We start from the raw sequence: 72,089 nt of genomic DNA on the forward strand, positions 1-72,089 counted from the left end.
AAGGAGAATGAAGAACACCAAAGACACAAGGAAAATACGAGCCCAAGAGAAAGAAAGGGCCATATAAACCAGAGACTCCATCAGCCTGAGACTGGAAGAACTAGATGGTGCCTGGCTACCACCAATGATTGCCCTGACAAGGAACACAACAGAGAATCCCTGATAGTACAGGAGAAAAGTGGGATGCACACCTCAAATGCTTGTAAAAAGAGCAGACTTAACGGTCTGCCTGAGACTGTAGGGACCCTAGAGGTCATAGCCTCTGCACTCTCTGTTAGCCCAAAACTAAAACCATTCTCGAAGCAAACTCTTCAGACAAAGATTAGACTGGACTATAAGACAAAAAATGATACTGGTGAGAAGTGTGCTTCTTAGCTCAAGTAGGCTCATGAGACTATGTGGACAGCTCCTGTCTGGAGGGGAGATGAGAAGGCAGAGGGAGACAGGAGCTGGCTGAATGGACATGGGGAATACAGGGTGGAGAGAAGGAGTGTGCTGTCACATTATAGGGAGAGCAACCAGGGTCACGTAACAATGTGTGTATAAGTTTTTGTGTGAGAAACTGACTTGAATTGTAAACTTTCACTTAAAGCACAATAAAGAAAAAAAGTTCAAAGAAGAAATAGAATTTTATTTCTTGGGCTTTTCGATAATGGAACACAGGTGACTGTGGTCTCTGTAATACGTGACACCAAGGTGAGAAAACAAGAGATGCTTTCTGCTTTCTTTTGGCTCTGAGTTCACTACCACCAGGACTCTTGCTCAAGCCTGACTGTGGATAAGCCCCTTTTGGGCCCCTACAGACCTCTATTATATGTATTAATGATGTTGTTATATTAATGTACACCTCTGTAAGCTTTTGCCTCCAAATCCTGATGAGAATTGCTGCAGTTAGGGGCATTCGTAATGGGGTACATGTGTAACTGTGACATAGGCTATATTGTATAGTAACGGTTATTTTTTCTAATGTCAAAGGAACAACTAACAAAGAAGTTTTAATCTGGGGATTAATCAAGTCTTAGCAGATACCCAGCAATTAGTCTGATCTGTTTGCTTAGTCTATGAGAAATTAAATAAAAGTATCTAGCTGTGGAGGTATGCCTGCACCACGCCATTTTTACAGTGGGTGTCAGGAGTGGGGTTCGTGGCAATGGCTTCAGACTTGTGGAAACATGCGACTTTGTAAGAGAAAAAAATGAAGGGGCACGAGAAGTGAAATTTTGTTTTTTAGACGGTTACTTTGGATGTGGTTACCTGTAAAAGCTCCAAGGGAAATAAACGATGTTATGCTGCAGCTGAGGGGAGAAAGGCCAAATCTGGAGTGGTTTTGGGCAAAAGCCAGGCCAGATAAGCAAGATGATTAATAGAGGGCCAGGGTTTCCTGGTTCCACCCAACCAGAGGCCAAAGTCCATATGCACATGAATGGAAAGATAGTTAAGGTGTGGAAAAGAAGATGAAATTGAAATGTTTAAAAAGGGTTTATGTGTTTATCTAAAGGTACTGTGGGTAGGAAATGCTTTTCCTACATAGAGAAGGGGCTGACTAGTCTGAAGTACAGGGAGGTGTGTGTGTGAACTCCTGAGCCTATGACTGGTACCCCCATGACCTAGTTTAGATGACTAGAGATGAGCTGACCAGAAGCCGACCGAATGAAGAGAAAGATGTCTGACACCGTGAACTACTGTAAATTGCTATAATTTAATGACTTGCTCTGGACTGAACTTTGCTTATGGATACAGATGTTCAAAGTTCCAACCAGAATAGAAGATTCTTCAGATAAAGAAACAGGCTTGTCTCTTCAAAATATTAGTTTAATAGGGACAGACAATTTAAACTTTAACTATCTAAAATGGGGAGAGGTAAAGGCATAAAGTGGCTGGCTTACATGATTTTGTAAGTATACTTAACGCCCAAAATGAGGGGAACAAGGGAGGGTCCCCACTAAATAATTTCCTCTTTTCCTGATGAGTCTGGGAAAGAAAGGGTGGGGGGAGATGCTGATAAGATTATATTATTCAATTGTGAGTGGTGATTGTTAACAGGGTTGACCATGATTATAAGACCTGTAATTGTAGAAGCAGTAACTGGGAAAGAGCGGATGGACTAAGGGGGAGGCACTGCTGGACTGGAGTACAGTGGCTGAACCTAAAGTCCTTTAAAGGTTTTGCTATGCTGATACCTCGTGAAGCTCAGAGCAAGGGAATGATCTTCTTTTAGTTAAATTTTATCCGACAACAGAAAGGGCGAAGCCAAGATGACTTTTGGAGAACCTGACAGGATCAGGTGGACACCTACAGCAGACCTGAATGGCTAGTACCTGAGTAACCTCACCCTGAGGACTCTTTGCTCTATTGAAAGACTAATTGTTAATGACTGTTCTGGATAGTAAACTGATTGGGAGGGGGAAGTTATCCTTCGAGTATGAAAGAACCATGGCTAGAAAAGCAGTGAATCAATCACTTTTACATGACCTTTCTTGTCATGGTCTTATAATTCCCTCAAATAAGGTAATTGTGGCCGACCAAGGGCAGTCTTTTTTTAAGGGCGGTAGGTCAGTTTTGCCATTCTACTTAGGCTTAAAATGAGCCATCCCAGAGGCAGAAAAAGAGGATCTCACCACCACGAAGAAAGAACAGCCGGAAGTGGAGTGTGTTCTTTGGACCCAGGACCCCTGCACTGAGAAGCTCCTAGAACCAGGATACCTAGAGCTGTAACACTGAAGACTGCTAGAAGTGGCAGCAGCAGAGGCAGGAGACCAGCAGGAGATGAAGTGATGGGCTTTCCAGCCCATGGAGAAGGCTGAGTGCCTTCGGGCACCTGGTAGAGCTGGGTTTGCTGACCCATCAGTTAGAGCTGAGCACCTTTGGGCAGAGGCTTACTGGTAGAGTGCAGTGCCTCTAAGCACTTATCGGCAGAGCTAAAAGAGTTTGCCTGAGCAGGGCAGATGCTGAGAGGCCAGAGAGAAGCATGCCTACAACATGGCTCAGAAGAGGCTGTCCTGATGGAAGAACTGTATCCTGAGCTTTCCTGAATCTGAATTGTAACCTGTTACTTCCGTAATAAACCCCATAATCATGAGTATTGTCTGTGATTTCTGTGTGGCCATTGCGATGAATTATTGAACCCAGCAGGTAAGCAGAGTGCCACTTAGCTGGTGTCAGAATTGGTAAAGAGAGAGAGGAGGCATGTCTGACCTCCCTCTCATAGGAATCAGCCTTGGGCTATTGGTCTTGATTTTCCTTCCTCCTGGTGAAGCTAAAGAATGTCAGACACCGCCCTGCCACACCATTTTTACAATACCCCTGCAAACCAACCTCATTAGTCCCTTAAGAATGCCCCTTCTTGTTTTCCCAAGGACCTTGCTCACTTGGAAGTAACAGATGGTAGACATTTAGCCTAAAAATTTGTATTCCCCAAGACCAGTATCTGTACAGTTTTGTGTATTCCTTGGGTCTTGTTCTTCTGCACTACTGTATAACCTCCAAAAAACCAGGTGTACCTTCTTTTATCACAAGATTGTAAATGACATATAAACAAAAACCCACTTTGCATAATCGAAGCAGGTTCTCTATAACTGATTGCCTGTTCGCAAATGCCTCTCTCTCTCTTAATAAACATTTAATTGTCAAAGAAGTCTTAATGTTTTTAACAGTCGAAATCGACTCAGTGGCAACAGGTTTTTTATTAACACCTATGCCAGATGACCTTGTGACAATGACAGAAATTCAAAATGGGTCAAGCACCTCCCTACCTTAATAAACTTGTCATTTTCCCATGTTGTCTTTCAGCCTTTTCAGAGGGAACCTGACCTGGTGAGTGGCACAGCCTGCCCTTGAACCCAGGTCTGACGCCACACTCAGTAGTCCCCACTAAACACACCCCAGAGCAAGAAAGGGCAAAGGCTAGTTTCCAGGCCATAGTTTTATTTTGTAGGAGCAGCGGCCACACAGCCACAGGAACATGAAATGTTCTATACAGCAGGCACAGCATCTGTGGCTGGGGAGACTCATGCCCTCCCCCTCGGCCCCATAATCAAGGAAAAAAATAAAACTCACACACCATACGCTTCCACACCCACTCCTTCTCCTGCCATAACACCCAATTAAATGATTCATCCTTCCAGCCCAAGAAACCGGCTGCAACTTGATTTTACAGAAAACCTTCATGCAGCCAAGGAACTGGGGGCTCTGGAGGGGAGAGGCCTACTCTTCCTTCCCACATGCACTCCCCCAGCACCAAGTTTAGCTCCACCCGAAACCACCGCACCCACAGTGACAGGACTGGGTGCATGAAGAAGCTGGTAACTCAGCTCAGTACGCTGGGAGGATGGTCTCTTTCCAAGCAAGGCATTACTGGAGCAAAATATTAACCTGAGGTCCACATGATCCCCAAACACTTTCCCTTCCTAGCCCTAGGGCTCTGGATGAGGTCTGCAGAGAGCAGGATTTTGGTTTATAGGACTAAAAGTGACAGAGGCTGCTGGCATCTCTGGCCACACTCAGTGTCTTAGGGATGGCAGCTCCACTGGGGAAATGACGGAGCTCTGACTGTTGGGTTAATCGAGCTGGTGGAAACCATTCCTCTACAGCAAGTAGAATCATCAGTTCAGCACCAAGCGAGGAAGCACATGGATCCACTAGGAGAGCTAATGCTAGAATTCACGCACTTTGCATACAAGCTGAAGAGTGAGGTTGCTTATTTTTTTCTTATGCCCCCTCCAGAGGCCAAATGGGTAAGGGCAGTTCCTTTACCTTCTGAGAGCTATGGATGCACTCAGCACTCACAGGACGCAGGTTAAGACACTTTGCAGAGTGTGCCAAGCCCTAGGTGGGATGGGTGAGTATCCTTTAGTCGAAACATGACTTTAAGAAGATTCTGGCAACCTTGAGTGGCAAGACTGCAAGCCATGGATGGATGCACCTTTCTGTGAATGAGATGGGAGCTAGCCTTGGGGCTGAGGGAAGGACCTGAAATGATGAACAACCCCCAATTGTCCACCTGGACCCTTTATGTTTCCACTTACTTTCTACGGGCTTTGTAACCGTGGTATCCAAGGCCACCGGTAGTCTTTTACAGCAGAAGGGCTGGGGAGGTCTTGGCTGTACTGATATGTATAGATGAGGTGAGGAAAGCACAGCTCAGAGGGGACAGGCGGTTTGCCCAAGGTAGCACAGCTCATTGACAGTAGAGCAGGGACTGAAACCCAGGTCCCTGGACTCCTGGCCTAGTGCTCTCTCTCCACATATCACACTGCCTGGCAAAGCTCATAGAATTCCACCTTCCCTTTTTAGATTCTGGGTTTTCAGCTGAGGCTGTGAAGTTCATAAGATGGAGCTGCATAAATAGCCAAGCTTTAGTAACAAGTAGGGAAGGATCTTGGGGACGTTTCCTTCTGCTGGAACAGAAACAGAGCTAGCTTTTCTCTGAGCTCAGGATTCGTAAGGCACTGAAATTAACTAGCTGGGGTGAAAAAAAGAAAAAAAAAAGGAGACAAGCAGTTGGAGAAATCAGTAGTCCATGATACTGTTTCCTTTCAGACCTGCCTCACAGAAGTAATGATGGCAGACTCCATTTTCCGGCTTGGTGTGGCCTACCCCAGCCCCCATGCCACAGAGTGGCATGGAAGTGTCCCTACCACGACTAAGTGGGTTCTGGGGACAAAAGGAGGTGTGGAGGGTTGGAGGGCCAAGAAGTATGGGCCCAGGTCCTTGGGATCAAATTCAGAGTGGAGACCACTCCCTTCACCTAGGGGTCCCAGACCTAGGCTGCGATAGCTATCAGCCTTGACGTGTCCTCTCCAGTGACATGGTCCTGAGTGGACTCAGCAATGGCTGGGGTAGGCCTGCAAGCCATGTGTGAAGGAGGCATGGAAGGGGCAGGATGTCCCCAAGGATGGCAGAGACAACTTTGGAATCGGACCTGGCTTTGGCACAACACTTCTTGGGTCTGCCTACTGCATCTGCTGCCCTCCTGAGTCCCCAGGAATGGAGAGATGCCTTCCTTCTCCCCATGAGGAGCCCGTCTGGCTGACTGAGGCAATGGCAGTGAAACTCCAGGGCATCCCCTTCATCATTCCAGCCAAACCTGTGCACAGGTGACCTAATGTGAGGCTTTCTGGACTCAACTGCTGAATCCAAGATACTTTAGTCAAACATGATGCTGAGTGGGAACCAATAATAGCCACCACTTACCAGCACCCACAATGTGACAAGTGCTTGACCTATATGACTGCTAATCTTTACAATGACCTGCAGGTAGGTATTATCATTCCCTTTGGACAGATGAAGGAACTGGGGCTCAGAGGGGTTAAGTGACTTGCCCAGAGATGCACAGCTAATAAGTGACTAAACTGGGAACTGGACTCAAGCTTGTCTGATTCCGGATCCCAGGCTCTTTCCACTCCACTAGGCTGCCCCCTGGGAACTGGGAGGAAGCCAGGGGGCTGTCTGGGTGGGACTATGGAAGGGCCTCTATCTGAAAGTGTGAAGCTGGACAGCAGCTGAGCTTGAGTGAAGGGAAGATGCCTCCTAGCCCTGGGGGACAGGATCCATCCACAAGTCTCCTTCCCAGTCGGGTTGCAGCTCAGTGCCTGGCGGCCTTGCAGATCTTGTCATACACCTCTGGGAAGGCGTCCTGGCAGTTGAGCTGCTCCCGCAGCTTGTGGTACAGGGATCCGTCAAACATCTCCCAGAACTCCTCCCGGTTCATGTAGCAATCGGCATACAGCATCTGGAATCTGCAGAGGTGGACGAGAGGGTGAGGGCACAGGGAGCCACGTCTGCTGGGCAGGGAGGCGCGAGGGGGAGACACTCAGTCCGCCCCACCGTGCAGCGTGTTTTGCAACGTAGGGGCACTTCAGGAGAATTTGTTGTGTTTGATTCTTCTGAACGCCTAGTGAGGAAGACAGTGCTGGAATGCTGATCCCCATTTTGCAGATGGGGAAACGGGGCTCGAGGGTGAAGCAGCTTAGCAGTGGTGGCCCTGAGTGGAGCTCAGGCTGCTGGGCTCCCTGCTGCAGCTCGGTCCTCTCCACATACTGCCTCGCCTCATGGGGGGTGGTACAGCTTTTATTGACATTCAATAAACTGTACATATTTAAAGTGTATAATTTGGTTAAATCTTGATACATGTACCATATTTTTATGCATTGTGCGAATAAATTGCACCTTCTATATTTGTTTGACAACTGCTCCCTCCCCCCTCCCCCCCAGGTATTTTTGTAAGTAAGTTATGCTTTTTTTTTTTTTACAGCAACATGTAAAACAAAAATTGGCAAAGCGATACTTAGGAAAATATCTGGCGGGGAGGGAGCGGTTGACAAAACAAAGGTAGAAGGGGAGCGTTATTTGCGTAAAAATACGGTATCTCACCATGAACCCATCACCACAATTGAGATAATGAACCTCTCCACCACTCACAAACATTCCTCCTGATCGTTTGTTACTCATCATCCTCTGCCATTCCTAGGCAACCTCCAATCTATTTTCTGTCACCATGGAGTCATTTGCACTTTCTAGAATTTTATATAAATGGAATCATACAGTATGTACTTGTTTTTGCCTGGCTTCTTCCAATCAGCATAATTATTTTGAGATTCACCCATGTGTGTACATCAATCATTTGTTCCAGGCAGTTTCCTGAGCATACTCAGCCTGTTCCGAGCCTCTCTGTGGTTTTCATAGTCATGGACCCCACCCTCCTTAGCTCTGGTCTTTTCAATCTGAAGAGGTCTCAGCAGGCAGTGGTCCTTGAATATATCTAAACTCAGACCCATCATCTACCCTGTGGGGCAGAGTTGGGGTGACTCCTGGGTTTCTGCCTTGAGCAGATGAGGGGTGTTCACTGGAGAAGGGGGATGCAGGAAGAAGGGCAAGAAGTTCTGCATTTCTCCCTCCCTACCATCTTCATGGGGACAGTGGTGGTTCAGTGGCAGAATTCTGGCCTTCCATGCGGGAGACCTGGGTGCCATTCCTGGCCAATGCACCTCATATGCAGTCACCACCCATCTGTCAGTGGAGGCTTGTGTGTCGCTATAATGCTGAATAGGTTTCAGCAGAGCTTTCAGACTAACATGGAGTAGGAAGAAAGGGCTGGCAACCTACTTCTGAAAATCAGCCAATGAAAACCCAACAGGTGACAATGGTCGAATCTGCAACTGACCATGGGGATGGCGGAGGACTGAGCAGCATTTTGTTCCGCTGTGCAGGGCATCACCATGAGTCAGGGGTCAACTCAATGGCAGTTAACAATGAACGCCATCTTCATAGCTTGCTTCCTAGATCAGAGATGGCTGCAACAACAGGGTCCCTATGTGATTAGCTGGTCTAGCCTGGGGGTCTTGGATCTCAATCCAGAGCTGGCACCCTGGTCCTGCCCTGCACCCCAGTGGAACAGTACTCTGAACCATACTCCTGGCCACTCACCCATGCACGCTTCGAACGAACTTCTCCAACTGCCTCATGCAGGACCTGGCTTCAAAGTGCTTTATGCGTGGCTCCCCATAGGCCCCAATGTCGACGTAGAGCTCTGCCTCATCTCCTTTGGGGTGCACCAGGCCTGGCTGGCTGGGCAGGATGAAGGGGCACAGCCAGATGGGGTAGACCTGGGTGGGCCGGGGAGAGGGAGTTGGAGCTTTTTCTCCATGGGGAAGCTCACAGCACTCTGCAGGCTATGCCCCCTTGCCTGATCACAGCCTTACCAACCGCCTCCCCAGCCCTGGCTGAGAACAACCCAACTCTGCCACACTAGAGGACACAATCTGAGCAGGTCATAGAAGTGAAGGTCACTCAGCCGGGGCCCTGGCCAAGCGGGCTGAGGCCTCACAGGGCAGGCATGCCCACGCCCCGCCAGGAAGGCTCACGTGGATGTCGTTGTGGAAGGTGTGCAGGGCCTGCGGCATGCACTTCATGGGCACCAGCATGTCCTGCACCACGTGGTGCTGCTCATACAGCTTGCGCAGGGTCTCGCCCTGGGTCAGCTTCAGGAGGGAGATCTTAGGAGGTACCATCCAACCAAAGAGGTAGCGGAAAATGGGGTTGTTGCCGAAGGGGATGATGTCCTGAAAGACAAAAGTTGGGGAGGGAGAGAAGGCACCAAAAAGCGCTGAATGTCTACCACGAGCCAGGGGCCAGGTCCTCTGGTTCAGTGCGGGACATAAAGATGACACGGATACAATTCCCCTATGTGGAGGGGTGTGGTGGTACCTAGAACATCACCATCAGATCTGGGTTTGGATTTCAGCTGTGGCATTTACCAGCTGCGATGAATTGGGCTACTTAACTTTTCTGAGCTCAGTTTTCTTGTCTGTGCAATGGATATGACAGTACAGTGCCTCCTTAGGATTTGCTGTGAGGATCGTGTGATACCATATGGAAGGCACTCGGCCCAGTGCCTGGCACAAAATAAGAGTCCAATTAACAGTAGCTATCATTTCTGTTCTTGTTGTTGAGTCAGAGTAGCTGGCACAGGGTTGACAGACCATAAATGTTTGAGACAAGAATGCTGTTCACTGAGAAGAGTGATACTCAGAGAGCTGAAGCAACTTCCCTAAGATCACCCAGCCAGGAACAGCTCTCTGGGTGGGTGAGGTCTAGCTCAGGTTTAACGGCAAGACTTTTGGCTTACAGCATCCTTAGTGCGTTGCCTGATTACCCTGCATGCCCCGCCCGCATGCCTCAAGCTGCCCTGAGGGAAGAGCCCTCAGGCTCACTCAGCACTGCTCTCTCCAACCACACGTCCTCCTTACCCTCAGCTCCTCCATGGCTCCCATCTGCTGGCAATCCAAACAGTGAAGGGTTTGACCCCTGGCTCACAATATTCCTCCTGCTCCAGGTCCCACTGGCTTCCTGAGCATTACCAGGATAGCCCATTTTCTACCAGAATAGTTACTGGGATAGTCCTTGAAGACAAGGACATTCACTCATTAATTAGACCATTACAAGTTGCCTACAAGGTCAAGCACCAGGTTCTGTGCTGGGCACTGGGGCTATCAATATAATTGAGACGTGACCCCTGCCTTCAAGACCCTGCTTATCAATGTATCCTGGAACTCACTGTATCAGTACACAGAGTGATGCCTCATTGTCATGGCTGCACAACACTGTACTGCAGGGAGAAGCAAACAATGGCACATGGGACAAATCCAGCCCACCATCTGGTTTTGTAAAATAAAGTTTTATTGGAACACAGCCATGCTCATTCATTAACATATTGTCTATCCCTACTTTCAGACTACAACAGCAGAATAGTTGCACAAGAGGCTTTTATGGTCCAAAAAACCTAAAATATCTACTACCTGGTCCTTTACGGAAAACGCTTACTGAGCCTCGCTCTACTGTATGGCTGCATCATAATTTATTTAATCAGTTCTGTGCCGAAAGACATTTAATTATCTCCAGATTATTCTAATGATTATTCTTTTTACATGTGTCTTTGTCCACTGGTAAGCATCTATAAGATAAATTCCTAGAAGTGGAAAATTCTGGTTCACATAGTGTGTGCAATTTTAATGGAACCTATTTTTTTTTTTATTTCAAGAACTTGCCCCATTTTTTATACTCTCCCAAACAACACAGGAGAACTGTTTCCCCACACCCTTGCCAGCACGGTATACTATCAAACGTCTGGATCTCTGTTATTCCGACAGGTGAAAAATGAGACTCATTGTAGTTTTGTTTCACTCTTCAATTCTGAGAGAGACTGCATCACTTTTTGTATGCTCAAAAGCCATTCGCATTGTTTTTTTCTGGAAATAGTTAATTATTAGTTAAATGTACCAGCTGGAACAACTCCTTTTCCAAAGTCTCAGCCTCAGAAAGTTCCCGTTGTAAACATGTGTCCTATCCTCCTCTCCCAGCTTCTGTCTGCCCCATTAGTCTCGCTTCTGCCTCTCAGTGACCTCAGGTCCTATGACCTTGGCTTCATGCCTGTCCCTACTGTCAACACATGAAGGTCAGTCATTCCAGAGAACCAACCTTGTTTCAGGCCCTCCCCTCCTCGGCTTACCAGCTGCTCTTGCCCTTAATCTGTGTCCAGATAACTGGCCGTGTCTGCTCTGCTGGGCTGCAGGGCCCTGCTACAGATCCAAGGAGCCCAACCTCAGGCAGGACCCCAGACCCCAAAGCCAGGTCTATGCAGTGGTATCCCAAGTAACAGAAACAGCCAAGGAGCCCTGTTGTATCCTTTCTTACTGGTGTTACTTCCCCGTCTTAACCAACCACTTACGCTAAAAATGATGGCACAGAAGGAAAGGGAAAGCTAGGGCAGCAGTAGCTCCTCTTCCTTTCCGTCCTCCCTTACTCATCAGTGTTGGTAGGATGCAGCGCAGGTATCAGGAAGTGTCAGAGAAAACTGAGTTTTGTGCACCATTTCCACTGCTCTGTTAAGAACAAAGTACTTATGCCTGGAGCGTTAAAATAACTTTAATATTTTCATTCAAAAGATGAACGGTAACATTCATGATAGTAATTTAAATTTAAAATTTTTCTGTACTTAGAATGACATTTAATAGGAAATATTTATGACAAATCAAGACAGGCCATGGAAAAAGCTTAATGTTTTAGTACCTTAACGGTGCTCTTTGTCTGCTTTTTTGCAGATTGTGTAGCCAGCTGATTGGCCAAGCTGGGGGAGGGGAAGCAATTGGATGGGCCGGGACTGGCCCGGCCCAGGTTTGACGGAATGGACTGATCACCTAGAATACAGCTTCTTCGGGGGCTCAGCACCCAGGCCAGGCCAAATTTGGTTCATTAAAGGGCCAGATTCAGCAGGGAGGAACCTGGGGGGAGGCTGCCAAGGGGAGAAGGAGTTATCCCCAGGGAAGGGAGAAAAAGACAGATGTTTGAAATTGTTTATTACTCTTTCTTTCTAGAAATGTCTTGGCTTCTGCAATTCCATTATAGTGGATGATGCTGTGGTGCTCTGCCCAGATGCCCACTCTAGGGAAGCACCCGTTCCCCCAGGTGTGGGAAATGTTGGTGGCTGATGCTCAGAGCTGAGTCCCTCTCTGGGGAATTGTCTTTGCCTGATGGGAGCTGCCTCATCCAAGTTCACACCACTTCTTCAAGGGCAGCCCACAGTCAATGGCTGGCTAACGGGAGGAGTGGGTGGACAGGGTATAAAGTCCTAGGTCTGTCCCTTGCCTCAAGGTGAGACAACTCTGGAGAACTCCAGAGCAGAAGACAGCAAAATACAACCCATCGGGATCCCCCCTGCTGGCCAAATCTGGCTCACCATCTGCTTTTGTAAATAAAGTTTTATAGGAACACAGCTATGCCCACTTGTCCACACATCGCTTGTGGCTGCTTTCATGCTGCAAAGGCAGAGCTGAGTAACTGTGACAGAGACAGTATGGCTGCAAAGCCTACAATATTTACTATCTGGGCCTTTAGTAAAAGTCTACTGATGGGTAGATGTTGTCATTTGTCTATATTCATTGCGTCCAAAATTTCCATTTCAAGCATTCGCCCTCTGACTATCATCACCTCTCTTTCCAGGTCACTCCCTCTAGTACCCTGACTTCAATTCTTCCCCCTCCTGGGACAGCCAATCCACCATAACACCTTGTCAGGAACAGAGCTCTTCCCATCCTTACCCTTCTCCCTGACTGGCTTATATTTCACTACAATCATGCCTTGTAGCTTCAGCAACCTTACCCTACTCACCTTCTATCATACTTGCCTGCAAAATCTCAACCTTGCTTAAATCTAAATCCTCACCTACTCTGCTCCACCCACACAGCTTCCAACACCTGCTGACAATTTGCCTTTTTGCGGAACATTTTATTGTTATTTAGGTGAAAGTTTAGAGAGCAAATTAGTTTCCTGTCCAACAATTTATCCACAGTTTGTTTTGTGACATTGGTTGCAAACCCCTGAATGTGTTGGCACTCTCCCCGCTTCCTCCATGGGTTCCCCATGTCTATTCGCCCAGTTTTCCTACCCCTACCGTCTTTCTGAACTTTGCTTTTGGGCAAATGCTGCCCTTTAGATCTTGTAGAGTTGATTGCTCCAAGGTGTACGTTTTACTGTTCATTTTATTGTATGGCTATAATGTGATCTCCGGAAGTGATCCAAGTTTGAAGGGCGTCTAAGGGCCACAGTGTTGGGGGGAGGTGGGGGTTCCACTAATGAATTTGCATTTCTAACAAGTTCCCAGGAGATGTTAATGCTGCTGGTTAGGGACCAGTTCTGAGAACCACTAGTAGAGTAGTAGTTTTCAAAATTTATTATACATAAGAATCACCTGGGGATCTTGTTAAACTGTACATTCTGATTCTGTATATCTGGGGTAGAAATGCAAACTGTCAGCAGAGAACGAACCGGTCCGAAGCCCTGGTGAAAATCCACAACCGCAACGGCAGGTTTCACTGTAAATTCATGATCGCCATCTTAGGTGGGCACAGTGTTGCCTGGCCATCTTTATATTTCCCCAGTTAGCTCACTTCCCGCTCTCCAACAAATGATTTCACATCTCCTCTCTCAAACCTTTCATGCTCTCTCACCCCGACTCTCAGCTGAAATCCTGGCTTCCTATTCATTGAGAAAATAGAAGCAGTCAGAACTCTCGCACCTTCCCGCCACCCACACCATCCTATTTGTAGCCACTGTCCCCATTTACACTTGTTCCCTCCTGTCGAGTGGATGAACTTTCCAGGCTCCCATCAAAAGGCAAACTCTGCACCTGAGCTCAGGGCTCATCCCCCACCCCTCTCTTCAGGACTTTGCCCTATAAATATACCCCTCTCTCACCTGCACTGTCACTTCCCCTCTCTACTGGGTCATTCCCATTAGCACACAAACATGCTGGAATCTCTCCTTTCCTCAAAGAGCCACAAAAACATCCCCTTCCAGCAATCACCTACTTCTCTGCTTTCCTTCAGAGCGCATCTCCTCAGGTTTCTGTTTCCTATTCTCTTGTGAACCTACTCCTGTCAGGCTTTTGCCTCCACCGCTCAAGGTCACTAATGACCTTCTCATGCCTAAGCCCAGGGGTCAATTTACAGTCCTTATCTCACTCTGCAGCATGTAACACAGTTGTTTATCCTCTTTCTAGAAACACTGTTTTTACTCAGCTTCTGGGACTCCATGTTCTCCCGGTTTTTCTCCCCTCCGACAGACCACATCTCCTCCTCAAACCTTTGAGGTGGCTGGGGCTGGGCTCTTGGGCCTCTTCTCTTCTCTCTCCACCGTCTCTCATAGGCTCCCATGGCTTTAGTCACATGTCTCTGCTGCTGACACCCACATTTACATCTGCAGCCTCAGGCTCTGCCCCAAAGTCCTCATACAGGCAGCCAGATGCCTGAGCGGATGTCCCACTGGATGTCTGACAGGACCTCAAACTGACATGTCCCAGACCAAACTTCTGATTTCCCTCCATTCATCCCATTGCTCAGGCCCCAAACCTTGGAATCACACCCACGTCCAGTCTATCTGGAAATCCTAGTGGTTGGTTCAGCCTTCACGGTACCTCCTGGATCTGACCCTTCTTTCCTCCTCCACTGCTAACACTCTGGGCAAGCCAAAATCATTTCTTCAGCTCTCCCATTCTTACCCCACAACCTCAGCCCAATCCACTCTCCATCCAGCTGTCAAAGTTATTCTTTTGAAATAAAAATCCTATCATGTCCCTTTTCTGCTCAAAACTCTCCACTGTCTTCCTACTATCAAACAAACCTATTGCCATCGAGTTGGCTCCTACTCATGGCGACCCCATGTTACAGAGTAGAAATGAGTTTCATAGGGTTTTCTTGGCTATAATCTTTAGGGAAGCAGATCGGCAGGGCTTTCTTTCATGACGTCACCAAGTGGGTTCAAATCATCAATCTTTAGGTTAGTAGTCAGGCACTAACTGTTTGCGCCACCCAGGGACCTGTGTTCCTGTCACAGTGATGAAGAGCATTCGAAAGCTAAAACCCTTGGTGTGACTGGGACTTCTAGCAAGAGTCTAAGCCAGAGTCTTTCTTGTCCTCAGCGACTCCATCTTGGATATCTTCTTTGTCATATAATAAAACTCGTCATTTCTGCAAAGCTTTCCACTGTACCCTGACCTAGATAAATGCGGTTTTGCTGCTAGAGGAAGAGTTTGCAGTTAGAAATGGCTGATGCTAAAAAGAGATAATTCAAGACCTATATAGGTGTTAGACAAAAGTGTTAAATATGTGACTTACACATTCAGCCAGTTTTTAGAAAATGCCCTCTTCATTCTCCCTCGAAAAATGTTTCTGTAACCTGTACCTGAATCCTTACAAGGCCCTGTACCTTTTCCATAACCTTGCTCAGCCTAAAAAAAAAACTCATTGCCGTTGAGTCAATTCCGACTCATAGTGACCCTACAGGACAGAGCAGAACTGCCCCATAGGGTTTCCAAGGAGTGCCTGATGGATTCAAACTGCCGACCTTTTGGTTAGCAGCTATAGCTCTTAATCACTACACCACCAGGGTTTCAGCCTAACTCACCTTAAACCTGTAACTAGAATAAGCTAGTGTTACAAGGTTATGGCTTTTCTATATCAAACCCCCTTTTTCTCTCCTTAAGCATTACAATAACCATTTTCACTTATAATCATCGTAGAACTTTGTTTTATATTTCAACAGAACTCTCCCTCATAATGGTAAAGTCAGTTTAACATAGGCTAGATGGCAACGGGTTTGGTTTGGGGTTTGGGCTACAGATGTTTAGATGCCAGAAAACATGTGATTTTTGTGGTCAGCCAGAATTCTGTCATTGGAGCCATCCCTGCAAAAGATGTCAATACCTGCCAGGATGGTTGACCAAGGTGTTGCCACCTGCAACTATGTAAATGTTAACCCATCAAAACTGTTTTAGCTGTAACCTGCTGTTTGTGTTTTTTTTTCTTCATAAGTCTTTGTATTACTGTAGCCCCCTCACCAGCACAGAGTTGGATTTCTCCCAGCACTGTGTCTCCCCATTTTGCAGATCACTTTCTTTGCCATAGTAAAACTCCCTTTGTTTTTAAATTTAAACAGACTATTGAGTGTTTCACTACAACAACACTTAGAATCAAATCTAAAGTCCTTCGTTAGATTTCATCACCATCACGCCCTTGTACTATCAACATTGCCCCGCTCACCCCCTATTATCCAAACCAAAACCCACTGCCATTGAGTTGATTCTGATTCATAACAACTCGATAGGACAGAATAGCACTGCCCCATAGGGCTTAAGAGGCTATAAATCTTTACAGAAGCAGACTGTCACATCTCTCCCGCAGAGTGACTGGTGAGTTCCAACCACTGACATTTTGGTTAGCAGCTGAGCACTTTAACCACTGCACCACCAGGGCTCCTTCCCTCTATCATAAAAACCAAACCAAACTGGTTGCCATCCAGTTGATTCCGACTCACAGTGACCTTAGAGGACAGAGTAGAACTGCCCCATAGGGTTTCCAAGGAGCAGCTGGTGGATTTGAACTGCCAATCTTTTGGTTAGCAGCCGAGGTTTTAACCACTACGCCACCAGGGCTCCAACATCTGCAAAACCTCAACATTTAGTGAGTCTAAGTTTCCACCTCTTCTGCATCAGCCACAACGCTGAATGTGTGAAAACCCACAACCACAGGGTCCCACAGAATCTAGCCTCTGGCTATGTTTGACCTCTTCCCACCACCCCCACCCCACCCCACTCTGTCCCATTCACCAGGCTCTAGCCCCAGGGCCTTCTTCCTATTTTTCAATACCAGGCAACCCACTTCAGGACCTGGGCTCTGGCTGCTCCTCTGCCTGGGACACTCTCCCCCAGAGCGCCGCATGGCCTGCCCATCCCAAGTTCAGGTCCCTGCTCATGGTCATCTCCTTAGAGGCCTTCTCTGACCCCTCTATTTAAAACCCACTGCCCACATCCCTCCACCACCCCATCCACACAAAAGCAGAGATTCCTGTTCACCACCAAGCCATGCTTGATGCCTGCCTCCAGCCCTAGGCAGAACTAGACACTTCTTTTTCTTGTTCCTGTGGCCTTCTATAGGGCTGGGGTCTGTCTGCTGTTCCTCAAGGACAGAAGCAGGCCTGAGTTCCCCAAAGTATGTGGCCCAGCGCCCTACTCTCTGGCACCAAGGAGATGCTCACTAAAAGCTGCTGCTTTAACTGAAGTGGTCAGTTCCCGCAGCAGGAAACGACATTGTTGCTGCTTAAGAAGGCGTTCTAGTCCTTTAGGACAAAGTCGCTCTTTTCCCTTAGGAAAGAGAGATTTTGGCCACAATGTCAAACACTTTGGTGTCCTCCTTGCCCGGCGGGAGAAGCCAGGACTCCTGGGAAATCCGAGCCTCACCTGGAGCTCCCAGAAGATGCTGCGCGTGTGGCGGTGATAGTAGTGCCTCAGGGGAACGTACTCCAGGCCCTCTTGGTTTGTCTTCAGGTAGTTCTCCACGTGCTTGAAGAACCATGGCTTGTAGTAATTCCCAATGCTATTCAGCTGAAATGACAGGGGGCATTGTGATCAGCCACAGATAAGCACCAAATGCCATTAGGGTGTAACGGAGATACCCAGCTTCTGTGCTGCACGCCTGACCCTTTCAAAGCCCTTTCATGTCTATTATCGCCTTTGAGACTCCCAGAAGCCCAGTGAGGTTAAGCACAGCAGGTTTTCACACGCAGAGAGAAGAGGAGCTCAGAGAGGTTAAGTGGTATGTCCAGAGTCAAACGACTAGTTCCTGCTAGTCTAGAGAATTTAGCAACCTGCTCCCTAGCCTGGGGCTCCTCTCAAAGAGAGAATCTGAAGTGCAAATGTGTCACAGTGTTTGCCACAATGCAGGCTCCATGCAGGTGAATTTTCTTCCCTTCTGCTGCTGGGTCAGTGCTGGTAAAAACACTGAGCGTGTATCATCAAGCCCCACTGGAACCCAAGGCAGCCAGCACTAACTGATCACAGAATGTTTCCTGCTTCCCCTCAGCTGAGCTCCACAGTCCTGGGCACAGTGCTTCATCTAGGCAGCCACCATAAAGTACAGATGGCTCTCAAGAATCAACCAACATGCCACCCTGGCCCTGTACCCCGGGGTCTCTAACTCCTCAATCTTATATTTAGCGGGTGCCTTTTTCAGTCCAAATAAAAGGTCCAGGACTTAACTTGCTGGGTGCCCTGGGGTGACTTAGCTTCTCTGTGCCTCAGCTTCCTCACCCATGAAATCAACTCTGAGCAGATGCTCTTGGAAAGAGGCAGGGTGGTGTCCTAGAAAGAGCCCACATTCTGGGATTGGGTAAGCCAGTCGCCATTAAGTCAGTTCCGACTCCTGGTGACCCTGTATGTGTCCAGAGTAGAACTGTGTACTCTACCGGGTTTGTGACCTTTTGGAAGTAGATCACCAGGCCTTTCTTTTAAAGTACCTCTGAATGGGTTTGAACCACCAACTTTTGGTTAGAGCCCAGCACTTAACCGTTTGTAACGCTTAGGGTCTCCTCTGAGATTGGGTGCCCAGGCAGCCAGAGCCAAACCACAGCCCAGTCACTCACAAGCTGTGTGACCCTGGGCACATCGCTTTGCACCTCAGTTTTATCACATATAAAACAACAATAAAAATATATACTTTGTGGGAGATTTTTGGTGTTTTTTAGAAATTATAAGCATACACTCATCGATCACCCAGCCTAGTGCTGGTGAATGCTCCTTCCTGCTCTAAACTCCAAGCCCCACAGCCTTCAAGAGGCAACCCACCAGGCCAGGTTTTGCACCCTGGCTGCAGATGTCCAGGCCCCACACCAGACCAGCCTCTCTGCAGGGCAGGGAAAGGTACTGAGTTTTACGGAAACGTAAGATCACAACCAGCTGGGGGATCAGCAAAGGGTTAAGAATAAGTAGGGAGTGAAATGAAGATCAAAGACCACAGCCTTCAGTATGGATTACACCTCAAAACAAAGACAATAAAAATCCTCACAACTGGACCAATAAACAACACCATGATAAGCAGAGAAAATATTGAAGTTGTCAAGGATTTCATTTTACTTGGATCTACAATCATTGCCCATGGAAGCAGCAGTCAAGAAATCAAATGACTCATTGCATTGAGCAAATCTGCTGCAAAAGACCTCTTTAAAGTGTTAAAAAATAAAGATGTCACTTTGAGGACTAAGGTGTGCGTGACTCAAGCCATGGTATTTTCAGTCGCCTCATATGCATGTGAAAGCTGGGCAATGGAAAAGGAAGAAGATACAAAAAAAGAGAATTACAGACCGATATCCCTCATTTTTTTTTTTTTTTTTTTTTTATCCCTCATTAACTTAGCTGCAAAAATCCTCAACAAAATTCTAGCCAATAGAATTCAACAATGTATCAAAAAAATAATTCACCACAACCAAGTGGGATTCATAGCAGGTATGCAGGGATGGTTCAACATTAGAAAAACAATCAATGTAATCCATCACATAAATAAAACAAAAGACAAGAACTACATGATCTTATCAACTGATGCAGAAAAGGCATTTGAGAAAGTCCAACACCCATTCGTGATAAAAACTCTCAGCAAAATAGAAACAGAAGGAAAATTCCTAAACATTATAAAGGGCATTTATACAAAGCCAACAGCCAACATCATCCTAAACAAAGAGAGACTGAAAGCACTCTCCTTGAGAACAGGAACCAGACAAGGATGCTCTTTATCACCACTCTTATTCAACATTGTGCTGGAGGTCCCAGCCAGAGCTATTAGGCTAGATAAAGAAATAAAGGGCATCCAAATTGGCAAAGAAGAAGTAAAAGTATCTCTGTTTGCAGATGACATCATCTTATACACAGAAAACCCTAAAGAATCCTCAAGAAAACTACTGAAACTAGTTGAAGAATTTAGCAGAATATCAGGATACAAGAGAAACATACATAAATCAGTTGGATTCCTCTACACCAACAAAGAGAGCGTTGAAGAGGAAATCACCAAATCAATACCATTTACAATAGCCCCTAAGAAGATAAAATACTTAGGAATAAATCTAACCAGAGATGTCAAAGGCCTATACAAAGAAAACTATGAGACACTACTGTAAGAAACCAAAAGAGACCTACTTAAGTGGAAAAACATACCTTGCTCGTGGATAGGAAGACTCAACATTGTAAAAATGCCTATCTGCCCAAAGTGATCTACAGATACAATGCAATCCCAATCCAAATACCAGTGACATTGTTTAATTAGATGGAGAAACAAATCACCAACTTCACATGGAAGGGAAAGAGGCCCTGGATAAGTAAAGAATTACTGAAAAAGAAGAACAAAGTGGGAGGCCTCACACTACCTGATTTTAGAAACTATTATACTGCCACAGTAGTCAAAACAGCCTGGTACTGGTATAACAACGGATACATAGAACAATGGAACAGAATTGAGAATCCAGACATAAATCCATCCACGTATGAACAGCTGACATTTGACAAAGGCCCAAAGTCTGTTAAGTGGGGAAAAAACAGTCTGTTTAACAAATGGTGCTGGCATAACTGGATATTCATCTGCATAAAAATGAAACAAGACCCGCACCTCACACCATGCACAAAAAACAACTCAAAATGGATCAAAGACCTAAATATAAAATCTAAAATGATAAAGATCATGGAAGAAAAAAAAGGAACAACACTAGGAGCCCTAATATGTGGCATAAACAGTACACAAAACAGTGTCAGAAATGTACAAATACCAGAAGAGAAATTAGATAACTGGGAGCTCCTAAAAGTCAAACACCTATGCTCATCCAAAGACTTCACCAAAAGAGTAAAAAGATTACCTACAGACTGGGAAAAAGTTTTTAGCTATGACATTTCCAATCATGACATGTCACTGCAAAAACTCAGCAACAAAAAGACAAATAAACCAATTAAAAAATGGACGAAGGATATGAACAGGCACTTCACTAAAGAAGGCACTCAGGTAACTAACAGATACATGAGGAAATGCTCACGATCATTAGCCATTAGAGAAATGCAAATCAAAACTACAATGAGATTCCATCTCACTCCAACAAGGCTGGCGTTAATCCAAAAAAACTCAAAATAATAAATGTTGGAGAGGCTGTGGAGAGATTGGGACACTTATACACTGCTGGTGGGAATGTCAAATGGTACAACCACTTTGGAAATCGATTTGGTGCTTCATTAAAAAGCTAGAAATAGAACTACCATAAGATCCAGCAATCCCACTCCTTGGAATACATCCTAGAGAAATAAGAGCCTTTATACGAACAGATAGATGCAAACCCATGTTCACTGCAGCACTGTTTACAATAGCAAAAAGATGGAAGCAACCAAGGTGCCCATCAAAGGATGAATGGATAAATACATTATGGTATATTCACACAATGGAATACTATGCATTGATAAAGAACACCGATGAATCTGTGAAACATTTCATAACATGGAGGAATCTGGAAGGCATTATGCTGAGTGAAATTAGTCAGTTTCAAAGGGACAAATATTGTATGAGACCACTATTATAAGAACTCGAAAAGCAGCTTAAACAGAGCAGAAAATATTCTTTGAAGGTTACGAGAGCGGGGAGGGAGGGAGGGAAGAAGGGGGATTCGCTAATTAGATAGTAAACAAGAACTAATTTAGGTGAAGGGAAAGACAACACACAACACAGGAGGGGTCAGCACAACTGGACTAAGCCAAAAGCAAAGAAGTTTCCTGAATAAACCGAACGCTTCCAGGCCAGTGTAGCAGAGGCGGGGGTTTGGCGACCATGGTTTCAGTGGTCACCTAGGTCAACTGGCATAATAAAATCTATTAAGAAAACATTCTGCATCCCATTTTGGGGAGTGGGTCTGGGGCCTTAAACACTAGCAAGCGGCCATCTAAGATGCATCACTTGGTCTCGACCCACATGGATCAAAGGAGAATGAAGAACACCAAAGACACAAGGTAATTATGAGCCCAAGAGACAGAAAGGCCCACATAAATCAGAGACTACATTAGCCTGAGACCAGAAGATCTAGATGGTGCCTGGCTACAATCGGTGACTGCATGACAAGGAATATGACAGAGAATCCCCAGAGGAGCAGGAGAACGGTGGGATGCAGACCTCAAATTCTGGTAAAAAGACGAGACCTAATGGTCTGACTTAGACTAGAAGGACCCCGGAGGTCATGGTCCTGAGACCTTCTGTTAGCCCAAGACAGGAACCAGTCTCAAAGCCAGCTCTTCAGACAGGGATTAGACTGGACATAAGATAGAAAATGATACTGGTGAGGAGTGAGCCTTGTGGATCAAGTAGATACATGAGACTATGTGGGCAGCCCCTATCTGGAGAGGAGATGTGAAGGCCGAGGGGGACAGAAGTTGGCTGAATGGACACAGAAATATAGGGTGGAGAGAAGGAGTGTCTGTCTCATTAGGTGGAGAGCAACAGGGAGTATATAGCAAGGCGTATATAAATTTTTGCATGAGAGACTGACTTGATTTGTAAACTTCCACCTAAAGCACAAAAAAAAATTGAAAAAAAGAAAAAGGAAGATAGAAGAATTAATGCCTTTGAATTATGGTGTCAGTGAAGAATACTGAATACACAACAGACTGCCAGAAGAACAAACAAATCTGTTTTGGAAGAAGTACAGGCAGAATGCTCCTTAGAAGTAAGGATGGTGAGACTTTGGCTCATGTACTTTGGACATGTTATTAGGAGGGACCAATCCCTGGAAAAGGACATCATGCTTGGTAAGCAGAGGGTCAGCAAAAAACAGGAAGACCCTCAACGAGATGGACTGACACAGTGGCTGCAACAATGGGCTGAAACACAGCAAGGATTGTGATGATGGCACAGGACCAGGCAGTGTTTCTTTCTGCTGTACATAGGGCCTCTATGAATCAGAACCAGCTTGACAGCACCTAATAACAACAAAGACAGAGAGAGAAATAGGCCATGCAGGAGAGGCTGACTGTTGATTGTTTCTAGGGAGGAAACCAGCAGGAGCAAAGACAAGAAGTGAGCAAGCCTGGAGAACAATCACAATGATATGCGCAGAGTGTCCACCTTCCAGACAGGCATCTGGGCTCTTTATCCCCTCAGTAACTTGTCAAGGCAGGGCTTGTCCCTGTGTCACTGATGGGGAATTGAGAATCTTCAAAGGTGAATAGCCTGCCCAAGGCTGCACGGCTGCCACTGGGCTGCCACAGTGCAAAGATTCAAACCCCACAGCATGTTGCAAAACAAGGCCAGAGCCAGAGGGCAGAGAGCTTTCAACAATGGAGTCTGGAATGTGGGAGTTATTTGAAACAAAAAAACATATAAAACTATGAATTTTTTCCCTGATTCCAAAAGCAATACGTACTCTTTCTGAAAACTTCAAACAGTGTAGAAAACGTAACTTGGAAAGTGAAAAACCCCTGTTGCCTAACCCTCCAGGGATAATGGCTGAAATTGATACTTACTAGGCTTTATTTTCTGTACATATACACACACACAATTCATAAAATGGGACCATCCTATGCATGTTGTTGTTGTTGTTGCCAGGTGCTGTCAAGTTGATTTGGACTCCTAGTGACCCCATGTGACAGAGTAGAACTGCCCCTTGGGGTTTTCTAGGCTGTAATCTTTATGTGAGCAGATCACTAGGTCTTTCTCCTGTGGAGCCAATAGGGGGTTCGAACCATCAACCTTACAGTTAGCAGCTGAGCACTTAACTGCTGCCCACCAGGGCTCTTTATCCTATGCATGCTGTTGGCAATTTGCTTTTCCTACTTATATCACACTTGGTTGATCCTGGGCAGGTTACTTAATCTCTCTGAGCCTCATTTGCTGCGAGGCGAAGATTGAGACATTAACTAAGACAGGGAGCAGAGGCCCTGAGATCAGAGGGTACCTGTTTGAGAAACTGCGAAGAGACTGCTGTGGTTAGAGGAGAAACAAGTAAAAGAGAAATAGGCTATAGGGTTTTGTTTTTTTTTATCAGAGAGGTAATAGGGGGTTGAGTACGGAACCTAGAGACTTAGTAAGACAAGGAACAGAGGAGCCCCAAATCTGCAAACAAAATAACAAGAAATGGGCCAGGGCGCAGAAAGAAAGCCATTCTCCAGAACAATGGGGCAGGGTATCTAAAAACAGACTGCAAACTTCTTTAAAGTTGCCTTTCAGAAGCAGTTGGAGAAGACCAGGCCCAGGGACATGTGCAGAATATCCACCTGTGACCCCTGTGTGACCTTCCACCAGGGGCAGTGAGAATCCACCCGGGGAGCGGGGAGCGGGGAGCGGGAGACTGCGCAGGTACCACACCCCATAATAAGCTCTGCTATGAATCCCAGAGGCCTCCAGGACAGGAGCCATCTTGGCAAGCTGCTGCAAGTGCACCTTAGTTAACATATCCCCCGCCTGTGCCTATGAATAAACATGAATCTTTTCCCACCTAAGAACTTTTAAAAACTCAGGCCAGTCTTTTGTTCTGTGAGATGAGGGTACGCGTTGCTCTAGGCCCTCCTCGTCTGTGCTTGCGAGCCTCTTCAATAAAGCTTTGCTCGTGTGGAAAACTACGTGCCTTACCTGTTCATTCTTGACCAGTGAGAGGCAAGAACCTTATTCAGGTAACATAACTACTCCTGGGGTGCTTGAGAAAATTAAAAGATCTAATGTACTAAGTTCCAAGTGTGCTGCCCGGTCCACAGCAGGGTGCAGCATCAGTTCCCTGCTTCTCATTGCCTCTTGCCCCACTCTATGCTGGAGCCAGGCAGCCCCTCGCCCCTTACCCTCTGGCAGCCAGCACCTGCAGCTTGTCTGGCATCACCCTCCTGTGTTAGCCCACTCTGCTAATAGGTTACTCTGCAGGGAGAGAGCCAGGGACCAGACATGCCAGGGAACTAGGGCTGAAGAGCCTGTTTGCCCAAATCAGCTTTAGTGTAGATCCTAAGGGGCAGGGCAAGGGCACCATACATCGGCCTCTGCCTGTGAATCAAAGGAGAGTGAAACCCAACAGAAAGCAGAGCAACTTCACCCAACCCCAGGTAGGGCCTGACCGTATACTTGGCTGTGGTGCTGGCTGCAGAATGGAATCGAGACTCTGGGGTGCCTTGATCACAGGTGCTCCTGTTGCTCACGAGCTCATCAGGGCCATCCATGCCGGAGAAGCCCAGGGTCGGGTACAGAGCCCAGACCATATGTCTGTCCCAGAACATACTTGGGTTGGGGAGGCCAGGTGACTGCAGGTGTTCCAGCTCCAGCCCTAACACTTCCTCCCCTGTAAAATGAGGTAGGTTGCCTCCTGGCAGGGCTGCAGTGAGTCTTCCACAGGACACAGTCGCAAAGAACCTATCACAATGCCTGGCACACTTCCTGTGCAGCCTTCCAAACAGGAACGTTTGGAAGAAATGTTCCTGCAATGAAAAGTCTACGTGTTATGGTTTCTACCACTGTCTGTGGCCAGCCCTGTTCCCATCAGGTCTTGCTCCTCAGGGCACATGACAAATGTCTGTGGGCCTTCAGGTCTGGTCCCTCTGCCACTGATGCCAAGGGAGCAAGGCTCTCTGCTCTTGATCTTCTCCTGGGGAAACACAGTAATTGGGTCAGGGTGTTCGAACATGTGAAAAGCTGTACAAACTCACTTGTCCAATCATAACTGTCATGGTTTGAATTGTGTCCCCCCAAAACGTGCATATCAACTTGGTTATGGCATGTGTGGTTGTCCATTTTGTGATTTTAATTTTATGTTAAGAGGATTAGGGTGGGATTGTAACACTACCCTTATACAGGTCACCTCCCTGATCCAAGATAAACAGAGTTTCCCCCAAGAGATAAAAGGAAAGGGAAGCAAGCAGGGAGTTATAGACCTCAAACCACCAAGAAAGCAGCACCAGGAGCAGAGCGTGTCCTTTGGACATGGGGTCTCCGGGCCTGAGAAGCTCCTGGACCAGGGGAAGATTAAGGACAAAGACCTTCCTCCAGAGCCTACAGAGACAGAAAGCCTTCCTCTGGCGCTGATGCCCTGAATTCGGATTTCTAGCCTACTAGACTGGGAGACAATAAACTTCTCTTTGTTAAAGCCATCCACTTGCGGTATTGCTGTTATGGCAGTGCTGGATGACTAAGACAGTAACCTTAGATAGTAGCTAGTACGTCAAACAGATTATAGCAGAGCCATTTTAGATAGAGTAGGGGTGGCAATGCCCCTTGAGTCCCTAGCTGAACTTTACTACCTCTGAGAAGTAGGACAACCTCTCTGGTCCAGATATCCTTGCTAGGTGTATCTATTCAACACACCCTGACAGGGCTTTGGCCAGGGTCAGGCAGAGCCAGAGGCTGGGAAGGCCAGGCCCAGCCCTGGCCTTGAACATGGGCACTTTGGCTCCATGCCCCAGAGTTCCCACCTCTGTTCCACGATCCCCCTCTCCAGTGCTCACCACAGTGTCCCACGAGGAGTGGGTGCTCGATCAATGTTTGTGGATGATGATAACTCTAGAAGCTGAGATGTAGGGGAATGAACACCAAACTGGGAGTCAGAGACTGGAATTTAAACCCGCCTCACGCTAGCTGTGTGTCCTCAGGAGTTGTTTTTCCCTCTCTTGGCCTCATTTCCTTATTTAGAGAGGGGATTGTACCAGATGATTTTCGAGGTCTTTCCAACTTTGAAGTGTTTTAACTCAATAAATACAGACCAAGAGCTTTAAGAGAACCCCCAAGACTATGGGCTCCAGACACACTGCTAACTCAGAACTGAAGCCACTCCCAAAGCCCACTTTTCAGACAACAATTAGACAGGCCTAGAAAATAAACGATAATACACATGAGGAAGGTGCATCTTAGTTCAATCAAATATACGAGACCAAATCGGTAACTCCTGCCCAAAAGTAAGACAAGAGGTCAGGAAAAAAGGTCAGGAAGGGACAGAAAATCTGGAGGAATGGACACAGGGAAGGCGGGGTGGAAAGGAGAGTGCTGTCACAGTGCTGGGATTGCAACCAATGTCACGGAACAATATGTGTATAAATTTTTGAATGAGAAACTAACTTGAGCTGTAAACTTTCATCTAAAGCACAATAAAAAACAAAATTGAAAGGTGTTTGTTGCTACATTAATTAAAGTAATGAAAAGACTGGAAGCAGCTTAAATTTCCAGCAATAGGGCAATAGTTTAGTAAATGAGAGCGCATTTGCTCAATGAAATGTTCTGCAGACATTAAATACAACCTCGTAGTAAAGAGGGAAACCCTGGTGGCGTAGTGGTTAAGTGCTAGGCTGCTAACCAAGAGGTGGGCAGTTCAAATCCACCAGGCGCTCCTTGGAAACTCTATGGGGCAGTTCTACTCTGTCCTACAGGGTTGCTATGAGTCAGAATTGACTCGACGGCAGTGGGTGTGTGGGTGTAGTAGTAAATGGAAATGCTTGTCACACTAAACGAGAAGAGCAGGTTATATATTTGAACAGGTTATCAAAGCCGAAGACCAACAAGCCATAAACTAGGCAAAGAAATGCTCGACTTGGCAAGTGACCTGAGAACTGCAAAATAAAGCCAGGAGATACTATTTTTAACCCTATCAGGCCGGTGAAGCCTAAAGAGTGATACTATCTGGGGCTGGTAGGAATGTAGGGACATTCTTTTGAGGCTCTTCTTTTGAGGGCTCTTAGGAGTTATCTATCACTATTAATGGACTCAAATCCTTGGGCCAGGAATTCCATTTTTTTGACTCAACCCTAGAGAAATTATTGTACAAGAGGGGGCAAGGAGAAACATGAAAAAATCTTCAGCACGATCTCATTTGTAAGAGCAAGATATTTTAAGGAACATGAATGATATCGGTAAGCAATGAGTTAAATAAGTTATTTTCACCCAACACCTGAATACTATGGGATGAAACACATGTATGTTCACACACACACACACGCAGAGAAATAACTCTAGAAGAACACACACCGAACTGTGACTAGCGGTTATCCTGGAGTGTGCCTGGGGGTGGGGAGATGCACTTTAACTTTTTCTGTGTTTATTTCAATATTGTTATACTACTTTTGTAATTAAAAAACTTAAAAAAAAAAATCTATGCACAGAAAAAGAGAAGAAAAAAAATATACCAAACACATTAGCAACAGTTGGCTTTGGGTCATGTTTGTACGCAGAGTCTTTTCTTTCCTTTTATTTGCTTATACTTTCCAAGTCTCTTATGATAAGGACAAATCCTTTCAAAATGGAGGGAAAATGCTGTTAAAACGTACGTGGCATAAACTGAATAAAGTGTCAATCTGAATTCCAAGGCATCACATCAGCCTCCATCACCAAAGAAGACATTCGGGTAACTAACAGGCATATGAGGAAATGCTCGTGATCATTAGCCATAAACCCACCCATTGTTCTCAACTCCATTCCGACTCATAGTGACCCTATAGGACAGAGTAGAACTGTTCCATAAGGTCTCCAATAAGCAGCTGGTAGATTCATACTGCCAACCTTTTGGTTAGCAGCCGTAGCACGATGACTTGGCTCTTAACCTCATTAGAGAAATGCAAATCAAAACTACAATGAAATACCATCTCACACCGACATTACTGGCATGAATCAAAAAAACAAAATAAGAAATGTCGCAGAGGCTTTGGGGAGATTGGAACTTTTATGCACTGCTGGAAAACAATATGGCTCTCCCTTAAAAAGCTAGAAATAGAAATACCATACAATCCAGCAAGCCTAGTCATCAGAATATATCCTAGAGAAATAAGAGCTGTCACACAAATAGACATACGCACACCCATGTTCATTGCAGCATTATCCACAACAGCAAAAAGATGGAAGCAACCTAAGTACCCATCAACAGATGAATGGAGAAACTATGGTAATACTACGCAGCGATAAAGAACAATGATGACTCCATGAAACATCTCACAATATGGATGAATCTGGAGGGCATTATGCCGAGTAAAATAAGTCAATCACAAGGGACAAATACTGTATGAAACCATTATTATAAAAACTCATGAAAAGGTTTGCATACAGAAAGAAACAATCTTTGATGGTTACGAGGGAGGGGAGGGGTGGGAAGGGAAAAACACTCGAGTATAGATAACTGGTAAATTTGGTGAAGGGTAAGACAGTACACAGTACTGGGGAAGTCATCACAACTCGACCAAGGCAAAGTCATAGAAGCCAAACTCCCTGAGGAACTGAATTACTGGGTTGAGGGTCAGGGACCATGGTCTTGGGTGCCACCTAGTTCAATTGGCATAACATTTATAGAGAAAATGTTCTAGTTCTAATTTGGTGAGTAGCGTTAGGGGTCTTAAGAGCTTGTGAGTGGCTGTTTAAGATACTTCACTCGTCCCACCCTGGTCGGAGCAAGGGAGAATGAAGAAAACCAAAGAAACAATGGAAAAATTCATCCAAAGGACTACTGGACTACAACTACCACAGCCTCCACCAGACTGAGTCCAGCACAACTAAATGGTACCTGGCTATCACTGCCCGACTGAGTCTAGCACAACTAGATGGTGCCTGGCTACCACTGCCACTGACAGGGATCACAGTAGAGGGTCCCGCACAGTGCTACAGAAAAATGTAGAACAAAATTCTAACTCATTAAACAGAAAAGAAAACCAGACTTACTGGTCTGACAGAGACTAGAAAAACCCTGAGAGTATAGCCCCCGGATACCCTTTTAACTCAGTACTGAAATCATTCCTGAGGTTCACCCTTCAGCTAAAGATTAGACAAGCCCATAAAACAAATAATACATGTAGTTCAACTGCATGTACAAGACTAAATGGGCACACCAGCCCAGGGGCAAGGACAAGAAGGCAGGAAGGGTTAGGAAAGCTGGACGAATGGAAATGGGGAAGCCAAAGTCAAGAATGGGAGAGTGTTGACAAGTTGCAGGTCGGCAACCAATGTCACAAAACAATATGTGTATTAATTGATTAATGAGAAACTAATTTGCTCTGTAAACCTTCATCCACAGCACAAAACAAAACAAAAAAACCCAATGGGGGTGGCGGGGGGCAATCAACCTCCAACTTTGGCTTTGTCATCTTATGGAAGCATTACACTATCTTTTGTAAAAAGATATAAAATGCGGTTGTTGTGAGGATCAAAGATTACACCTCTCAAGAAGCAAGCCCATGCCTGGTAGGTGGTAGGGGCACGGTAAACAGAAGTTTTCTCACTGCCCACAAAAGCCTGGACTGTAAGTCTTGTTGCCTGACCCCAGGTAGGCTGACCCAGGGAGCAGCTTCAAAGAGGGCGGCTGCCAGGTCAGGGTGGGGTGAAGATTCCAGCCTCCCCCATGTCTCCCTTCTCTTCAGGCCTCAGTCCACAGAGGTGACACCTGGCCTACCTTGCTGGGCTCTGCTTCGTCTGTCATGACGCCTGTCATGATGACGGCCTCATCCAGGGAGTATAGCAGCCCTTCCACGAAGTGGTTCTCCAGCTGCTGAGACTCGCGGGAGAACTTGTCACAGATATTCTCCAGGCCCCGTACTGGCTCAAAGCGCAGCTTGACGTACTTCTTGGCAGGGATGATGCGGATCTCAGCGGTCACCAGGAAGCCCAGTGTCCCACAGGACCAGGGCACAGCATAGAACAGATCTGAGTTTTCAGACTGTGAGATAGAGGCAACACAGAGAGCTTGAACCCTGGACCTCACATTCTCGTATGTGTTCAATGGGGGAACAAAGAACCTAGGGTCTCAGCCAGGAGGCCTAGGCTAAGATCCTGTTCTGTTACTATTTCGCTGTGTAAACCCATACAAAGAATTTTACAAACTGTACTTTCTGGGATTCAATTTTCCCTTCTGTGTAATAGGGGTACAACTCTTCTGCAGCTTCAACACAACTTTTGGCCTTATATTGCCCTCTGTATCGGAGATGCTCACTGAGAGAGCATCTTCCCTTCTCCACCCAGGCACAGTACCTGAGCCACAGCTAACCAGGAATGAGGCCATGACCAGCACTGCCCAAAGACCCAAAATGGAGGACTAAGGGGCACAGGTACCAGGCCAGGCTGAAAAAAGAGCTGAGCCTTATTGAGAGTCAAAGTAACCAGGAAACATTAAAATGCCTTCCTTCTGGGCTGTTACTAAAAGTTTTTTTTTTTTAATTTTATTTTTGGTGAAAATATACATAGCAAAACCCACTGCTATTCCAGTTTCTAGACATAATGATCAGTGACATTGGTTACATTCTTCACATTGTGCCAACATTCTCGTTATTTTTGTTACAGTTGTTTCACTTCCATTTATTTAATCTCCCTGCCCTCCAACCTCCTCATCTGTGCCTTAAGATAGCTGTTGACCCTTTGGTCTTAAACAGATTTTTCTTTTCTTTTTTTTTTAAAAGAAATGCAATACTCAGGGGTGCCAATCTTTATTCTTTGGGCTAAACTCTTAGTTTAAAGGTGACTGCAGGGGATATTTTCAATTCAAGATCTGAAGAGCGACTCAGAGCCATAGTCTGGGGGATTCCTTCAGCCTCAATAGGTCCAGTAAGTCTGGATTCTTTAAGAAAATAATTCTGTTCCACAATTTTCTCCCTCCTTATCAGGATTCATCTATTGTCTCCCTGAGTAGAACATTCAAAAGCTGTAGCTGGGCACCATCTAGTTCTTCTGGTCTGGGCTGTTACTAAAATTTACAAAGCCTTTTCAGTCCATTAGCTTGTGTAATCCTCCCGACACCCAGGGAGAGAAAACATTGATATTCTCATTTGACAAGTAAAGAAATGCAGGCTCCAAGAGGTGACATAACTCACCCAAGGCTTCTCAGAAAGTCAAAGGCAACAGTGCCAGGCAGGGCAGGACTGATCAGTAAAACGGTATGTACTGGCTTGCATTGAGCAAAGTACTCACAGGCAAAACTGTATTTATTTGCTAATATATGGTGAGCAATTTCACAAGGGTTTCACTGCATCTTTGACATGATGGGGGATAGGTGAAATTGTGCAGATTGCTGGGAAGACAAAATTGGGCCCGTACATACCTTATTGGGTAATCTGGCCCTGACCGTGGCTCAGGCAAGAAATGTGCACCTCCCAATCCAGCCTTCTTCCTACAACACGTATCTGGTTCTATACATCTGTTTCTAACTTCGCCATTTTCCTGTTTTGGTTTTTGTCTTGAAGACAGACAGCCGACTTCTCCCTGGCTAATCTAATTCAGATTCTTTGATTAAATAAGGCTCCTTTTGAAAAATGCCGGCCTTGTCTTGGCTTTCCCAAGACGACACCCCTGTGCAGTCTCTGCTAAACCTGGGAGGCCTCGGCGGCGAGCAGGGTGGGTGAGGGGAGCTGGAGCAGAGAAGCTCCATGGCAGGCCAGCAGAAGCCTCCAGAACAGCAGAACTGGGCTACCACCTAATCACACTGTCATGATCTCAACAGTGATAACCATGCACCTGCTATGTACCAGGCTTGATGCCAGGAGATTCACATATAATATCAACTTCCTCCTCCTGACAATGTCTTTATTAGATAATGGAAGTGAGCCTCAGAGGAGGGAGGTGATTCATGAAGGTTTGTCTCCTTTGTCTGTTGATAAGAAGCAGGTTAGAGGGCAAGGCCCAGGCAAGTGTTTAGGGAAATGTGCTGAACAGATGTGAGTCCTGAAAAGGGTCTCTCTCATCCAAGATCAGAGCTCCCAAGTCCTTCCCTGGGCTCTCTGTTGTGAGGCCACCCTCTGGTGGCTTCTGAAACACCCACTTCAAAAGGCTCAGACTCTCCCTCCCATCTCAGTGCCTCTTAAACATGCTAGCAGGGATCTGAGTTTATTTGAACTTTTAATCCAGTCCCACTTTTTAGGGTAAGAAGTCTTAAATGTTTGTGTCCCACTCTGGGTGGTAGGATTATCTTTTATTTCTCCAAAACAGTTCCTCTTAATGCTTTTAGCTACACCTCACATCTAGCAATATGGTATAAGGAACATGAATGGCTAAGGGCATAGATCTGGGAACCACATTATGTGAGTTTGAATCCTAGCTCAGCCATTTACTAGCTGTATGACTTTGGGCAAGTTTATTAATCTCTCCGTGCTTTAGTTTTCTATCTGTAAAATGGGGATATTACTACTATTTACCTCATAAGTTTGTGGAAGAACTAAATGCATTAACATATATAAAGCATTTAAATAGAGCCTGAATAACTATAACCAAAGCAAACCCATTGCTGACAAGTGGATTCGGACTCATAGTGACCCTAGAGGACAGAGTAGAACTGCCCCACAGGGTTTCCAAGGCTGTAATTTTTACAGCGGCAGACTGCCACATCTTTCTCCTACGGAGTGGCTGGTGGGTTCAAAATGCCAACCTTTCACTTAGCAGCTGAGCAATTAACCACTGAACCATCTGAGCTCCTTCTGAATAACTATAAAGGGCTATATTAACGTTTGTTACTATCATGGGTAGAGACCTAGGCTGAACAAGTGTTGGATGCATCCCTGAAGCATTTGAAAGGAAGCATCCCTAAGTGAGCCACTTCCCCACCCCTGAGATCTTCGATGCCCAGGCTGGTGTGGATGCCCCCCATTCCTAAACTCACCGGCGTACATCGCACAAAGCTGCCATCAGCTAGGACCAGCTCATAGGCTGTACAGATGTGCTGGAACAGACCATACTTGTGGGATGACGACTCGATGCCAGTGCCCATGATCAAGCCCCCTGCAGAGACACACGTGTTAGCCAGGGAAGGCTGCAGGGTGCAGGGTGGGAACTGCTTGAGTACAGGGCACCTCACTGGAACTGGGGGAGCTCATGGCATGAGGGGAGCAGGGCAAAGATAGAAGAAATGGGGCTGCTGACTTAGGGAAGAGTTCAGAAAAGAAAAGGAGGGCCTGCCTGGAGGCAGGGAATGGGTGGGAAAACCCTGTCAAGGGTGCTCATAGCCTCAGCTCTTGCTACACCCAACTCAGAAAACTGTGCATTCATGTCAAGACGGACCTTGGTAGGGTGGCAGGAAGCTGTGTCTCAGGGGAATAGTTAAAAGAATTGCAGGTGTCTCCCTTGGAGAAGAAAAGATTTTGGGGCTGTGAATTCTGTGGAAGGGAAGAGAAACTAGACATTCTGTTCCACAGGATAGAGTTAGGAGCAATGGATACAAGTCACAGAGAAGCAGCTTCTAGCTAGAAATAAGAAGTACTGTCTGGTAACTTGAGCTGTTCAGAAATGGAATGGCAGGCAGTGATTGCACTGTCATGGCAGCTGGGTGAGTAGAGACGGATGACTTCTGCTGCAGATGGAATAGAGGTGGATGGTGAGGCAAGGCCCTCAACTCTGATTCTGGCATTCTCTGACTCCTCTTGCCCCTTAACATGAGGTGCTTACCTACGGTGAGGTCATCGAGCTCGGGCAACACAGGCAGAGTCCAGCCAATGGAAGTCAGCAGGGCAGTCACCTGACCCATGGTCACCAAGGGCTCCACACGGACAATCTGTTGACACAAGAAAAGAGACCCTGGGTCACATGGAAGCTGCCAAGACTAATGGGGACATGCAAAGCATGTCATTCCAAATTTTCCAAATACTCAGCGCTGGGTTTACTCATAGCCTTTGTGGACTCTTTCTAGAACATTACACTGCCTTTAGTCACAGTGAATGTGATTTCTGGCTCTGGGTTTACCAGTATTTAATTTCATCCTTTCAAGTATCATTATACTTACTGCTTAGTTTTGGTGTTTGTTCTGCCTCCTAGATTATAGAAAAAACATTCATTTGGAAGATACAGCATCTATTAGGAAGGAAATGAAAATGATCCATCCTAATTCTTCAGAGTTACCAATGTTTATTCTGGAGTGTATTTACTTTCAGCTTTTTTTCTATGCATAATTATATTGCTATTTTGTATGGCTTAATGCAACACATATATAGTGCATAAACGATGTATCGCATTGGGCAAATCTGCTGCAAAGGACCTCTTTAAAGTGTTGGAAAGCAATGATGCTACTCTGAGGACCAAGGTGCACCTGACCCAAGCCATGGTATTTTCAATCGCCTCATATGCATGTGAAAGCTGGACAATGAATAAGGAAGACAGAAGAGTTGATGCCTTTGAACTATGGTGTGGGCAAAGAACACTGACTATATCATGGCTGCCAGAAGAACGAATAAATCTCTCTTGGAAAAAGTACAGCCAGAATGCTCCTGAGAAGCGAGGATGATGAGACTTCATTTTACATACTTTGGACATGTTATCAGGAGGGCCCAGGCCCTGGAGAAGGACACCCAGCTTAGTAAAGTAGAGGGTCAGTGAAAAAGAGGAAGACCCTTATTAGATGGATTGACATAGTGGCTGCAACAATGGACTCAAACATAACAACGATTGTGACGATGGTGTAGGACTGGGCAGTGTTGCATTCTGTTGTACATAGGATCACTATGAGTCAGAACCGACTTAACAGCACTTAACAACAAACCTGAAAAAAAGACAAAATACACAAAACGACAGTTTTCAGATTCTGGACGTTAGGCAATGAAAGTCAGTGATCCTTCAGAGATAAGAAATAAACAAGGTGAATTCTATGAATGCCCCAGCTAACTGCCTGGAGAGAGTATCCAGGCCTCAGCACAGGAAGGGGGAACCAGGTGGAGTTCATCGGACTCCCTGAGTTGAGTAGGTGGAGATGAGAGCCCCTAAAAGACCAAGGTAGCTAGAATTTGCAGGAGAGTAGACAGTTGTACAGAAAGAAAACTTGGAAGAACTTCAAAGGATGCCCCTCAAGTATTTAACTGAGTGGCGATCAAGGCACACACGTGAGGAATTGCCAGAAGCTAAAGTCAAGGAGGGTCAGGAGCGCTGGTGGAGCAATGGTTAAGCACTTGGCTGCTAACCAAAAAGTCAGCAGTTTGAACTCACCAATGGCTCCATGGGAGAAAGACCTGGTGATCTGCTCCTATGAAGATTATAGCCTGGGAAACCCTATGGAGCAGTTCTACGCTGTCATATGGAGTCACTACGAGTCAGAATCGATTCAACAGCATACAATAAGAACAAGGCCTGGAAAAGAACCACTGGAAAGAATATTAGCAGGGGCTCATACATGTCAGCAGCCAGTGTCTGTTCCCATGAGCTAGACTGGAAAACCTCATGATTCATAGGGCATCGCGTAGAGTACTGAGAAGAGTCTTGCCTCAGCAGTGCAGAATAATTAGCTCTAGATTAAATGCTGTTCTGACCCCACCTAAAAAATAAAGACCCAACAGGATCAAACTATTTCCAAGTAACTTAATTGCATCCCAGAAGAGAGCTCAAGAAGATTTATATAAATACAAAACTATCCAGCACCCAAAAAGGTAATGTTCACAATATCTAGAATCCAATCAAATGTTACCAAGCATATAAAAAGACAGGAAGATACAACCTATAATAAGGAGAAATATCAATTAATCAAAATAGACCCAGAACTGACGCAGACATTAAAATTAGCAAACAAGGACATTAAAACAGTTTTAACTGTATCCCCCATGTTAAAAAAGTTAAGTAGAGACACTAAAAGATATTTAAAAGGCCCAAAATGAACTTTTAGAAATGAAAAGCATAATGTCTGGGATGAAAAATATACTGGATGGGATTAATGGCAAATTAGATATCACAGAAGAAAAGATTAGTAAATTTAAGTACATAGCAACAGAAAATAGCCAAAATAAAACTTGGAGAGAAAAAGCAATTTTAAAAAATGAATACAGCATCAGTGAGCTGAGCTGTGGACAACTTCAAGTGGCCTGTTACATGTGTAACAGCAGTCCACAGAAAGGAGGAGAGAAAGGGGGAGGCAGAAAAAATATTTCAAGAAAAATTGGCCAAAAAAAATCCAAATTTGGTGAAAAATTATAACCTTACAGAACCCCAAGCACAAGAACTATGAAGAAAACTATGCCAAGGCACATCATAATCAAATTGCTCAAAACTAGTGACAAAAGCTGCTAGAGAAAGAAGACATACAGAGGAGCAAAAGTAACAATGACAGGATTCTCGTCAGAAACATGACAAGCAAGAAGACAGTGAAGCAATGCCTTTAAAGTACTGACAGAAAAAACCCAAAACTGTCAACCTGAAATTCCATACCCAATGATAATATCTTTAAAAAACAAAGGCAAAATAAACATATTTTCAGACATACGAAAGCCAAAAGATTCATCACCAGGAAAACACTATACAAGAAGTGTCAAAGAAGGTCCTTCAGGCAGAAGGAAAGTAAAACCAGATGGAAATACGAACCTACACAATCGAACGAAGAAGCATCAGAAATAGTGGCCACATGGGTAAATACGTAAGATTTTTTCCTTATTATTAAATTTCTTTAAAAGATAACTAACTGTTAAAAAAATAATAATGCAGTGTGGGATTTATCATTTAGAAGCACGTCAATAGTAGCACAAAGGCCAGGAGGAGAGAAATGAAAGTATATTATTGTAGGATGCTTATGCTATATGTGTAATGGTATAACACCATTTAAAGGTAGACTGTGATAAGTAAAGTGCATACTACAAACCCTAAAAAACCCGTTGCTGTTGGGGTTCTGACTCATAGGAATCCTATAGGGAAGAGTAGAACTGCCCCATGGGGTTTCCTAGGCTGTAATCTCTGGAACCAGATCACCACATCTTTCTCCAACAGAGCAGCTGGTGGGTTCAAACCACTGATCTTTGGGCTAGCAGCTGAGTGCTTAACCATTGTGCCATCAAAACCAAAAAACCTGCTGCTGTCAAGTCGATTTTGACTCACAGCAACTCTATAGGACAGAGTAGTACCGTCCCATAGGGTTTGCAAGGATCGGCTGGTGGATTTGAACTGCTGACCTTTCGGTTAGCAGCCGAGCTCTTAACCACTGCGTTATTATAACCAACCCTCACCAAAAACTAAACCCATTGCCCTTGAGTTGATTCCAAATCAGAGCGATCCTATAAACCCTAAAACGACAGCTGAAATAAAGAGTTATAACTAATAAGGAGCCCTGGTGGTGCAGGATTGGAGGAAGACTAACTAACAACCTGTGATATGCAGATGACACAACCTTGCTTACTGAAAGTGAAGAGGACTTGAAGCACTTACTGACGAAGATCAAAGGCTATAGCCTTCAGCATGGATTACACCTCAACATAAAGAAAATAAAAATTCTCACAGCTGGACCAATAAGCGGCACCATGATAAATGGAGAAAAGACTGAAGTTGTCAAGGATTTCATTTTACTTGGATCCACAATCAACGCCCATGGAAGCAGCAGTTAAGAAATCAAATGATGGATTGCACTGGGCAAATCCGCTGCAAAAGACCTCTTTAAAGTGTTTAAAAAGCAAAGGTGTCACTTTGAAGGACTAAGGTGCACGCAACCCAAGCTACGGTATTGTCAATGGCCTTATATGCATGTAAAAGCTGGGCAATGAATAAGGAAGACCGATCAAGAATTTAAGAGTTTGCATTATGGTGTTGGCAAAGAATACTGAATATACCATGGACTGCCAGAAGAACAAACAAATCTGTCTTAGAAGTACAGCCAGAATGCTCCTTAGAAGTAAGGATGGTGAGACTTTGTCTCACATACTTAGGACATGTTATGTGGAGGGCCCAGTCCCAGGAGAAGGACATCATGCTTGGTTGAGGAAGACCCTTAACAAGATGAATTGACACAGTGGCTGCAACAGTGGGTTCAAACATAATAATAATTTTGAGGATAGCGCAGGACCGGGCAGTGTTTTATTCTGTTCCGCTATGATTCGGAACCAACTCGAAGGCACCTAACAACAACTACAACAAAGGAATACTTCTTAACTCATTCTTATGGACTTATCAGAAAGATCAGTAATCAAGACAGTGTGGTATTGGTATAAGGGTGAATACAACAATAGAACAGAAGAAAGAATACAGAAATAATTTATATCTACCCATGCATCCATCCATCCATCAATCTATACAACTGATTTCAAGAGGTGCAAAGGCAATTCCACAGAAGAAGAACTGTCTTTTCAACAAGTGGTGCTAGAAAAACTGTCTGTCCACATGCAAAAAAAAAAAAATGAACTTTGATCCAGACCATACACCATACACAAAAATTAACTAAAAAGAGACCATATTCAGCAATAAAATGGAAGGTATTATTGACACATAGTCCAACATGGATGGATCTCAAAAAAATTATGCTGTGTGAAAAAAGCCAGACAAAAAAGAGTATATACTGTATGATTTCATTTGTATAAAACTAAATTCAAACTAACCTATAGTGACAGAAAGCAGATCATTGTTTGCCTGGGAATGTAGAGGGAGAGGAGGAGAAGGGCTGGAGGAAAGGATTACTAAGGAGCATGAGGAAATTTTGGGGCGATGGATATGTGCGTTGTCCTGACTATGTAACTGTTTCATGGGTACATAAAAAACCTAGCCAAACCGGTTACCACTGAGTCAATTCCAACTCATGGCGGCCCCATGTTTTTCAGAGTAGAACTGTGCTCCGTAGAGTTTTCAATGGCTGATATTTTGGAAGTAGATCGCCAAGGCTTTCTGCCGAGGCAACTCTGGGTGGCCTCGAACACACCTATTGTTCTCGTTAGTTGTCACTGAGTCAACCCCGACTCATAGCAACCCCGTGTGTAACAGAATGAAACACTGCCTGGTCCAACGCCTTCTTCAGGATTGTTGGTATGGTTGGGACTCCCATGGGTACCTACATACGTCAAAATTTGTCATCAAATTGTATACTTTAAATATGTGCAGTTTATTTTATGTCAAATATGCCTCAATAAAGCTGTTTAAAAAAATTACAAAATAAAACTTGGCCAAGGTCTCGGAATAATAGCAAAATACCATCTTGTGGATATACCATATTTAATAACTCCCCTATTATTGGCTATTGTATTGTCCTCAGCTAGAAATAAAGCTGTGATACAATCTCTCTGTGTATATATCTTTGATTACTTTGAGGCTTATTTCCTTTTTCCTTAAATCAGGTTTCAAGAAGTTGAATTATTAGATGGACCAGAGAGTACACACATTTTGAAGGCTGTTAAACATGTGGGTCCCCAGATCCTGATCAAAAAGGGGGAAATGTAGACGAGAATCTCAGTTCTCATGGAATCCAGACTTTCTAGAGCCATCGAGGCTAGATGACTCCCCAACACTATTGCCTTGAGGCAATCTTTACACCTGAAACTTTAAACCAAAAATATCCTGAAGCCTTCTTTAAACCCAAAATAAAAAATAGTCTAGGTTAATTAGTAAAGGATATCTACCAATGAGCATTGTGCTCTTTTAAAGAACTATCTATATGGGATCAAGTTGATAACAGCGACTGGGGAGGTTAGATAGGCAGCTGAAGGCTGTGAGTTTATGTCAATAGGGAAGGAACAAATTGGAAAAGGAGGGTGGGAATGGTTGCACAATTTGAAGAATGTAATCAAAGTCACTGTACTGTACCCATAGAAATTGTTGAATTGGTGTATGTATTACTGTCTACATTTTCAACAAGAATAAAAAACAAACAAAAAACAAGTGTGTCCCCAGGAAGCTTGTTATAAAGCTCACTCCTCCCTGCCATCTTCACAGTCCATTTTTTACCAGCACACTTCCTTACTGAGAAGAGCTAAACCGGTTCCCTTTTTTCCCTCTCATTTTTTCTCATGTTTTCTCCTGGCTTCCTATAGAAGTACACGCAAATCCCCTGAGCTCTCAGTTTGCCTGCTTGTGAGATGGGGCTATGACCAATCTCTCCTGTTGGTGGCTATGAGGATTTAGAGGATGGCAACGGTAGGCAGAGCCCATGGGCCTCAGTCCCATCTACTCGGAATTGCTGTTATGGATGGAATCGTGTCCCCTAAAAATGTGTGTTAGAAATCCTAACCCCTATACATGTGGGTATAATGCCATTTGGGAATGGATTTTCTTTGTATATTAATGAGGCAGGATTAGTATAGAGTGTGTCTTAAATCAATCTCTGTTGAGATATAAAAGAGTAGATTAAGCCAGCAAACAAGGAAGCAAGTACAGATGGGGGAAGACAGATGTGAGGCCACATGAAGATCACCAAGGAGCCACGGAACAGAAGCTTCAGAGACAAGGGCCTTCCTCCAGAACCAACACAGAGAGAAAGACTTTCTTTAGAGCCGGCATCCCGAATTCGGACTCCTACCCTCCTAAGCTGTGAGAGGAAACCCTGGTGGCGTAGTTGTTAAGTGCTACGGCTGCTAACCAAGTGGTTGGCAGTTCGAATCCACCAGGCGCTCCTTGGAAATGCTATCGGGCAGTTCTACTCTGTTGTATAGGGTCACTATGAGTGGGAATTGACTCGACAGCAGTGGGTTTGGTTTGGTTTGTAAGCTGTGAGAAAATAAATTTGTTTGTTAAAGCTGCTCACTTCTGGTATTGCTGTTACAGCAATACTAGGTAACTAAGACAGATGCCCTTGGTGAAAACTGTCTGTCTATGAATCACTTCCACCAAGGCAGTGTCCGCATGATCCCAGAGGCAGGGACCAGTGCTGCTCTCACCTGTTTCTTGGTGTCCACCTCCAGAATGTCCATCAGGTTGATCATGATGTTTTTGTGTATCTTCTTGTACTTCCCAACCCGCAGTGAGATGGTGAGCCAGCCAGGGCGCCCGGTGCACATGAACGTCTTGCTGCCCTGCTCCTTCCATTCTCGTACCTGCAACCGTGAGGACAGAGGCTGAGCGGCCCTGCCAGGGATCCCCAGAGCAGCTCACAGCCCCGCTTTCATGCAGAGGGAACTGGGAAAAATGCCTTCACTTGCCAGCGAACATTTACTGAGCTACATCCTTCCAGATGCAGGGAGGAACAGGGCAATGAGAGGCTAGCTGGCCCTGTCTTCTGGCATCTCCAAGGCCAATAGAAAAGCCAACAAGTTGCTATACCACAAAGTGGTGTTTTGGAAACATTAACTGGGAAGTTGAGGTAAGGCTTTGATAACAATAGCGATTACAAAAATGATTTCCATTTACTGGGTGACCTCATTGTGCCAGGCACCTACTGTACCTTTCTCATTTACTTCTCACAACAACCCCAGGAGGCTGGAAGAACCAATTCCCTTTTGCCAATGAGGAAACCAAGAGGCAAAATGGCTTGCCCAAGGTCATACAACTGAATGGTGGAGCCCAGATTCACTGCCAGAACCGTCCAGCTTTTGATTTGTGGGAGAAGAAACTTCCATGTCAGGCCTGAATGGGCTCATATCAACAGTCAGCAGAATAGCAGCTAACAGTACTGAAGCTTATTATATGCCAAGTCCTGTTCTAAGCATTTGCATGCATTAAGCATATGTCACTTTGAGAGGGAGAGAAGAAGGCAGGAAAGGTCCACCTTGCCAATGCATTTGCAAAACCTCTACTGGAAGTAAGCAGAAGACAAAACAGAGAATAATGGCCCAGGAGTTGACACGTCTATCAGGAACTCAGGAGGAACTGTTCCCCTCCTGTTGAGATGGGCCAGGGCAGGGGAGGTGGGTATCAGTTGTTTTGACCTGCCACCATCCATTCCCTCTTCATCTGCTTCTAACAATCCCATCTTCTTTTGGTCCAGGTGAGGCTAATTCTATTTCCCCTGCTCCAGGACATGGTACTGACTTAGGTCTGATTCCATCCTCTTGGTGTTGGTGACAGTTTTAGGGGTGGTCTGACTGGAGCCAGGCCAATAAGCCTGGTTCCAGGAGAGGCACTCTCTCTCCTGGAGTTACTAAGCCAGTCTGGTGTAAGCCAGAAGCTGGTAAGGCCTCCATGAGGAGATGGCTTCGCTGAGAGTGAAACTGACCCAGAGGAAAGCAGAGTCAAGAGGTGGCTGACAGACAGAGAGATGGAGACAGGAGAGAGGAGTACTCTGGATCCTGCTACACCTGAGTCAGTTTCACTCCTTGACTTTTCAGGTACCTGAGTCAACAAAGTCCCTTTTTGCTCATGCCAGTTTAAGTTGAGTTTCTATCACTTACAACCAAGAGTCCTGTCAAATACTGGTCAGGCCTCCTGAAGGAGGCTGTATTTGAGCTGGTCAGGCAAACAGCTCAGCACAGGAGGACTTCCTACAGTCAGAGCCCAGGGTGCCATGTGAAGTGATGAGCTCCTCAGCCTGGGAGGTATTCAAGCAGAGTGCGGTTACTGAGGAAGGAAGTCCTGTGATTAGGGGTGAAGGGACGAGCAGTGGGATTTCATGACCAACCAGGCCTTGCTTCTACCCAACTCTGTAGCCCCACAACTTGATACGAGCCAGACGTGTGACGTTTCAGGGGCAGGGAATGCATTCTGAGAAGGCAGGCCACATGAAGTGAATTTAGAAGCTACAACGCCTGAATCAGTGGGTGGATTGGATCCTGATGGGAATCAACCAAGATTCTGGGCAGGCAGGTGACATGTGAAAAAGTGACTCTTGGGACTGTATGCAGGACAAAGAAAGGTAGAGAGGGCCCCGAAGAAGGGCAACTGGTCAGAAAGCTGTTACAACAGGCTATGTGTGAGGCAACATAACCAGAATGGAAAGGGATGGGAAAGAGGAAGTGTTGGCGTTCAAGCTCTGAAGTCATGCAGACCTGGAATGCAGCCTTGTTTACTAGCTATGTCATCTTGGGCACCTGACTTACAGTCTGAGCCTCAATTTTGCCCATCTGAAAAATAGGTAAAAGATCTACCAGCATTGCTGTGAGAATTAGAAACAAGGGATGCCAACGGCACAGGATGTGGCACATGGCAGGTCCAGGGCAGTGGGCTGGTCCAATGTGGCCATCCATGTGACAGCTGATATGCTGGACCCCTTGTCTTCCTGACCACAGTGAGCCCTTTGGTTTAGTTTAGGTGAATAAATGCTCTCTGGGCTGCTCTGAGCCAGGGGAGAGTTGGACACAGTCCCTGCCTTCAAGGAGCTCACAATCTGATGGAGACTCTGAATACAATGTGGAAAGAACTGTGAAAGAGGGTGCAGTTGGGGAGGGCGGTAGGCAGGGCTTTGGAGCCATGACTGTGATCAGCAAAAACCCAGGGCAGCCTGAGCAAAGCATTTCCATTGCTGCATTCTCCCAGCTGCCCAAGTCTTGCTCCTCATGGGGGCATCTCTCTGCATTTATCTTCATGGTCTTGTTTGCAGCATCCAGAATGCAGCAAACAGAAACTGGAGGCTGCTACACCCGAGGATAGGTGGGAGCAGGAAACAGAAGCTCTTTGCAACCTGATGCCACTAAGAGAGGAACACAAGGAGGGGAAGAGGAGCAAAGAAACTGCCCAGGCCCGACGCTTATGCCAGCCCTGAAGTGAAGACAGCTCTGCTGTGAGCAGCAGCTGGTCACTGGCTCTGTGGGGGCTGAGGATATATACAGTTACTTGGAGATGGAGGACTGCCTTGCCAAGGAGTGAGCACCCCTTCACCAGAGGTTGTGAGGCTCCTCACCCGGGGAGTGGCTCTACCTGCTCACTTCAGTCCTCTATCCTAAAAGTGTCAAAAGCTCCTTGCTGCTATAGAATAAACTCCGAACTCTTTAACCAGGCATCATGGCCCCTCCCCAACTAGCTCCAAACTGACTTCCCCAGCTTCTCCCTCCCTCCCTGCACTGTTCTCCCTCTCTGCCTTTGCTCACACCAGTCCCTCCACCTGATACACTTTTCTCCATCAGTTTGCCTGCTTTCCAGTCTCTAGCTTCAGCTCCATCCTCTGGAAGCCTTCCCTCCTCTGAACTCACCCAGCGTTTTGCCTCAACCTCCTTTAGGCTTCTCGCTTCAGGATAGTTACCTGTGTATTGCTCTTCTTCCCCTATGCTAGGATTCTTTATATTCCTCTTGGTACCCACACAGTGCTCTGCATATGGTAAACCCGTTTCTGTCCAGTAGATTCCGATTCATAGCGACCCTACAGGACAGAGGAGAACTGCCCCATCGGGTTTCCAAGGACCGACTGGTGGATTCGAACTGCCAATCTTTTGGTTAGCAGCCTGAGCTCTTAACCACTGGATATGGTAGGCACTCCATAAACATCTGAGGAATGTTTTGTTTCCTCAGTGCCTTTGCTGATTCCTTTCCTTCCCCTGGAAGCCCCCTCCATCATCATTTTTGGTTCAAACCTCGCCTTCCCCCAAGATACCACCTCCTCTGTGAAGTCTTGGCTCCCCAGCTGAGGCTGGCGTTGAGGCTCCCTCCTCTGCACCGCACATCACTTTCTCGATTCTCCTCCCGGGCACTCTCTATCTGCTGCCGCTGCCTCGCACACAGCGATTGGCACACGTGTTCCCTGTCCCATCAGCCTGGGAGCTCCTTGACCACTGGTGCCTGGCGCAGGCCGGCCCGACAGCCCACTCTCGGATCCAGGCGCCACTCACCTGCTTCTGGATGTCCCGCACGCGCTGCTCGTGCAGCCGCGGCGCGCTGCTGAGCTTGAACACCACCCAGGCGCGCACGTAGTAGCAGATGTCGAAGATTAGCGACAGTGGCAGGAGGAAGAGGCACACGAACACCCAGCGCTGATGGATGAGCACGAACTCCAGCCCCTTCACACGGATCCAGAGCAGGAAGAGCAGCGCGCACACGGCCAGGGACACAGCGGGCTCCATCGCGGGGACTAGGGCGCCTCCTGTCACTGCCACCACCCGCTCCGCGCGGGCCTGCGCCTGCCGCTGCTGCCCGCTCCGAGCTGGCCCGGGAATGAGGTGGTGGGGTGCGGGGTGGGGGGGGGAGAATCGCCTCTCCTGCTCGCGATTGGCTCGGGTCGCAAAGGTTCGGTGGGCCGAGACCCGGGTGGCGACCAATGGAGAGCCGCGCAGGGGATCGGACCAGGAACCCTCGGCTTTTATTGGCTGTGGGCGTTGGACCGCTCCACCCCTTGTCGTCGCCAACGCTCGAGGAGGGGATGTCCGGGGACTGGGGCGGTGGTGGGGTCAACCGCGCTCTGCAGGGCCAGGGGCTGCTTGGGGCAGTGGCGGCTGAGAGTCGGGGTTTTCCACGCTTGAGGCTTGGAGGCGGCTCTTTGGTCGAGAGGCGCGGCTGCACCCTTTTCCTTAGGGGGCGCTTCCTCAGAGAGGCGCGTTATACGGTCCCGCATCGGGTTACCTCCGGGGAAGGGGAGGAAGGGATACCCAAGGCCGCACAAGCCGGCTTCTGGGAATCGCTCTAGGCCAGAATTCTGGCTGGCAGGACACTCTTGGCAGTGTGGAAACCTGGCCTCGACCTCTGTAGGTCGTGTCACTTCCTGCCGCAAGGCCACGAGATGGACCTTTTCATTTTTGTAGGCGCTTTCCATAAGTTCATTTGAGCGACACAGCAACCCTGAGCAGCGGATAGTTGTAAGCCGCATTTTATAGACGACAAAATGCACAGAAAAGTGCAGACTTGTCTGTGATCTCCATGGAGGGCTATGTCTGGGAACTTTGCCGCTGTCTGCTCTGCTGAGGCAGATCGGAGGGGGCGTTGTCAGTCGCTGTGGAGTTGATTCCCACTCACGGAGATCCCACGTGTTACCGAGTAGAATTTTCTTGGCTGTGATCTTAAAGGATGCAGACCCCCAGGCGTTTTCTTCCACAGCTACACTGGGTGGACTCGGACACTTCATGCCACCTAGGGGCCTTTGGATGGGAAGGGGTGAAGGGGAAAGAACCAAGGGAGGAATGCCAGTCATGCCTGTGCCAGGCAGTGTTGTAGAGTGAGCAAAGCTGATGGCCTGCCTTGATGGAGCAATCAGTCCTTTACACTGAAATCCAGTGTCATTTAGGCTTCACCTTAATTCCGTAGAGAGATGATTGCCTCTTCTGGAATGTTAGGAAGTGTACCAGATGTTTTGTTTCATAAGGCAAACATGACATACCAGCCCCTCTGCTGTCTGGCCATGCTGACCCCTCCAGTTTCCTCTCCTTTCACCTTCGCTCCAGCATGCACTTTTAGGAGAGTTCCTGCACCCTGCTGTTTCTCATTTCAGTGCCTTTACTAAAGCTGGCCCCTTTGGAATGCCTCTTCCCATCCCCTTCACAGAGCTAACATTACATACACATTTATGGCTCCTCCCTCCCCCTCCAGATACTCATAAAATACTTGCATCTATGTCTCCATTCTTTCGCGTTGTTTTGTAATTGTGTGTTTATGTGTCTTTCACCCCCACAGACTGAGCTTTAGGGCATACAGTATCTTGTTCACTTTTGTACAGGCATACCTCATTTTATTGTGCTTTGCTTTATTATGCTTTGCAGATATTGTGTTTTTTTTTTTACAAATTCAAGGTTTGTGGCAACGCTATGTCCAGCAAGTCTGTTGGCATCATTTTTCCAACAGCATGTGCTCACTTTGTCTTTGTGTCACATTTTGGCAATTCTCACAATATTCCAAACTTTTTCAGTATTATTATACCTGTTATGGTGATCTATGATCTTTAAAGTTACTATTGCAATTATTTTGGGGTGCCACAAGCTGTGCCTATATAACATGGTGAACTTAATCCATAAATGTGTGTGTTCTGACTGCTCCGCTGACCCTCTGTCTCTCTCCCTCTCCTGGGGCCTTCCTATTCCCTGATACACAACAATATTGAAATTAGGCCAATTAATGACCCTACAATGGCCTCTAAGTGTTTAAGTGAAAGAGTCTCACGTCTCGCTTTAAATCAAAAGCTAGAAATGATTAAGCTTAGTGAGGAAGATGCATTGAAAGCTGAGACAGGCCGAAAGCTAGGCCTCTTGCACCTAATAGTTAGCCAAGTTGTGAATGCAAAGGAACGTTCTTGAAGGGAATTAAAAGCGCTACTACAGTGAACACATGAATGCAAGAAAGTGAAACAGTGGTCTGGATAGAAGATCAAACCAGCCACAATATTTTCTTAAGCCGAAACCTAATCCAGAGCAAGGCACTAACTCTCTTCAATTCTGTGAAAGCTGGGAGAGGTGAGGAAGCTGTAGAACAAAAGTTTGAAGCTAGCAGAGCTTGGTTCATGAGGTTTAAGGAAGAAGCCATCTCCATAACATAAAAATGCCAGGTGAAATAGCAAGTGCTAATGTAGAAGCTGCAGCAAATTATTCAGAAGGTCCAGCTAAGATAATTGATGAAGGGGGCTACGCCAAACGAGAGAGTTTCAGTGTAGACATAACAGCCTTATAGTAGAAGAAGATGCCATCTAGGGCTTTCACAGCTAGAGAGGAGAAGTCAACGCCTGTCTTCAAAGTTTCCAAGTACTCTCTTGTTAGAGGGTAATGCAGCTGGTGACTTTAAGTTGAAGCCAATGCTCATTTATTTATCTTTCCGAAAATCCTAGGGCCCTTAATACTTTTTTTTTTTTAATACTTATGCTAAATCTACTTTGCCTGTACTCTGTAAATGAAACGACAAAGCCTAGATGACAGCACATCTGTTTATAACATGGTTTACTGAATATTTTAAGCCCACTGTTGAGACTTAGCGCTCAGGAAAAAAGATTTCCTACAAAATATTACTGCTCATTGACAATACACCTGGTCACCCAAGAGCTCTGATGGAGATGTCAAGGAGATGAATGCTGTTTTCATGCCTGCTAACACAACATTCATTCTGCAGCCCATGCATCAAGGAATAATTTCGACTTTCAAGTCTTAACATTTAAGAAATACATTTTGTGAGGCTATAGCTGCCATAGATAGTGATTCCTCTGATGAACCTGGGCAAAGTAAATTGAAAACCTTCTGGAAAGAATTCACCATTCTAGATGCCATTAAGAACATCATGATTCATGGGGAAGGTCAAAAGAGCAACATTAACAGGAGTTTGGAAGAAATTGATTCCAACTCTCATGGATGACTTTGAGGGGTTCAAGACTTCAGTGAAGGAAGTATGTGCAGATGTGGTGGAAATAGCAAGAGAACTAGAATTAAAAGTGGAGCCTGAAGATGTGACTGAATTGCTGCAATGTCATGATAAAACTTTAACAGATGAGGTGTTGATTCTTATGAATGAGCAAAGAAAATGGTTTCTTTATTATTATTATTTTTGTGCTTTAAGTGAAAGTTTACAGTTCAAGTCAGTTTCTCATACAAAAACTTATACACACATTGTTGGGTGACACTAGTTGCTCTCCCTATAATGTGACAGCACATTCCTACTCTCTACCCTGTATTTCCCGTGTCCATTCAACCAGCTTCTGTCTCCCTCTGCCTTCTCATCTTGCCTCCAAACAGGAGCTGCCCACATAGTCTCATGTGTCTACCTGAGGTAAGAAGCAAACTCCTCACCAGTATCATTTTATATTTTTATAGTCCAGTCTAATCTTTGTCTGAAGAGTTGGCTTTGAAAATGGTTTAAGTTTTGGGCTAACAGAAAATCTGGGGGCCATGTCCCCTGGGGTCCCTCCAGCCTCAGTCGGACCATTAAGTCTGGTCTTTTTACTAGAATTTGAGATCTGCATCCCACTTTTCTCCTGCTCCATCTCTGTTGTGTTCCCTGTCAGGGCAGTCATTGGTGGTAGCCAGGTACCATCTAGGTCTTCCGGTCTCAGGCTGATGGAGTCTCTGGTTTATGTGGCCCTTTCTTTTTCTTGGGCTCATATTTTCCTTGTGTCTTTGGTGCTCTCCATTCTCCTTTGCTTCAGGTGGGTTGAGACCAATTGATGCATCTTAGATGGCCACTTTCTAGTTTTTAAGACCCCAGACACAGAAAGTGATTTCTTGAGATGAAATCTACACCTGGTGAAGATGCTGGGAACATTGTTGAAATGACAACAAAGTATTTACAATATTACATAAACTTAGTTGATATAGCAGTGACAGGTTTTGAGAGAACTGACTCCAATTTTGAAAGAAGTTCTACTGTGGGCAAAATGCTATCAAATAGCATTGCATACTTCAGAGAAATCCTTCATGAAAGAGTCAATCGATGAGGCAAACTTCATTGTTGTTTTATTTTAAGAAATTGTCACAACCACCCCAACCTTCAGCAGCCACTACCCTGATCAGTCAGTAGCCATCAACATCTAGGCAAGACCCTCCACCGGCAAAAAGATTAAGACTTCCTGAACGCTCAGATGATGGTTAGCATTTTTTAGCAATACAGTATTTTTAAATTAAGGTATGTGCATTGTTTTTTTAGACATAATGCTATCATACACTTAACTGACTAAAAAAAAAATAATAACACTTAATTGACTGCCCCCTCCAAAAAAAAAAGAAAAACTCCAAGAACAACAACAAACCAACCCCATTGCTGTCAATTTTGACTCGTAGTGAACCTATAGGACAGAGTAGAACTGTCCCATAGGTTTTTAAGAAGCACCTAGTACATTCAAACTACCAACCTAATAGAATACAGTATAGTATAAACATAAGTTTTATATGCACTGGGAAACAAAACAAAACAAAAATTCACATGACTCACTTTATTGTGATATTTGCTTTATTGCGGTGGTCTGGAACCAAATCCATGATATATCCAAGGTATGGCTGTATTTCCAGCTTCTAACATGATGCTTGGGGCATAGTAGACACTCTAGTGTTTGTTGAACAGATGGATGAATGAAAGAAGAATGTAGGCAGAGGTCTGAATATTCAATAACCATCAAAATCCAGATACACAAACAACATCACCAATAACCAAAAAATGAATTTATGGTCACATAGGTACAAAGGCATATATGTGTATGAGTAGGTACAGGTGTATACATATGTATGCACAGATGGAAGTATCTACAAGTATGTGTACATACAGATGTGTGTGCACACATATATATTCATAGAATACACAGTTACAGGTACTTCTCAAATATAACCAAACACCTTGCAAGATCAGTTTTCTGGGTTTGAAGGCTTAGGACCTTGGTCTCATGGGACAACTCAACTGGCATAATATAGCTTACGAAGTTTGTGTTCTACGTCCTAGTGAGGTGAGTGGCATCTGGAATCTTAAAAGCTTGCAAGCAGCCATCTAAGATACAATTATTGGTCTGTACTTGTCAAAAGCAAAAGAGAAAGAAGGAAACAAAAGTCTCGTAGAAAAAACTAGTCTACAGGGCTAATAACTTACACAAGCCATATCCTCATCTACTCTGAGACCAGAATTAGATGGTGCCCGGCTACCACTCCTGATCATTCTGATCAGGGCCACAACAGATGAACTCTGATAGAATGGGAGAAAAACACAGAACAGAACTCAAATTTTAAAAAAGTCTAGACTTACTGCACCAATTGAAACTAAAGTGCTCCTTGAGACTCTCACCCTGAGATACTCTTTAAACTTTGAACTGAAACTATTCCTGAGGTCACCTTTTATCAAATTAACAGATTGGCACACAAAATAAAGGATATTACCTGTGAGTACAGTGCTTCATTAAAAAACCATCTAAATGAGACCAAAAGGTCAAAAATTACTCTAAAGCAAAGATGAGAAGATAAGGGGACAGGGAGACTAGAGTACTGAAAACAGAACAACCAAAACACAATTTAAGAGGATGTTGACACATTGTGAAAAATGGAGCTCATGTCACTGAACAATTTGGATAGACATTGTCAATGGAAACATAATTTGCTGTGTAAGCTTTCACCGAAAACACAATAAAATATTATGAAAAAAAAGAGAGAAAATAGTCTAGACTTTTCAAACATTTGTTACAAAAAGAGAATGTAAAATATGTTATTAATAGTTTTTGATATTGATTATATGTTGAAATGGTAATATTTCGATAAATTGGGTTAAATAAAATATACTATTAAAATTAATTCCACCTGTTTTATTTACTTTTTTAAGGTGGCTACTAAAACAAACAAACAAAAAAAACTCTTGCCATCGAGTCGACTCCAACTCAGCGACCCTATAAGACAGAGTAGAACTGCCTCATAGAGTTTCCAAGGAGTGCCTGGTGGATTCGAACTGCGGACCTTTTGGTCAGCAGCCGTAGCTCTTAACCACTATGCCACCAGGGTTTCCAAGGTGGCTACTAGAAAATAAAAAATTACATATCTCTTACATTACATTTCTAGAAACTCTAATCAAGAGGGGGTAATTGAAGAATAAAGAGGAGAGATAATACGAAAAATGCCTCTTTCCTGATTCTATCTGAATTCAAATGTTGGAACTGCTATGGAGGGCTTTACTTTAAAGCTTAACTGTTCTGAGCGTTGTCAGGATGTAAGGTAATCTGGAAAGTAAACCAAAAAACCAAACCCACTGCTGTCGAGTTGCTTGTGACTCACAGCGACCCTATAGGACAGAGGAGAACTGCCTGATAGAGTTTCCAAGGAGCGCCTGGAGGATTTAGACTGCCGACCTCTAGGTTAGCAGCCGTAGCACTTAACCACTATCCCACCAGGGTTTTCTCTGGAAAGTAAAGTTAACCTAACAATCAACTGAAGTGCTTAGTGCTTTGTAGGAGAGACAACCTGTGTTACTGGTTAATCAGAATAGTTGGTCACGGGAAGAGGAAGGCCCAAGAAGTAGATAAAAGTGATCTGCAGGAGGCAACACTCAAAAGCCCAAAAAAGAAAAGAAAACATATTCAGAACGAGTGTTTACTTCCCATGCACTTTCTTCCCGTTCTTCCTTCCTGCCTACTCTTTTCGTCTCTCTGATTCTTCTTTTCTCTCTCTCCACAAATCCCAACCCTTGGATTGCTATTATCTAGGCAAGAAAAACGTTCACCTTGAGTTGGGCCAATTATTTTATTTTTTAAATTAACATAAAGTAAAATTGTTTTTCTTTGTGTTTGATTCTATGAATTTTAACACATGGAAGGATTCATGTAAACATTATTTACAGAGTTGATGGACCATAAAACCTCGGTTAGAATGCTTAAGAATAAGATGTTCTGGTCAACAAGTTCTTGGGTTAACATTGGAAATTAAACAAAATCCCTTTTATCGTTTGACCATGAAGCAATGTTTCTAAAATATGAGTCCCCAATATCTTAATAAATCGAGCTTAAAGAACACAAATGACTTTTTCTGATTGAAGAGCTCTTAACAAATGGAGTTTGTTATAGTAGTAGCAATCCAGAGAACTATTAATTTGTCTTGTTTTTAGTAAATAAGGACATTCAGGCTCAGAAAGGTTAAATGACTTGCCTAATCAGTGTCTTATCCTGGTGAATTAGTGAAACCAAGATGTGGCTCCCACGTTCTGGATAGCTCCATTATTTGGACCTGCTCCCTCAGTTGTGTGAAACATCACTTCTTGTTGGATAAACAAAATGTGATACATATAGATCACATTATATATGTATAACATCTTATATATATAATACACACATACACACAAAATGTGATATATATAACACATATATTACATTTTGTTTACATATATATACATATATAATAGAATATTATTCAGCCATAAAAAGAAACGAAGTTTTGTACATGCTCCGACATGGATGGAACTTGAAAACATGCTGAGTTAAGTAAATCAGCTATGAAAGGACAAATATTGTATGATCCCACTTATATGAAGTATCTAGAATAAGCAACTGCATAGAGACCAAGGTTTATTAGCGGTTGCAGGAGCAGGGAGGAGGGGAAAAAAGAGGGTCATTGTTTAGGAAGCATTGAGTATCAGTTTATGGCGACTGGAATTTGGCAACGAATACTGGTGATGGTTGTACATGATTAATGTAATTGGTGTCATTGATTCATACCAAAAAACCTGCTGCCGTAGAGTTAATTCTGACTCATAGTGGATATTTTTGGACAGAGTAGAATGGCCCCGCAGGATTTCCAAGGCTATAAATCTTTATGGAAGCAGACTGCTACATCTTTCTCCTGAGGAGTGGCTGGGGGTTCGAATCACCAACATTTCAGTTAGTAGCCAAGCTCTTAAACACTGAGCCTTTAGGGATCCTTCGTTGAATTATAAACAGAAAAAATGTTGAATTGGTGAACATTATGTTATATATGGATGTTACGTATATTTTTACATCATTAAAAAAAACAAGATTGATGGTCAAAGTCTACCACTTCCTATATTTCAAAACATATTGCCAAACTGTTTTGTAAAAATATTACCTGCAGGATATTAACCCATTGCTGTCGAGTCGAATCTGACTCACAGGACTCTATAGGGCAGAGTAGATCTGCCCTATAGTTCCTGAAGTTGTAAATCTTTATGGAAGCAAACTGCCACATCTTTCTCCCCCACAGAGCCGATGGTGGGTTTGAACCTTTGACTTTTTGGTTAGCAGCCAACTGCTTAACCACTTCACTACCACAGCTATGTACCAAAAAACAAAACAAAACAACAAAACCTGTTGCCATTGGATCAATTCCCACTCATAAAGACCCTTATAGGACAGAGTAGAACTGCCACATAGGGTTTCCAAGGAGCAGCTGGTGGATTTGACCTGCTGACCTTTTGGTTAGCAGCCAAACACTTAACCACTGCACTACCAGGGCTCCTATTGTTGTTAAGTGCCCTCAAATCAATTTCAACCCATAGCGACCCCGCATAGCTTCCCCATAGGGTTTTCTCAGCTGTAATCTTTACAGAAGCAGATCACCAGGTCTTTGTCCCATAGAGTCACTGGGTAAGTTCGAACCACCAACCTTTTGTGCCACCAGGACTATAGGAATGTCAATTTCCCCAAAGCCCTTATCAGCATTGGATTTTACCTATGCAATCTGAGAGGTGATAGATGGTATTTCATTGTTGTTTAAATTGTGGGGATTTCAGACACTGTAGCTGGTTGGTCCACTTGGCTTTTCGGTGTCTCTCATATCATGCCAGTTCACCATGGAATTCAGCCACCAATCTCCTTTTCTAGTCTGCCATAATGTCTACCATTCAGTGCTTTCTGGACAAGAAAGACTGAAGCAAATGTCCTAGACCAACCATTCTTTCTATCCTTGCACTGTGACAACCCTGGGCGTTTTCACATTTTACCATCATTCCTGAGGGCAGTCTTAAAATTCCTTTGTTGCTGCAATCTTCTCTGTGCTCAGGTCAGTGACAAACTTTCAGACCAATGTTCTTGAATGCAACCTTCACTCATTTGTTTATGGAATCAATCAACAAATTATTAAATATCTATCGAGCATCTACAGAGTGGTCATAAAGTCCCTATGCATAAGCTTGTGTCTCCTATTATTTATTTGTCTTAATTTTTTTTCTGTGTAGGATTCTGTGATATTAGGGACTGCTTTTCATAGCTTCCTGCCATCAACATGGAAAGAAATGTGCAGAACGTGGAAACATTTTAAACTGGGGTGGAAAATGCAGAACATGCTTAGGGATTTTGTGGCTCTGAGGAGAAAACAGAAAATAAGCTGTTCTAGTCCCTACGCTCATGAAGCTTACAATCTAAGCCAGTGTCTCTCACCCTTGGCATTATTGACATTCCTTTGTTGTGGGGGCTGACTATGCTTTGTAGGATATTTAACAGCATTCCTGGCCTATACTCACTAGATGCCAGTAATACCTCCACTCCACCCAGTTGTGACAACCAAAAAATGCCTCCAAACATTGCCAAATGTCCCTGTGGGATAAATTCTCCTCTGGTTGAGAACCACAGGAAGAGAAAGACAGACACTGAAAGAGTAATTATAAGTGCAACTCTTCTCAAGTTGCACAGTAGACAATCATAGTACAGTAAAACAAGGGGACTCAATGTGGCCCAGGCCTTGCTACTCAAAATGTGGACATTTTGGACAGATAGCATCAGCATCACCTGGGAGCTTGTTAGAAATGCCAAATGTCAGCCCCCACCCCAGACCTACTGGATCAGAGTCTGCATTTTACCCTGTCTTGTCTAGGGGAGGAGGGAAGGTTTGCCTGAGAAAATGAAACTTTAAAAGTGAAAAGACATTAGGAAGGCAACGGTTGGCGGTAAAGATTGGTCAAGATGAAGGAAACAGCCTACCTGAAGGAAAGCCTTGGGCCTGTGAGGAGCAATGCTAATCATAATAGTGAAAACAGCTGAAATGTATTGAGCATGTATTTTTTGTCAGGTCCGGTTCTAAATGCTTTATATTTATATGAAATACAATACTGTAATTAAATACAATAAAACAGTTCAAATACCTTTTGAGTGGTCCAATACTATGTAAATGCTTAAGAGGGAGGGAAAAATTTTTTGCATAATAATAAATATTGAGCACCTGCTGTGTACTAGACATAGCATACCCATCACCTCAATACAACCCTCAAAACAACTCTGCAAAGTGGGTATTGACATGCCCTCAATACATCCACGTTTGGAGAAGTTGGGGAGCTGATCCAAGGAGGGTAAGTGGTGAAACCAGATGCTGGACCCTTGATCTCTTAGGACAGATATTAGGAGCCAGGCACACACAGCCAGTGTGGGCTGGTGTCAGCTTTGTGCAGCTTTAACAAAGGACACGAGCATGTAGGCCAAACAATAGTAAAAGGCTTTTCACAAAAATAGCAATCTGCTGCCCCTTCCTTCCCACACCCCAGCTCCTCACTCCACTCTTGCTGCTGGCTCCCTTAGGCTGTGAGCTCCTCAAGGACAAGGCTCGTCTCCTAATCTCTGTGTACCCAGTGCCCAGCATGGGGCCCGGTGTTCTGAAGTCAACTGGTCCTCAGCTTGATTCTTGAATTAGCATCATTTCAGTTTCCTCCAACAGTCAGAATATCTCTTTAAAAAAGAAAACAAAAACAAATTATTAATGTAGAAGCATTGCATACCTCCAATATGATCTATATATCTTCACTTATTTAATGGCCAGACTTCTAGCAGCTCACTATCGAAAGCACCATGGTGTTGTTAGTTGCTGTCAAGTTGGCTCTGACTTTTGGCGATCCCATGTACAACAGCCTGTTGATCCTGATCCTGAGCTGTACCTCATTACTTCTCTAATAAACCACTTAATTGTAAGTACAGTCTGTGAGTTCTGTGTGGCCACTGCAATGAATTATCAAACCCAGCAGAGAATTAGAGAGTGCCGTGGGAGGGACAGCTGGTGTCAGAATTAGTGAAAAGATTGGAGAGTGGAAGTCTGTCTGACCTCCACCTCATAGGAATCAACACCGGACTGATGTTGATGGTGATTCTTCCCCCCTTCCCCACCCCACCGAAGTTAGAGGAGGTCTGACACCATGACATTTTTATAGATAAGTCTGCAATGAATATTATCTGTCATTACCATTTCCCAACAGAAACGGACAATTCTCTTTGATCATTTACTGAGCCTATGTCCTTAATTCCTTGGCAGAAGTAAACAGTCCCAAAGTCACAGGCTGCTGACTTAAAATGATGTGTGAAATAAACTCACTGATGTAATAAGTTTGGTGGCCTGACATTCTGGGAGTGATGGGTGGAGGAAGAAACTGACTCACTGAGAAGAGGAGGCTAATGCGTGAGAGTTAACTGCAGAGGCGGCAGGATTACTTTACAGAGGACAGAAAATTGGCCTGGGGAGTTTAATGAGGGACAAACAGTCCTTTCTTAAGTGGCCTCCCCGAGGACATGGCTATGGTTTTGACAGCTCTTGATTGTAATAGAAGTGCATAATGATCACTTGACGCTTCAATAAAAGGTCAGACATGTTCACAGTAAGCTGTTCAGTCAGGCCAAACGTTGTATAATGCCTTTTTAAAAGACACCTGAGAACCCTAAGCTTAACTTTGGAAACACTCTTTGAGAAATCATTTAGTCCAACCTCTTATACACCAGAGGGGCAGTGTTTCCTAGAGTTTAGAAGTTCATGGACCGAAAAGACTTTTTAAAAGTTGAGGAGCACCCCACGGTTGACAACTTGTTATTTTGTATGTAAAGACACAAAGAAACAAACCAGCAAAAGAACCATTATCTACTCGCATCATCTTTCCAAAAAAGAAATTTTAAAGTTCAAAAGAGTAGGAAAGTCACAATCTTAGAATAAAGGACAATTCTTCAAATGGAATAAATTTAGCATCATGAAAAACCCATTATACATGATTTTTCTTGCTTTGCTGCAACCTCTGGAAGCCTTGTCACAGATCAACCAAACGAACTGGCATTTAGAAATTACTGCCCTATAAAGGCCCACCACCCATCTGTCACTTTGTCATACTGTGGTGGCTTGCATGTTGCTATGATGCTGGAAGCTATGGTATATTTCACATACCAGCAGGGTCACCCATGGTAGCCAGGTTTCAGTGGAGCTTCCAGACTCAGACAGACTAGGAAAAAATACCTGGTGATCTACTTTTGAAAATTAGCCAATGAAGACATTATAGATCACAACAGACTATTGTCCAGTGTAGGGCTGGAAGGTGAACCCCCTAGGTTGGAAGACACGACAATAGCTGTGTCAATGGACTCAGCATGCCAACGGCTGTGAAGATGGTGCAGGACCAGGTAATGTTTTGTTCTGTTGTACATGGGGTGGCCATGAGTTCGCAGCTGACTCAGGGTATCTAACACTAATTCTATAAAGCAGTGGCTATCAAAATGTGGACCCCCAACAAGAAGCATTAGCATTGCCTGGGAACTGCTAGAGATGCAAATTCTCAGGCCCCATCCCAGGCCTACTAGGACAAATTGTGGGGGTGGACATAGCAATCTGTGCTTTAACAAGCCCTCCTGGTGTTTCTGAGACACACTCACATCTGAGAACACCTGCTATACAGCATCTCTTCTAGATGGATTACAGAGGCTCTCTCTGGAAAACCCGTAACAGGATTCCCACCTGCCCCCTCTCCTCCCCCCCTCCAAAAAAAAACCACATTGCTGTTGAGTAGATTCGACAACTCACAGTGACACTGTAGGACAGGGTAGAACTGGCCCTTAGGGTTTCCAAGGAGCAGCTGGTGGGTTCGAACTGCTGACCTTTTGTTTAGCAGCCACAGCTCTTAATCACTGTGCCATCAGGGCTCCAACAGAATCCTAGCACCCCCCAAAGCAGCCTATTCCAATGAGAGTCAGCTCAGGTGGTGAGAAACACCTAGACTGACACAGCTCTGCCTCCTTGGTTCCCATTTTACCCTCTTACTGCTTATTTTGTCACACAGAATGAATCTTCTCTGTCTCCCTTCCACTTGACCGCAGTGTGTACATTTGAGGATGACTATTTATCTCCCTTCTCCAGGTAAGTACAGCCAGTGCTCTTAAGAGGTCCTCACATGACTTTATCTTTAGTCCTCTCAGCATCCTGTTTACCCTCATCTGGATGCCCATTATTATGATTATTATTATTAACCACTATTTACTGATAACTTGTTCCTATGTGCCATGCACCATCTAGGGATGGTCCATGTGTTCCTGCTTTTAATCTTCACAGCAACCCTGGGAAGTAGATCTGCTATTTTCATGTTTCAGATGAGAAAATAAGCTCAGGGAGGTCAAGTAACATGCCCCAAATCACTCAGCTTGTAAATAGCTGAGCCAGGATTCCAAACTCAGGTCTATGGCACTACAGAGCTCTTGCTATTTCTACCACATCAGGCTGCCCTGAAATGTCCATCAAAATATTATTAATTTAGAGGAGCCTGACCCAAAAGAGGTAGGCACGAGGGCTGAGTATATAGCATGGTGATAAGAGCATGGGCTTCGGAGTCAAACAAATCTGGTTTTGAGTTCTGGTTTCAGCAACTCTTAATTATGTGACCTTGGATGTGTTTCCTACCCTCTCTGAGCCCCAATTTCCTCATCTGTACAATTGGGATAACAACAGCATCCACCTTGTAAGTCTGCTATCAGCAGTAAATGAATTAAGGCTTGTAAAGCACTAATAACGTGCCAGGTATCTAGTGAACACTCAATAAATATTTCTATTATCATTACCAAATCTCTGTACTTAGCAATTATATAATTATAATATAGATGGGCCACACCCAGGCACCTGAACATTATGACAGTATAAATCATTGTCTCCTTTCCAGTCCCTCTGAACACTCACATTATCCTGGCCTTGGGCCATTTCAGCAATAGTCCTAGTAACTGATTCCCTGTCTCTAGTTTCTCTTTTATAAGCCAACCTACATATGTTGACATGCCAATCTTCCTAAAGACCAGCTCTGACTATGTGGGTCATGCCCCTGCTCAAACACCGTCTTCATATTAAGTCCAGGCTTTTCTTCCTGGCTTTCAAGGACCTGTATGTAATATGGCTTCACATTCCCACTCCCACCTTGTCCCCACTATTGCTCTACAAGGACTCTGGGTTCCAGCTAAAGAGAGTCATGGATCTTTCTTTGGACATACATTTCCTTCTGCATTTTCTCTATCCAAAATGGCCACCTATCTGCACCCCCTACTTCCCATGGTTTTTTGTCAAAAATTTTCCAATTACCAAGCACTACCTCTCTCAGTCAAGAAATCAAATGACACATTGCACTGGGCAAATCTGCTGCAAAAGACCTCTTTAAAGTGTTGAATAGCAAAGATGTCACTCTGTAGACTAAGGTGTGCCTTACCCAAGTCATGGTGTTTCAATAGCCTCATATGCATGTGAAAGCTGGACAAAGAATAACGAAGAACGGAGAAGAATTGACACCTTTCAATTATGATGTGGGTGAAGAATATTGACTATATCATGGACTGCCAAAAGAACAAACAAATTTGTCTTGGAAGAAGTACAGCCGGAATGCTCCTTAGAAGCAAGGATTTTGTCTCACATACTTTGGACATGTTATCAGGAAGTGTCAGTCCCTGGAGAAGGACATCATGCTCGGTAAAGTACAGGGTCAGCGAACAAGAGGAAGACCCTTAGCAAAATGGATTGACACAGTGGCTGCAGCAATGGGCTCAAGCATAACAGCAATTGTGAGGATGATGCAGGACCGGGCAGTGTTTCATTCTGTTGTACATGGGGTGGGTATGAGTTGGAACTGACTCGCCAGCATCTAACAACTACAACAACCTCTCTCATGAAGATCTCCTACAACCCCCAAATGGATGTGAGCAACTTCTTCCTTTGAACTCATTTGGCCTTTATGTCTTGAACTATAATACTGTTAGGAAAAGAGCTAAGAATTTGCCACCAGGTAGACCTAGGTTCAAATTCTGGATCTTCCTCTCATTACTGCATGATATTTCTGAGATTCAATGTCTGTAAAATGGGGATGGGGAATATTCGTGGTTCAATGGTAGAATTCTTGCCTTCCATGCAAGAGACCTGGGTTTGATTCCCAGCCAATGTTCTTCATGCACAACCACCATCTGTCTGTCAGTGGAAGCATGCATGTTGTTATGATACTGAACAGGTTTCAGCGGAGCTTCCAGACTAAAACAGACTAAGAAAAAAGACCTGGTGATCTGCTTCTGAAAATCAGCTAGTGAAAGTCCTATGGATCACAAGAGTTTGAACCGCAACCAATCGATCATGGGGATGGTCCAGGGCAGGGTGCCGTTTTGTTCTGTTGTATGTAGGGTTACCATGAGTTGAGGCTGGTATCTATGAGAACTAAATGAGAGGAAGGAATGGAAGGCCCTTTGCTTAATGCCCAACTTATAGTGAATTTTCCAGTTTTCATTCTCCTTCTACCCTACTGCATGCACAACATGATTTGTTTCCTCTATTTGCTGAGACTAAGTACTGTGTCCTAATCATCTTTGTATCTCAAATAGTGCTTAGACTAATTCTTTATGCATAACTGCTCAATAAATACTTGTTGAGTTGAACTAACTGCTGTTTACTAGCTAAAAACAAAAACAAAAAAACCTGTTGCCGTCGAGTTGATCTAGCTAAGTGGCCTCAATTTGCTTAACCTTCCTGAACATCCGTTTTCTTGTTCTCAAAGCTAATGACATTAAAAATAATTTTTTGAGCCAACATAGCACTATAGACAGAAGCACCATGCTGTCCTTCAGCAAAAAGACCCAAAAAACTAAGTACAACAGATACAAACGTTTATCCTGGAAGCCTAATAACCAAACGAAGGGATAAAGAACTAGATCAAACACCATATGGAAGAAGAAAGGGACAGAGAGCAGAGAATGAGGAGAGCCTACAGAATGCAGGTTCTCTGCCTGCTGTCACGGCACAGCTTTGCTATCTTGGAGCACAGGAAGCAACAACCCTGGACAGGGAGTGTGGAAAGGCAATTCACAGAGCTTCCATCAGGAGACAGAGCACCTGGTAACCAGAGATACACGTTTTCCCACCCCTCACCCTTCTGCTCTGTGTGCTGCTTCTCCCACTTTCCAATGGGCCATGGTCACCCGGTGGGAGAGACACTGGTTCATTGCCACCCTGGGTCCATTCCCCCAACCAGCTAGCTTCCTCAGAGCCATATATATATATATTCTCTTTCTTTTTCTTCCTTTTCCTTCTCTCTTCCACCTAGCCCCCTGTGCTGTCCCACCCCTTCCTGATGGGCTATGCCATGCCACCCAATGAGAGAGACACCAGCTTGCTGCCACCTCAGTTCTGCCCCTTCCCCAATGGCCAGTTTCCTCAGCATCATATATTTTTATTTGTTTCTTCTCTCTCTTTCTCTTCCTTTCTCCCACCCACCTAACCCTGTGCACTGCCTCTGCCCCTTCTCAACGGGCCCTGCCACTCCACTCAGCTAGAGAGCAATCAGCACATGGTCACCCCAAGTCACCCTGCCACCACCCACTCGCTCCTGCTATGCCATTTTTAAAAAAGTTTTGTTTCTCTTTTCTTTCTCCCTCCCACCTAGCCCCACACATCACATTCCCTCTCTTCCCTCCTGCCTCTCTGTACTGTCCTCCAAGCAAGATGCCCCTGAGTGGCACCTATGCAGACCCCCGCCCCATGGACCCCACCTCATGCCACCTCCTGGCCCTGCCCTGCTGATCACTATGCCACCAAGTGGCACCAGCTTGGATCCCCAGACCCTGTCCCATTCCATGCCCTGGCCCCATCCTGCCTCCGGAGTGGCACTGGTGCAGATCCTCAGGCCCCAGAACCCTGTCCCATGCTGTGCCCAGGTCCCTCCCATCGAGCACTGTGCACCTGTGTGGGACCGCTCTGGATCCCTGGAGCCCCACACCCTACACTCTACTTTCTCCCCAGCCCTACTCCACCAACAGCTATGCCCCCAAGTGGGATCGGAATGGACATCTGGACCCCCAGCCCCACCCAGCCACACCACTTCCAGACCTGCCCCACTGGCTCGTGCCACAGGTAAATGGACCGTTTCTACTCCTCCCCCACACTGGACCTGCCCTGCTGCACCATAGCTGAGCTACTGGCCCTGCCCACCTGGACAAGGTGGTGAGAACTATTGTGCCCATAGACAAGCAAGCAAAAAACCCTACCCAGCTCACCTGATCAGACATAGCCAAATAAAACAAAAAAGCAGGACAAAACAAACACACCTACAATAAATAAATGAAGAAAATATTTCTTGAATGGGTTGGGGACAGCAGACAATATCAAAACATATTAAAAAACAGGACAGGATAACTCCAGTAAGAAACCAAAATAAAACAACAGATGACCTTCCAGCAGAATAAAATGCTCTGGAAATACCTGATAGGGAATTCGAAACTAATATTGACGAATCTCTATGAGATCAGTAAAGAGATCAAGAAAAGCACAGATAAAACTAAGAAAAACAGAAAAAATCATATAAAATACAGACCAAATCAGGGAAACACAGACAAAGAAATAGAAGAATTAAAGAACAAAATGTCAAAAATAAATAAATAAATAGAAATAATACAAAACAGTAACTAGAAATCCAAAAGATAAACAACAAAATTTCAGAAATGGACAACCAATAGAAGGTTTTAGGAGCAAATTTGAAACAATGGAAGACAGAGTCAGTGAAATTGAAGACAAATCTGTGGGTATCACATTGAGGATAAATCAGAAAGAATGAAGAAAAAAGAAAACCTAAGAACTATGTGAGATACAACCAAGAGTAAAAATTTGCATGTGATTGGAGTTCCAGAACAAGTGGGGAAAATGGAAAACACAGAGAGGATTATTGAAGACTTGCTGACAGAACATTTCCCTAATATCATGAAAGACTAAAAGCTGACCATCCAAGAAGATGAACAAACACCATATAGCATAGACCCCAAAAGAAAGTCACCAAGACATATCATAATCACATTCTCCAAAACAAAAGACAAAGAAAGAATCCTGAGAGCAGATTGAGAAAAAGGAAAAGTCACATAAAAAACGGTAACAATAAGACTAAGCTCTGATTACTCAGCAGAAGCCATGCAGGCAAGAAGGCAATAGGATTACACATAAAAACTTTGAAAGAAAAAAAATTGCCAACCAATAATAATATATCCTGCAAAACTTGTTCAAATCTGATAGCAAAATTAGACATTTCCAGATAAACAGAAATTAAGGGAATATGTAAAAACCAAACCAAACTTACAAGAATTATTAAAGGGAGAAAAAATAAATCAGATGACAACCTAAATCTAGGTAGGACACAGGATAGCATCAGCCAGATACCATCCTAGGTAATGAACCCTCGAGGATAAAACAAAACTAAAAGATTTACAACAGGTGGGCAGGACCAAGATGGAGGAATAGCCAGATGCTTCCGGTGATCCCTCTTACAACAAAGACCCAAAAAATCAAGTGAAATGATTATATTTATGACAAGCTAGGAGCCCTGAACAACAAAGGCAAAGTTAGAAAATGGACTGAGTGGCAGGGTGAGAGAGAAACCATTCAGAAGTGGAGAGGAGTTGCTGGATCTGAATTGCTGGGATTCTTCAGGCACCATTCCTGGAAGCGGCTGTGGCGGGTTGGTGGTAGCTTTCAGCCACAGTTTTCTCACGGAGAAGCAGCCAGCTACACAGCCTACTCAAACCTCCGGAACCAGAGAACAGCGCTTTCGGCAAAAGCTAAGTACTTAAGTATGTTTTACTGCACTCCCCCCCCAAAGTCGGCTTCAGTGGCTATTGATTTCCCTGGACCTGAGATAGGCCCATTTGAGTGCCCTCAGCCATGCTCCCGGACTTGGGGAAGGAGTAAATTCACAACAGGTGAAAAGATAATTTGCCAACTCCACTAACCTGGGGAGCTCAGGACAGAAGTGGCTCCTGTCCAGGCATAAACAGTCTGTGGACTTTGAATACCTTCCCCTCCCCTCACCCGCATGGACCTGTGTGGGCCTATTCCAGGAGAACAGGCCCTTGCTGGCAGATGGCGACTGTTTAAGCTGTGTTGTGGTGAGGTGGGTGTCTGATATTTGACACAGCTTTGCCTATTAAACAGGGTCCTCGCCTACCCACATCAGGGGCCTAAGGATGGGTAGCTCCACTCAGGTCATCCAGCCACCCATGACAGGGGTCCAAGGATAACTGATACCTCCCAGTCCTTACAACCAAAAGCATTGGGTGCCCATGGTCCATCGGCAGAACCCGTCCCCCTGTATGCTCTAAGGAACAGGGATGTGCTTTCCTCACAGACACTCGGGGGATGGTTCTCAGCCCCCTGCCTTGTTCAGAGTGTGACCCCTGCTGCAACCAGACACCGGAACCTACACCAAACACCCCTGCTCTTCTAGGACTGTAGAACAGAGCTTGTACTGCACACTTGATGATCAGCTACCTGGAAACCTGACCTGAATCCACACAAGAAAAATGAATGGGCTCATAAGCTCATATAACAGCCCTAGCCATCTGGTGACAGGAGGTCAGAGCCCCAAAGGTGAAAATAATCAAGCTAGCTCACTATAGCAACCCATTTGGGCATATCGAAACAAAACAAAGCAAGAAACTAGGATACAGTAAGCAAACATAAAATAAACTAATACAATAACTTATAGATGGCATGAAGACAACAGTCAATATCAAATCACATAAAGAAACAGACCATGATCACTTCCACAAGCTCTCGAAACAGAGAATCAAAGCATCTTTTGGATGAAGGTGACTTCCTGGAATTGTCAGGTGCAGATTCAAAAGATTAATATGCAGAACTCTTCAAGACATAAGGAAGGAGATTAGGCAATACGCAGAACTAGCCAAGGAACACACAGATAAAACAGTTGAAGATATTAAAAAGGTTCTTCAAGAACATAATGAAAAATTTAATAAGCTGCAAGAATCCATAGAGAGACAGCAATCAGAAATTCAGAAGATTAACAATAAAATTACAGAATTAGACAACTCAATAGAAAGTCAGAGGAGCAGAAGCAAGCAAGTGGAAGGCAGAATTGGTGAACTTGAAGAGAAAGCAGTTGGCACCAATATATTTGAAGAAAAATCAGATGAAAAAGAATTAAAAAAAATGAAGAAACCTTAAGAATCACGTGGGACTCTATCAAGAGAAATAACCTGTGAGTGACTGTAGTACCAGAACAGGGAGGGATAACAGAAAATACAGAGAGAATTGTTGAAGATTTGTTGGCAGAAAACTTTCCTGATATCGTGAAAGATGAGAAGATATCAATCCAAGATTTTCATCGAACTCCACATAAGGTAGATACTAAAAGAAAGTCACCAAGACATATTACAACCAAACATGCCAAAACCAAAAATAAAGAGAGAATTTTAAGAGTGGCTAGGGATAAACGAAAAGTCACCTACAAAAGACAGTCAATAAGAATAAGCTTGGACCACTCGGCAGAAACCATGCAGGCAAGAAGACAATGGGATGACTTATATAAAGCATTGAAGGAAAAAAAATGTCAGCCAAGAATCACATATCCAGCAAAACTGTCTATCAAATATGAAGGTGAAACTGGGACATTTCCAGATAAATGGAAGTTTAGGGATTTCATTAAAACCAAACCAAAACTACAAGAAATACTAGAGGGAGTCCTTTGGTTAGAAAATCAATAATATCAGGTATCAACCCAAGACTAGAACACTCTACAGGGCAATCAGATGTCAATCCAGACAGGGAGATCATAAAAATAAATCAAGATAAAAAATGCTCAAAACAGAGAAACAACAATGTCATTATGTAAAAGAAGGCCACGTTAAAATAATAAAGAGGGACTAAGAAATGTGGTCATAGATCTTTCATATGGAGAGGAAGACAAGGCAATATAAAGAAATAAAAGCTAGGTTTAAATTTAGAAAATTAGGGGTAAATATTAAGGTAACCACAAAGGAGGCTAACTATCCAACTCATCAAAATAAAATACAAGAAAAAAACAGAGGCTCTGCAGAAATGAAATCAAGAACAACAAATAAGAGGAAAAGAAGAGTGGCGTCTGGGGTCTTAAATGCTAGCAAGCGGCCATCTAAGATGCATCAATGAGTCTCAACCCATCTGGAGCAAAGGAGAATGAAGAACACTAAAGACACAGGGTACTTATGAGCCCAACTGACAGAAAGGGCCACATAAACCAGAGACTACATTAGCCTGAGACCAGAAGAACTATATGGTGCCCAGCCCACTGATGACTGCCCTGACAGGGAACACAACAAATAATCCATGAGGGAGCAGGAGAGCAGTGGGGTGCAGAGCCCAAATTCTTGTAAAAAGACCAGACTTAATGGTCTGACTGAGACTAGAATGACCCTGGAGGTCATGGTCCCCAGACCTTCTTTTAGCCCAAGAGAGGAACCATTCCTAAAGCTAACTCTTCAGACAGAGATTGGACTGGACTATGGGATAGAAAATGATACTAGTGAAGAGTGAGCTTCTTGGATCAAGTAGACATATGAGGCTATGTTGGCATTTACTGTCTGAAGGGGAGATGGGAGGATAGAGAGGGCCAGAAGCTGGCCGAATGGACACAAAAAGAGAAAGTGGAGGGAAGGAGTGTGCTGTCTCATCAGGGGAAAGCAATTACGAGTATATAGCAAGGTGTTTATAAATTTTTGTATCAGAGTCTGACTTGATTTGTAAACTTTTACTTAAAGCACAATTAAAAAAAAAAGAGATTTATAACAGGGAACCAGGGATGTCAGTCTGTAAATGTCAATGACATCAGAACAATAAAAGGGAGGATAAACATTGTAGGTATTGAACTTTTAAATGGAGAAGAAGCCAAAGTGATATCAAGTAATAAAAGACTGGTTCAAACTGAGGAAGTTAGGGGTAAATCATGGTAACCGCAAAGGAAGTTAACAAACCTACTCGTCAAAATAAAGAAGAAAAACATAAATTCTCAGTAAACGCAAAATCTACAAAAAGAAAAAAAAAAAGTAGAGGAATTCCACAAACAAAAGGAACTCAGTACAGGAAAGTAAGAAGAACAAAGAAAATATCAGCACCACCAAAAAAAAAAGGGCACTACAAAATGACAGTAATAAGCTTATACCTATTGATAATCTCCCTGAATGTAAATGGTTTAAATCTGCCCATAAAGAGATAGAGAGTGACAGAATGGATTAAAAAAAAAAAAAAATGACCTATCAATATGCTGTCTACAAGAGACACACCTCAGAAACAAGGACATAAATATATTAAAAATCAAAGGATGGAAAAACCATATCAGCCAAACAGCAACCAAAAAAGAGAAGGAGTGGCAATATTAATCTCAGATGAAATATACTTTAAGGCAAAATCCACCATAAAAGAAAAGGAAGGACATTATATAATGATTAAAGGGACAATCCTCCATGATGACACAACCATAGTAAGTATCTATGCATTCCATGACAGGGTTCCAAAATACTTAGAACAAACTATAACACCACTGAGAAGAGAAATTCACAGTTCCACGATAATATTAGTAGACTTCAACACATCATTCTTTGAAAGTACGGAACATCTAGAAAGAAACTCAACAAAGATACAGAAGATCTAAAGGCCACAATCAATCAACTTGACCTCATAGAACACTCCACCCAACAGCAGCAAAGTATACACACTTTTCCAATGCACATGGAATGTTCCCCAGAATAAACCACATCTTAGGCCACAAAGCAATCCTCAACAAAATCCAAAACTTTGAGATAATACAAAGCATCTTCCCTGATCACAGCACCATAAAGTAGAAATTAATAACAGGAAGATCGAGGAGAAAAAATAAAAAACATGGAAGCTGAATAATGCCTTGTAAAAACTACTGGGTAATAGAAAAAAATCAAAGATGGAATAAAACGATTCCTAGAATCAAATGAGAACAAAAACACGTCATACCAAAATCTTTGGGACACAACGAAGGCAGTGCTCAGAGGTCAATGAGATGTACATGTCAAAAAAGAAAAAAGGGATAAAATAAAAAACGATAGCTTTACAACTAAAACAAATAGAAATAGAATAGCAAAGGAAGCCCACAGTCACCATTAAAAAGGAAATAATAAAGATCAGAGTAGAAATAAATGAAATAAATACTAGAAAAACAATAGAATCAAAAAAACCAAAAGTTGGTCCTTTGAAAGGATGAAAGAAACTGATAAACCATTGGCCAAATTGATCAAAGAAAATCAGGAGAAGTTGCAAATAATCCAGATAAGAAACAAGATGAGAGACATTACAACACACCCAACTGAAATAAAAAGGATCATAACAGAGTACTATGAAAAATTATACTCCAACAAATTTGAAAACCTAGAGAAAATGGACAAATTTCTATAAACACACTACCTACCTAAAGTATCACAAATTGAGATAGAAAATCTGAACAGACCTATAACAAGAGAGTGAAAAGATTAAAAAAAAAAAAAACAAAAAAAAAAACTCCCAGCAAAAAAAAAAAAACCTCTTGGCCCAGACAGCTTCAATGGAGAATTCCACCAAACATTCAGAGAAGAGTTTGCACCTGTACTACTCATATTATTTCAGAACATAGGAAAGAAAGGGATACTTCTGAATTCATTCTATGAAGCCAGCATAACCCTGTTACCAGGCAAAAACACCACACAAAAAAGAAAATTACAGACCAATGTCTCTCATGAATACAGATGCAAAAATTTTCAACAAAATTCTAGCCAGTATAATTCAGCATCATATAAAAAATACACCCCAACCAAGTAGAATTCACACCAGGTATGCAAGGATGGTTCAGCATTAGAAAATCAATCAATGTAATCCACCACATAAATAAAACAAACAAACCAAAAAACACATGATCATCTCAATTGATGCAGAAAAGGCATGTGATAAAGTTCAACACCAATTTTTGATAAAAACTCTCAATAACATAAGAATAGAAGGAAAATTCCTCAACATAATAAAGGGCAACTATATAAAACCAACAGCCAACATCATTCTCAATGGAGAGAGGCTGAAATCATTTCCCTGAAAATGGGAACAAGACAAGGATGCACTTTATCACCACTCTATTTAACTTTGTGCTAGAGGTACTAGCTAGAGCAATAAGGCAAGAAAAAGAAATAAAGAACATCCAAATTGGTAAGGAAGAAGTAAAACGATCCCAATTTGCAGATGGTATGATACTATCCATACAGAACCCTAAAGACTCCACGAGAAAACTACTGGAACTAATAGATTCAGCAGAGTAAGTAGCAGGATACAAGATCAGCATACAGAAATCAGTTGGATTTCTATATACCAATAAAGAGAACCATGCAAAGGAGATCAGGAATGCAATACCATTTATAATAGCCCCCCCCATAAAATACTTAAGAATAAATCTAACCTGGGAGTAAAAGACCTATACAAAGAAAACTACAAAACACTACTGCAAGAAACCAAAAAAGACCTACATAAATGTAAAAACATACCATGCTCATGGACAGGTAGACTCGATATTGTGAAAATGTCAATTTTACCCAAAGCAATCTACAAATAAAATGCAATCCCAATCCAAATACCTACAGCATTCTTTAACAAGATGGAAAAACTAATCATTAACTTTATATGGAAAGGAAAGAGGCCGTGGATAAGTAAAGCATTATTGAAGAGCAAGAACAAAGTAGAAGGCCTCATACTACCTGACCTCAGAACCTACTGTGCAAATCCCATAGACAAAAAGGTACTAGATACAATGACAGTCACATTGACCAAGGGAACAGAATCGAGAGCCCAGATGTAAATCTATCCACCTCCAGTCACCTGATCTTTGACAAAGACTCAAAGTCCATTAACAGGGAAACAACAATCTTTTTAACAAAAGGTGCTGGCAAAACTGGATGTTCATCTGTAAAAAAAATGAAACAGAACCCACACCTCACACCATACACAATAACTGATTCAAAATGCATCAAAGACCTAAATATAAAACAAAAAATTATAAAGACCATCGAAGAAAAAATAGGATACAAACCATAACTAACAATACACACAAACCAGAAGATAAGTTAGATAACTGGGAACTTCTAAAAATTAAACATACGCTTACCAAAACCTTCACAAAAAGAGTAAAAAGAGAACCTACATATCGGGAAGAAAATTCTGGCTATGATGTGTCCTACAAGGGCCTAATCTCTAAAATCTATAGGAAAAGCCAACACTCTACAACAGAAAGACAAGTAATTCAGTTAAAAAATGGGCAAAGGGCATGAACAGACACTTCACCAAAGAAGACATTCAGGTGGCTAACAGACACATGAGGAAATGCTCGTGATCACTAGCCATTAGAGAAATGCAAATCAAAACTGCGATGAAATACCATCTCTCTCCAACATTATTGGGGTTAATAAAAAAAAAAAACAGAAATTAACAAATGTTTCAGAGGCTGTAGGGAGATTGGAACTCTTATGCGCTGCTGGCAGGAATGCAAAATGATACAACCATTTTGGAAAATGATATGGTACTTCCTTAGAAAGCTAGAAATAGAAATACCATATGATCCAGCAATCCCACTCCTAGGAATATATCCTAGAGAAATAAGAGCCGTTGCAAGAATAAACATATGAACGCCCACGTTCACTGCAGCATTATTCACAATAGCAAAAAGATGGAAACAACCTAAGTGCCCATCAACAGATGAATGGATAAACAAACTACCGTACATACACACAATGGAACACTGTGCAATGATAAAGAACAATGATGAGTCCCCAAAACATCTCACAACATGGATGAATCTCGAGGACATTACGCTGAGAGAAATAAGTCAGTCACAAAAGGACAAATACTGTATGAGACCACTATTTAAAAAACTCATGAAAAGGTTTACACACAGAAAAAAAAATCTTTGGTGGTTATGAGGGAGGGGAGGGTTGGGGAGGGAAAAACACTAGACAATAGACAAGTGGTAACTTTGATGAAGGGTAAGACAGTACACAACACTGGAGAAGTCAGCACAACTGGACCAAGGCAAAATCATAGAAGCTTCATAGACACATCCAAACTCCCTGAGGTACCCAGTTACTGGGCTAAGGGCTGGGGACCATGATCTTGGGGAACATCTAACTCAGTTGGCATAACATAGTTCTTAAAGAAAATGTTCTACATCCTATTTTGTTACGTAGCATCTGGAGTCTTAAAAGCTTGTGGGCAGCTAAGATACATCTACTGGTCCTACCCTGTCTGGAACAAAGCAGAATGAAGAAAACCAAAGACACAAGGGAGAGATTAGTCCAAAAGATTAATGGACCACAACTACCAAAGCCTCCGCCAGACTGAGTAC

The 72,089-nt window shown here is 44.1% G+C and overlaps 1 protein-coding gene across 2 annotated transcripts; it reads right to left on the reverse strand.

The window, feature by feature from the left end:
• Positions 1-1,631: 1,631 nt before the first annotated feature.
• On the reverse strand, positions 1,632-45,472 carry DHCR24 (24-dehydrocholesterol reductase). Of its 2 annotated transcripts, XM_003411058.4 has the most exons (9): positions 45,164-45,471; positions 41,348-41,503; positions 34,200-34,305; positions 33,418-33,536; positions 30,229-30,492; positions 17,288-17,431; positions 8,862-9,059; positions 8,425-8,603; positions 1,638-6,737 (listed from the first exon to the last, which is right to left on the reverse strand). In XM_003411058.4, exons 1-9 carry the CDS (start codon positions 45,392-45,394, stop codon positions 6,584-6,586), a joined length of 1,551 nt encoding a protein of 516 aa, XP_003411106.1. In that variant the 5' UTR covers positions 45,395-45,471; the 3' UTR covers positions 1,638-6,583. The 2 variants fall into 2 exon arrangements, with proteins under 2 accessions (XP_064138091.1, XP_003411106.1); XM_064282021.1 differs by lacking the exon at positions 30,229-30,492 and having other exon boundaries at positions 1,632-6,737; positions 45,164-45,472.
• Positions 45,473-72,089: the final 26,617 nt, after the last annotated feature.

The sequence above is a fragment of the Loxodonta africana genome, chromosome 3, assembly GCF_030014295.1.
Source record: "Loxodonta africana isolate mLoxAfr1 chromosome 3, mLoxAfr1.hap2, whole genome shotgun sequence".
Taxonomy (NCBI): domain Eukaryota; kingdom Metazoa; phylum Chordata; class Mammalia; order Proboscidea; family Elephantidae; genus Loxodonta; species Loxodonta africana.

Coding starts and splice junctions, on each gene's coding strand:
- DHCR24 (XM_003411058.4), bottom strand. CDS start 45,394: ATGGAGCCCGCTGTGTCCCTGGCCGTGTGCGCGCTGCTCTTCCTGCTC. Junction 34,306..41,347: donor AGGTGGACACCAAGAAACAG/GTGAGAGCAGCA, acceptor TTGTGTCAACAG/ATTGTCCGTGTGGAGCCCTT. Junction 9,060..17,287: donor GCATCTTCTGGGAGCTCCAG/GTGAGGCTCGGA, acceptor TTTGTCTTTCAG/GACATCATCCCCTTCGGCAA.